The sequence below is a fragment of the Mercenaria mercenaria genome, chromosome 2 (genome assembly GCF_021730395.1).
Source record: "Mercenaria mercenaria strain notata chromosome 2, MADL_Memer_1, whole genome shotgun sequence".
Classification (NCBI taxonomy): domain Eukaryota; kingdom Metazoa; phylum Mollusca; class Bivalvia; order Venerida; family Veneridae; genus Mercenaria; species Mercenaria mercenaria.
The window spans coordinates 33,299,469-33,371,557 of NC_069362.1; the positions used below are offsets into that span (position 1 = coordinate 33,299,469).

Consider the following 72,089-nt stretch of genomic DNA (forward strand, 5'->3'; position numbering starts at 1 on the left):
GGCTTTTGCAGCCATATAGAGACTTCGTTTATGGTTTTATTTGATACAAACTTCCAAAATATCTTCAACAACAATAATCTTGGATTCCATGACAAATCAGATCCAATCGTAGGTTCCAGAGTTATCTTATATCTGATTACCTCCCCTGATTGTAATAAATATGGATTTATATCAGTAAATACTTACAGGACTTATTTGAAATTTCATTATTGTTATTAGTTGGACTGAGACAATCAGGATAGATAACTATGTACTGATTTTATGTCAAATTACCTCCCTTTATTTCAAATTAAAATGGGTATATCTACGTAACTAATGAAGATACTGATCTGCAATTTGATTTATGTCAACAGATTTATTTGGCAGATCCTTTGGTTCACTTATAATATTATTTTTTTTAATTACTTCACATTTACGTTACTATAAATAGCTTATTTTTAGTAACTTTTTTATTATTGGCCGTAGGGAAAAACAGAGACCACTTTTCTGTGGTACAACATGGATGATACCTCCAATTTTTAGGTATATTTTGGCATATCTATACCTTGTAAGATTTTTTTTTCTTTCTTGTTAAATTTCTTCCTTTTGTTGTTCCTGTCCTTTGGACTTAGATATTTTTTCTGAGGACCTTCTTGTCCTCAAGTGCAATGATAACAGGTGAGCGATATAAGGCCATCATGGCCCTCTTGTTATTTTTGTCTTTTGACAGTTTCTGTGATATGCAGGCTCTGTAACCTCAGATCCCTTTTCTAAATTCCAGTTTGTTTAGTTCTGCCCATGGTTTTCTCGTTTGGGGCAAGCCGATTATTTTATCTGGGGACAATACGCCGCTTTTAATGGAATTACACACTGTATCAGTTAAGGTTCCATAAACACATCTGCGGATGTCTCTAAATTGTTTTTTTTTCTGTTTTGTACTTTTGTAGCCTGTGTGAATGTTGAGCTCTGCTCAACCCGGTGCTAGAAGGCGTGGACGGTAGCATGCATTTCCGCTATCGTCCATGAACAGGCTGAATCAAACCGAGTCTGCAACATTTTTCGTGTTTTTTTTTTTTTTTTTTTTTTCTATTTTATGTCCAAAAAGGTTCGAACTTGGATGAAACTATACTTATTATTTAATGTGCACATGTAAATTACTTCCCGGACAATCATCAGTCTTCAACAGTGATACACACTGAAACCAAAAATAAATACCACAGCTGTCAACATGGTTTCTTGAAAAGCATTTATTTCATCATAAAAAGATCATTTTAATACAGAAAATGCATTGAATTGTAAATGTAACTACCTCAGATAAGGTGAGGAAGCCATCCAGCTGGCTTACGGAAGGTCGGTGGTTCTACCCAGGTGCCCGCTCGTGATGAAATAATGTACGGAGGGGCACCTGGGGTCTTCCTCCACCACCAAAAGCTGGAAAGTCGCCGTATAGCCTAAAATGTGTCGGTGCGATGTTAAACCCAACCAAAAAAAAAAAAAAAAAAAAAAAAAAAACCTCAGATAAGATATTTGCATTTTTTGTCAAATGTCGATGAAGATACTGTAAACGGAGAAAAGAAATATAGCATACCAGTTTTGTCCAACACTGGCTTAATAATAGTTGCGGATTTTCAGTTTATAATAGTTAACTTACAAACAGTTTGTTTCGATTATCACTGCGGCATGTTGTTTCTGTTAATATATTGCAAATACGACAAGAAAAAAGTTCTTTATAATGCAGTAAATCCTCAACAACAATATATCCACACCACAGTTGGTGAATGAGAAAATGTGTTTTCGTTCAGCTTACTGTAATTGAATCACTACAGGGATTTCCATTTGTACACAATAATTAACGTGACAGCAGTTTTAGCTTCTAATGGACATACAAGATTAAGCTTGTTCGATTGTGCTGTGACAAATTGGTCTATTACAATGGTGAGATTTGTAAACACTGTGATCATGGTTTACATGCAAATAGCACAAGCAAATATAAGCTCAAGGAAGTGTTACAAGTTGTTTAGATAAATCTACACTACATTCTTGGGGCAGAAGCAGGAACGACGTAGGTAATATAAGTAACTCAAGGTCCATAAGTCACATATCCATTTTAGTTTTGACGATATAGAAAACTACAGCGATTTACCTGTCTTAACAAGAATAGTTCATAATCTAATTTCGTGTGTCTATCAGGGAGATAATATTCAAAGTTAAGATCCTTCATGATATATAACTCTATGTATTTCTTTGCTTGGTGACCGTTTCCTTACATAGATCATATTAAATATGAATATGCTTGGAATTGCAAATGAGCTAATAAATGATATTTGCATCTTCTGTCAACAATTACTGAACATCAGGCGGAAACGCTTTACAAAGGAATGTCTGACATGGCATTCAGACATTATCTGACAGCCAGCACAAAATTGTTGCTTACACAGATGGACGTTATCCCTGTCCCCCGATGGTGCTTCAAAATGCAATATTATCAATTCATACAGAAAGTACTTTTTTCTTTAAGTGAAATTAAGTTTATGGTTGCAATCAAGTATCAGGAGTGAACAACTGCACGCCTATGTAAAATAAGAGAGTGACGGCAAATATTGGAAGCCCGCCCGCCTGAGCTCAATAGGGAGATTGCAGATCTGCGGACCACGGGGTCGTGACTTCGATCCCCGGCCGAGGTGTATGTTGTCCGTAACAATTTTATAAAAGACATTGTGTCTGAAATCAGTCGTCGTCCATCTCTGATTAATGTGGGGAAGTTAGCAGTTACTTGCGGGCAACAGGTTTATACTCTGAAACCATGTCTTAATGCAATTTAAGTTTGTAATGTGTGTAATCGTGTTTAGGTATTTCATCAGTCATTCGCACTATTGAGAATGCCAAATCCTACATATTATAATAGAGAGAAAAAACATAAATTCCAAAAATAGGGGTAAATCTCGTTAAGCAAAAGTCCAGATAAGCCCAAGTACCTGTATAGTTTCGAAAATCTGCACATCTAGACAATACAGAAACTGTTTCCTTTTTCAGATTAATCGTACATAAACAAACTACGGAAACCCTATTATGTCAGTTTAAAAAAACTGTCCCTTTTTAGTTTTATATGAAATAAAAAAAGAAGATCAATTTTATGGAAGGTTTCGATGAAGGTTGTGATACCCAAATCTGATTTTGTCTATATAAGGTTATGTATATTGAAATACAGTATAAAAAGTTTTAATGGCAGCACTTTTTAATCGTACATAAGCTATTGTTATTTTCTAAGTTAACGTAATGATTACGGTCTTCCCTTAATATCATCGGACATATAATTTTAGTCTCTTTGTTCCCTGGTTTTATTAAGATGTAGCATCTCATAAACTAGCCTGCAAACAGTTTTGCCCCACTTTTCCATTCCATCTGCATCTTTCTTTGTCGCTTAGCTAGCGGCCTCAATTTCATTTTGTCAGTTAATGTGTTAACGGGTATGAAAATGCCCTGGAGCGCCCCTTATTAACTTTTAGACTTAACAAACTTACAGATATATACATACATGTATTTACTTGTAACCCTTTCAGTTAATAGTACTAAATTTACTATTTATGAATCTTACAGTGTTAACCATTAATATACGAATTATAATTAATCGATTGTATCATGCTATGAAAGTACTTACCGAACGAGAGCTTACACAATATATTATCCTTTTTGAAAAATGAAAAGCTTTGCAAATAGGACAAAAGTATATCATACGAAAAACACAGAAGCAATACTAGTGTGCTTGGACTAGATACATTATTCATTGCCAGTGATAAAAATGCAAAAAAAAGCTAGTGCTGAAGTGACATTCTTACAAATTACATTTAGATTCACGCACTTGAAATGCATTGCTAAAACCAACCTCAAACGAACTTCCAAGGGAAAAAACTACACCCTAGCTCTACAAATGCGAGCGCAAGCACAACAAATAACCATCACAATCAACGCATGTCTTTATATAACATGCATATAGAAAGACCAGACAAAATCATATTTCAGAGGATTCTACAGAAAATGGAAATGAGATGACATCAAAATGTCATATTTACATTTAATGGCAGTCATCACATGCAACCGGAGCATCAGCCAGCAAAACAAATACTTACAGTGGTATGGTTGAAGAGTAGTCATATATTATTAATAATTATAAAGCAAAAACGGCCGCTACATTAATTTCAGTAATTACAAATGCAATTGCAAAGCAGAAAGAGATGGAAAAAAAACGACCATTCGGACTGATTTTAATTCACCTGCATGTGGATATATCTAATGATACGGAGTTACTCTGCGTTTTACACAGATATTGCCTAGATATATCAAGCTTGTTGTGCAAAGCATCAATAGCCTTCATAAAATCTCATCTCATTTACTAATAGTACATTACTGCAGCAGTACATTAGTGCAGTACATTAGTGCAGCAGTACATTAGTGCAACAGTACATTAGTGCAACAATGTTTATATAGGGCATAATGATATTCATAACATGTTGCTTCTGATTGTTATTAATGTCGGTTTGACTGTATTAGAAAAATACATGTTAGACATATATTGTATATACCTTCAGTGGGAAAAAAAAGGAAATCATAATTTGAATAACTTTATTTCAAAGAGGGAAAAAGTTGGTAGGTATGTCTATGGGGATATCTTCTTATATCATATTATATTTAAAACTGCTGACTGACTGATACGAGTATTGATCGTTTACGGACATGTAGAAAGTGTGTAAAGCTGACTTCACCAGTTCAGATCATTCTCTTTGGTTGTCTGATAATTTACAAACACAATTTACACAAAATATATCAAGTAACTCATTAGTTTGCATTAGATCTTACTGACAGGATCTTACGAGAATAAAAACAATTATGTGGGATTTATCTGTTTCCGAAGTAAATCACATGGAAATGAGTTATGTGTTGGGTCCTAATTTCTTTGAAACTCTTGGAACATGCTCCAGACGAATATTATTAGACACGAATAAATATTAGATATCATATAGCCCTTCGTTGCCTTTGTATGACGATAACGGCGATAACTTTAGTAAAATGAAGGTGCGAAACTAACGCTTAGGCATGTTTCTATTTTCAATATATTCCCTCTGAATGTTCTTGTCAAAACGCTATTTCTGTCTAGAAATGATATTTTTATTATGAGTCGTACGCACATAATGAGAGAAAATAAATATACTCTGTTGATATACACTATTGAATCTGACGGAACATAAGTCACTGACAGGGTGTTCCTAATGCCCACAGGGTTGCTTTCACTTTATGTATATATTTTTGCATCTATGGTTTAAAATAACATGGCTGAATATCCAATAGGGAAGCCAACGTGGCAAGATCGAAGCCTTCTGAAACCCACAATCACATAGCATTGTATGTGTGAATGCGTAGATGTTAAATTGTACATAAAAATACTTAGAAATAGGGAAACGCACAGATAAGAGAGAAAAAAAGAAACAAATAAAACACATACTACGTTGAAACGTGAAGTAGCAATAGCACCTCTAGGTAGTTAAAACAGGTTAATTTTGCAACAACTTTTACTCTTAATAAATTCTATAAGAAGATCCTTTGGAAGCATGGAAAGCAACCAAGAAATACAAACTGTTATAATTTTACTAAGCTGCATTCTGTGCGTCCAAATGAGCGTCTACATATATTTTTTTAACCATTTCACGTAAACCGAACCTGCAACAGTTTCATTTTTATCTTGATGGGCGACCTATAGATTTCCAGTGTTTGTTCTTTAGGGATCAACTTGGCAGTGTTAACTAACATGTTATGCATCTCTTAAACATGTGTGCGACCAACAGTGAGGTTTGGTGGACTATTAACCAGATGGCATCCAAACTGATGTTTCCCAGTCGGCTCGATGTTGTTCTTTTATTGTTTATGTTTACTTTGGTCTTATTGATCGTTGTCCTGGTTTTAAAAGTCTTTTTTTTCCAATCAGACGCTTACATGCTTACCAGGAAAAAAATCATTAAGCCTTCCAAAAAGAATTCATTTTTCATCCAGCATATAGTTTCTCCAATAAAAGTGTACGATTGAGACTGTCTTAAAAACAGAAAATTATACATACATAATTAGTAAATATTTTTTACTTTGAGTGGGTAAAACTGAAGAATGTCGATTTATTTCATCTCTTTGTACCTCTAAAGTCACCGTACAGTTGCTCTCATATGCATAAAAATTAGAATTAATATCTAACACCTGTTTAATTTTCTGATTTTTCACTTAGAGTGTACGTGTTTCCGATCCAGAATTATTTTATAGATAAAGAGCGTACTCGTACATTTATTACATTTTTTAGACCTTTCAAACTATTACTAGTATGTACATTTGTTAATGCTATTTATTGCGAATAAAAATAAATGTTTGATAACTTAACTCCTTTACTATGCTAGCTTAGTACAGTGCAACTGGTTCTCATGCTTTAATCATACCCGTGCATTCTATACCCAAAATGGAACTAAAATAACCGCGATTCACTTCTTAAATCACGGATGAGTTATTAATGATAGCTGATTATTTTGTTGCGGCATTTACTATAAGAGCTACCGGTTATTTGACGGTACATACGACACAGTGGGAGCTTGTATGTCTAACCTTGAACTTCTTTAGACTGAAACTTAATATCATCCATGATATGTAAATGTATGGAGAAATCTTTCCCTTCAATAGCACATTTTAACAAGATTATCTTTAAAAAGACGATACAATAGGGAAATACTTAGAATTGTAAATGAGACTAGCTGAGAATATGATATTTGTATTTTCCCTACAAACACTGAACGCCAGACTGATTTCTTCGTAAATACAATACTGACAATACAAACTGAAAGTCAAGTATTAATTTGAGTTATCTTTATGTTTATTAAACTGCATGCTAGAAATTTAGCAAATATGAAATATTTCTCGGGTGAACTCGTCCGTCAGTTTCAAAATTATTTGGGTATTGTGTCCACGGTAAAATTGGGTTCCTAATTTATTTTACAGTTACAGTGATTTACATACTATTTATTAGTCGCTTGCGTAATAAAAGTATTATAAACAAATGTAAAACTAAAAGTCTCTTCATGTGAGGAAGTGTTTCAGTTGGCTTACGGAAGATCGGTGATTATACCCAGGTGCCCGCTCGTGATGAAATAATGCACGGAGGGTCACCTGGGGTCTTCCTCAACCATCAAAGCTGGAAAGCCACCGTATGACTTATAATGGTGTCGGTGCGTCGTTAAACCAAAGAAAACAAATAAATAAATAAAACTAAAAGTCTCTAATTTTTATATTATCCACAAATTACACATACTGTAAACTAACATTCATCTAAACAGGCCTGCAGTTAAATTTTCATGAACAAAGTGCATGAGATGAAAGGACATTTTGGTGTGTTGATATAACAGACTCTTTTTTTTAAACAATTCACTATGTAGACCTGACACACAATATGTATAACACTATGGCCGTTTTGTTTTGAATTTACAATAGGTATCCATGATTCCCTCCTTGACTGGCCGATGACTTGAGAGATGAGGTTCGATGACAATTAGCTCTCCAAGGGATGGACTGGTTTGACAATTTCCCTTGTCCTTCCCCGACGTGTCCTTAAAGTCAAAATTCATTAGAAAATGCAATTTTGTAGAATCATAATTTCCTCCCTTTGCCTTTCCGTAACCAATATAAATTGGAAATAAATGAATTCGATAGGTACACACAGTTGGGGCCAAAAGCCATGTCAGATCATGTCCGGGAAATAACTTTGGAATGCATGGAGCAATCGTATCTTTATTTTGCATAAACGCTTTTTTCCTCAATAAGATGAAGTGTGTCCTATCTTAAAGATTAATGTCATACTTAGTGATCAAAGATTAGAGCTTGTCTAAGCCGAAACTTGGACATGTATTTCTATTCAGTGTTAATTGTTGCCTCGATAAGATGGGCAGAGTGACGCGCTAAATGCACAGTGCTATTCTATAAAGATTATGGTCACACTTAGGGGTCAAAGGTCGTATTACAGCTTGGACGGGTTGCAACTTTGCCATGCAATAAGCGATTGTATTTTATTTGTGGAAGCAAGCGTCCCGTGCGAACCCTGGACCCCTATCAAGATCACAGTTGGGGAAACGGAATACTGCCACTCATCACGAAGGTCAGTTTCACATTTAGAAGTAAAAGATTCTGTCATATCTTGTCGGTGCTGTAACTTAAGACTTGTTTTGAGCATTATTTGATTGCCTTAACTGTTTTAGTTATTAAGGCTGATATTCAACAAGTAACAGACTCGACGTTGTTGCCCTTGGTCATCAACATTCTTGTTTATAATCATTGCGGACCTTGAAAGGCGTACATTATATACATGGTTGTAAATACTAAATCAGGTAAAATGGTAACTGGTGAGATTTTGCATAGTATATCATCGGGAATATCAAACAATATACAATAAGGTCGGAATGTTGTTTCTGTTCAGATACTCAGTTGGTGTGGCAATACACTACGAGAAGATTTATGACTGTATATTAGGAATTATAGTTACCAAAACATCCCGTCAGATTTCATGTTTGATTGGAAGAAGCAGAACTGGCCTCTTAGTAAGGTGGTAGATATTTAAGAGCCTCCCAGAAATTTCCAGTACCTGGACCGGGATTTGAATCCCTGACAAGTTTGAATCGTTACAAGAACTTAACATATGTATCCAAGTTAGAAATGCCATAGTTTGTACAGATGCGGTCGAGTGACATATATAATGTATGGGAATACTTTGAAAAAGTTTCGCACTTGAAGTGTACGTATTTACCATTATTTACCTTATTTTGTCAGCGCAATATTGCAGTTTAAATGAAAATAACCCAAATGTGTTTTATCATAATAAACTAAAATTCAACAGACTAATAAACAAACTCTTTATACTCAGTGTCTGCCTAAAATCATGCTAATCTATGATGTTGCTGTTAAATTAAGTATAAAAATTTAGATGATTCAAATATATTTTATCAATAGCTTAAACAAATTTAGTTTTGCAGTATAGGTCATTTTCAAATAAATCTTTCCTCATAGGGAATATCAAACAGTTGAAAAAAAGGCGTTAAAGGGATAACAACCTCTCAAGTAATAAAATATCTAATAATATACAATAAACTTCCAAGTGAAATAAAATTTCGCTGTAACAAACGTTTCTTAACAGACTTATTGGCGTTTTCTTTGCTCATTTCTTTTGATGGTCTGTTATTTCTAATATTACTAAAATTAATAGTAATATTTGTTTAAGTAAAATCTACAGAGTTGAAAAAGAAAGCATGACATGTTAAAACGTATTAAACACATGAGTGTTTCCTGATGCTAAAATGAATTTTCATTTTCATTAGGGAAATCAAAAGCAAAATACTATAAAACGAGTATTAAGAGTGAAATATTATCACACGTGTGTTCCACTTCAGGAATGTACTCCAGATAACGTGATATAAACCTTACAATTACAGTTCATGCTCATGATGTTTTGTACTCCACGTACAAAATATGTACTACACATTTCATGGATTTTAGGGAATAACGCAAAACAACGCTTCATTTCGACACACCTGTTGCAAACATTGGAGAAGCGGTGTGGCTGTTATGATCAGTTTAGATTTGGACATTCCATACATGTACCCACTAATATATTTATGCAAAACATTGTTGTACATTTAATAAAAAAAAAATTATATGTTCCAGTGTTCGAATATATATACTTGTTTAAATTTGTAAAGATTGGCTATACCTTAATATAAAGAAATCTTTATCATTGTTTTGCCTCGCAAATTGTTTTAATTTAAGAACTCGCAGAAACTGGTATCAAAAAAACCCGAAATACGTACATGTCTTTCGCATCAATAGCAAATTCTTTAGGTTAAATGTATGGAACTCTCGGTAGATTTCTAACATTAATAATAGTTATAACCATAATTGGTCAGACGTTTTGAATAAGTATCTTGTCTTTGACCTTTACCTGATTAAATGACTGGAAGTTGACACAGATAATAGACAGCAACAGGAGAATTATTTGGAAAAGCTTACTAACAAAAATACCTATTTGTTCAGTTTTATCAATTCTCTAATTGGTTGCATGTCATATTGGTAATTGAATAATTAACAAGTTTCGTTTCCAGTTTTTCTGTTTTATTTAATTCCGCTGGTTCATGCAACAGTGCTCTTTTTCTTATACAAATTACGACTATGCAGAGTTTATCAGCTTTGTTAGTTACGATATATTCATTACATAGAAACAACAACATCTAGTGTCAAGAAAAAATAAGACGGTGACATGTTTATAACTGAAGTTTTGTCAATATGAAAGTAAGACAGTTACCTCACTGTCACCTGTATTATATAATAAAGACAATGATTATTATGCTTATTAAAAAGAAAACATAACAAATACCGACAAAAATAAATAGTTTCGAGTAACATTTCTTTAGTTTCATGTTCTGTAATACACTAAATTCTGAGAATGGATTATAATGGAAATGTTTGACGTTCTGTTGCTATATATGATGGATATATATGTGCCTTTGTCATTATTGCACTCTCTTAAAACGTTATTGCAACGACTTAAGGCATATTCTAATAAGGATAATCGATGCACATTTCCGTTACAAGTTAGAGACCACCAACTGTTTTCCCATCGACTTCCATTATAACATTATGGCGTGTATTCCATCAATCGAAACATATATATCTAAACACATTTTTTTCAAGAACTATCTTAGTTCCTCCAAAATATCGGACGAAAAACGTGTGAATAGTAATACTTTATCAGAACGGGGTGTTACACTTAATTTACACACTCTGAATGATTATTAGGTTCAGTAGACGACTACATACTCGTAAGTTATTCCGCGGGACGTGTTACTTCCCGTAATTTACACTGTTAAAACACGGTTACGCGTTGACGTCACGTCGACTTACTATTTAATGACATACATGCGCCAGAAATAAGTCCTTCTCTCTTTCATAACTTACATAACAGACATATTAGAATTTCAATATGAACAACGCCCTCGTGAAATTGTTCCGCAGGTGTAAAACCTCTCGATATGTTAAAACATGGTTCTGCTATATGTAATTTCTTAATTATTTCATGTCCCCTTATATCAATTGCAGGTGAAAGTTGATATTGACCGTTTTTACACTAAATATTGCCTGACAAAAGTCAAATGTTGAAGAAAAAATGATATTATAATATAGAATGACTTATTGGACAATACTCAAAACTATTGACCTACAAGTCATTTAGATGTGTATAATATTTTCTGATCTATGAAAAACAAGAAAACATACCATAACACAACAGGCGGGAGAGTGACTAGTTTTAACGGCGCATCAACAAAGTCAAGACTTAAAACGAATTTACTGATAAGTTTTAAATTTAACTACATTTAATAATACAATTTTGTTTTCTTTAAATAGCCAATTATTGATACATTAAAAGAGTCTACATAAAAATAATCTACACAACGAATTTATATATGGCCAGAACTGATAAATACGCTGTATGCAATACAATGGTGGTCCTATGAATTAGGTAAACATATTTCAATTCTCAAGCTGAACAGTTTCCTCTCTAAAAGTAGTGCGAGAAGTGGAGGTAGTTTCGAAATATATTGATGATATAACGTAAGTGGCGTCTCTCATTTTTGGCGGCTGAGGTGCTGCAAGTGTCGTGACGATTATTTAGATTATTTGTATTCTGAGCTTACTATTTAAAGTCAATGCTTCCAAATTTAAGCACCATCGTACTACGTGTGTGGTTTTTGGAACTTATCATCCTGCTGGCAATTATCTGTAATTGAAATATGGAAACAATATTTATTTTCTCTTATAGCGAAAACTTGACAAAATCTACCATTTTTTTATGTCAAGAGGTCAATATAAACGTATACAAACGTATTGGTAACAAATGTACAAAACATATGCAAGATATCAAGAATCATCTCTTTATTTATTTTTTTTAAATAACAAAACAGATTAAACAAAATTATCTTCAAATTCATGAGCACACTAATTGAAACTTTGATGAGATAAGTGTAAAAAAAAATCAGGATTAATTTTAATAGGGGCATGTACCACACCTGTTTCAACTTCACTAAAATGAATAACTGTATCACCAGTTCTTGAATATCTAAAAATAAGTGTATTATATTTCGTTACGCGGAAAACGTGCAATTAAATTTTACAATAAAATTATAATTATGCGGCTTAAAACTGTTTGCACTACAGCATCATTAGTAAATGTGTATGCTTAAAGGAGCAAAGTTTCAACTTTCAGATTTCGCAGCCGTCTATGAATTGTTTTGTTTGTTGTTATATTTTGAAACTTCTCATAAGGATTTCAACAACATTTTTGTAAAATAGTAGGTAGCAAAGCTTATGTGTAATTTTTACTTCACTTAAATTAAATACTAACCTTTTCTTGCAACAATATACCCAAGAATACTTGAACGTGTATGTAGTGTATGAACTCCCACATGACTCACGAAGGTATAGATAAACAACTAATGCATATCAATACAAAAAAGAAGCATAGCTCAAACTAAATCTAACCCAACGAACATTGTGTCAACGCCCAACGAACATTGTGTCAACTTGAACAGTTTTAATTTAGAGTTCGATACCTACACCGGCGTTTATTAAATACAATTGACTTTCAAAAACTGGTATCTGTGTACATGATATCTTGATTCAGTGTGTTTTACGTAAAAATGTAAACGATTTTCCGAATTAGGCAATTGGACCATATTAAGCAATTTTCGTCTATCCATTGTATATTTCAGGTCCCAAAGGAATATAATATTTTATTGAAAAACAACAGCTTTCACCGCAGCGTGTTCGCGGCAATTCACCATTTAACTGCGTACGTACTGCTACTGCTAGAAAAATATAGGAAAATTCGTCTCCGATACACTAAGAAAAATCAGTGTAAAGCCAAGAAACAACATTATTTGCGCGACTAGCGACTAAAAGGCAGCAAAATGTTCCTTGATATTGAAATAAATATTTTTTTGTGAATATGAATTAATGGAAATAAATTCATTACATACGTAATCGAGGACTGGTGTTCGTTTTCATAGAAACGCAGATTAATTCAATTCTGACTTTTAAATGAATTAGTTTAGTTGAGAAAAAAATTTAAAAAATAACAGTGTAGCAGTATCGTTTCTCTGGTTGTTAAAAATCATCAATAATGAGTGATACTAATAACTGTTGGTTGTAATAAGTATAAAAAGGTGTTTCGTTACTTTTTAAGACCGCTGACGAAGAAGAAAATTAATAAACAGGAGCGAAAAGGTACGTGTGAAGTTTGGCGTTCAATTGAAGCATCTAGACATAAAGTCTGTATATCAGCAGACAATAAATTATAACCTTAATCAATTGAACAATTGTATCACGTGAACATAGATGTTAACTGCCTCTCTCATTTTCACTAATTTAAGTAGCACGTTTAGATTTAAATTTTAAAAGGAAACGTTGTTTTATTTCTATTTTACATACACTCCTTTGAGAAAGAGACACCAGGGTTATTAAATTTAAAGAATTCCATTTACAATTTGAGTTTTATGCCCATTTCGTAATTGCATTTTTTTTAGTTAATTACGATTTTAATGCTATTTAAATATCGATATATTGCTTCATGCAGACTGACTTGCTGGAATTCAGTCAAATCACTCTCCGGCGAAACGCCTGGTGGATAAAATGTGAACCTCAAAGATAGAGAAATTTATTAATAATTATTTCAACTGACATGCTATCTGGTCGCTTGCAAACAGACTCGCATGTGATTTTAACATTGAAAGATTCAACATTAAACATTCAATGTTTAGCTGTGTTCGACACATTGTTACGTAATTACTGAAATTCATTTATTTGTTCACAATATTTGTGAAATATCTTTTATAACTAAAATGGAAGCAATAGTTGAGCAAAACCTGAATGACAGTGACATTATTCCGGACCCGTGCGCGATCACATATTCCATTGTGAATATTTTCTGGATGGTGCTGTATACACTGCTGTTTCTTGTAGCTGTCGGCGGCAACTTATTAGTATGTTGTGTTGTGTTGGGACAGGAACGAATGAGAACTGTAACAAATTTCTTTCTTCTCAACCTAGCAATTGGTGACATGGCAAAGGGCCTCATATGTATTCCGTTTACATATGTAGTGAATATTTTAGTGCCATATTGGCCATTTGCGGACTTTATGTGTCCCTTTCTGCTGTACACGCAAGCTGTGTTTGTGTTTTTGAGTGCCTTTACTCTAGTCGCCATGAGCATTGACCGTTATGTTGCCATTATCTATCCTCTTCGGCCAAAGCTTACGTCGAAAAAGGTTTTCTTCACAATATTTGTGGTCTGGATTTTAGCGCTTCTTGTTCCTCTACCAACTGTTGTGAAATCACGCGTACATAATCCTTACCATGTGAATGATACAGATGAATGCCACAAAGGGATGTGCAGCGAAGTGTTTGACAATATAAATTTACAGTACATTTATTCAATGGCGATTATGTGTATCCAGTATTTTGTACCTTTGGCTGTCATTATGTTTACGTATTCGAGGATCGGTTACATCATCTGGATCAAACGAACCCCGGGGGAGGCTGAAAGGCGCAGAGATGAACGGATAGCTTCATCTAAAAGAAAGGTATTTTCGTTTGTAAGATTATCCATTCAGTTTATTTTTAAGTTATTTGGAAAATAATGTTATACTATAGACTAATAAAGGCGCTTTATAATACTTTTATTCAGATTTACTAAACACTTGGTCATAGAATCACACATGTATCGCATTGTGAACATAAGTTTGTACATTTTGTGTTCTCCGTCCGCAATACTTGAACGCGTTTACCCCGTCTTTTATCATTAAGTAAACAGGGTCCGAACGTAAATTGTCGAACGGTCGTATTTAATAAAGAATGACTTAATTAATTATAAATATTATAACAATCGGTTTAAATTGGAGCTGGGGTGCTAATAAGATATTTGCATTTCGGTAAAGATAAAAACTAGCTTGACAATTACAAGCATAATGGGATCATGCGAGGCTTACACTAAACCGGCTTCAGCTCGGTAGGTAGAAATGGAAACTTTGTAACTGTTTAAGCCGAACGATGCGGATTCAGTTACTGTTTTGTTTATGTTTCACGAGAAGAAAATACAAGTATTGTATTTATTATGCGCTTGATTGTCTTTTTATATTATATCATATAATACTATTGTATATATATTAAACATTATCTAAACTATTATTTCAGTAAAATATATTACAACTGGTGTGTTATTTGAACAGGACAGTTCAATGTTATATTAGAATGACTGTAAAAAGTAAAGATCCGAGAAAATCGCGGAACATAAGAAAACATTAACCACTTACAAAAAACATGCCACGTCGGTACTTGAACCCACTTAGATGACGGGTAGATATTTACTGTGTGGCGAAAGTCTCTTACTGTATGCGCCACTGAGACTGGTGTATTTGATAGTAGAGGTTTAACATTTTAATACGCTCTTTTTAACCTGCACATTCGCAGATCAGAATCAAGTAACAACGGTTTTCAGATAAACAAAAACGCACAATTATTTGATTTTGTACCGTCGCATACTGTTCCAGTAACTTTGATTGCACATTTATGATGAAATCATTTTACCGTTTTTGTAAGTGTTGTAAATAAATATAGTTCTGCTATGACCTTTAACGAATTGAATTATTGACAGACTTTAAGGAATGCATGTTATAAAGTATTGTTTCAGAGAGAATTTGCAGTTCCGCATTCTCTTAATAAGACACTTGGCTTTGATCTTGACAAGTATTATAGTTTTTATTTCCTGTAAAAACAAAATAAGAATCCTGTTATCCTTGCTCGTTTATTATTATCTGTTTTATGCTAAGAAAATGCTGTCAGATGTTTCTTTAACAAGTTCGGGTTAACAATAATAAAGATAAGAGAGCACTTGTTCCGGGAAATTTGTTTTGATCAGTAATTTCTTTGCATTCATGAAAAATATCGGAGAAATTTTGTCTATTATTTTTATAACGGTACCGTCTGCTTTAGATAAGAAGTACAATCATACGTTAGTATAATTTTCCAAAATCAAAGAGGAAATATTACAACTAGATCTCGCATATGTTTCACTGTAATCATCAAAGCAAGGGAAGTTAAGCAGTGTTCTTTTTTAATGTGTCTATATGAAAAATATTTTCCAAGAAAAGTGATTCTCTTTTTATAACGGTTAAAAAAATTATGAGAGCTACTAAATAGTTCAGTTAAATGCCTAAAGCAATAAAAAAGACAAGATGATTTGTTTCAATTGAAAACAACGACACTCAAAATTATGTTCCAAAATTTCTGTGTTTCCCAGTTTTTCATAAATAAGAACCTGTAGGATTGGTTTGCAAAAGAAATACTTCAAAATGAAAATGTTGTCGTGAGCTAAACAAAAATCTAACTTGTAAATAGATTTTTAAATGCATTTTGAAATGTAAATTTAACTACTGTAATATGTTTGGCACGGCATCTCAATTTTGTTTCTTGATTCTTTATATATTTTTCAGTAACGATGACGTATTTGCAGAAAACAACCATATTGTGCTCCTTACTACATTTTATTATATACGTATATAAATTATGTCAAAAACACTGCTTGTATTTCACAAGTAAATATGAACAGGCAAAAAAAAATCCGTATTGTACCTTTTGTATTGTATGATGCCGGACTGCTTTTCATTTAATATGCTTGACCTGACACACTGCACACGAAAACTTCAGTCATCTCTATTTTAACATTGAAGATTTCGTTCGATATCAAAACAACAAATAAAAAGATGGAGGTATAAAATAAAAGGGTCATTACAACATTAGCTCGATCTGGGATTTTGTATTCGGATCTCATGGATAATGCTAGGACGGATCACACTCGGCGCTTGCGCGCCTCTGAGATCCGATCTGGTAAAATCCACCCGAGCCGAATACAGCATCCCAGATCGAGACCCTATTATACAAAGCGTTTGTGACATCATTAAATACGGCAGGATGTTTATGTATTCTGAATTAAATTATACACTGGAATAGCTGATGTATTTCATTTTATTATTTGGCTTATATGAATTGCAAGAGACGTAATTTGTTTAAAAGCCGGTATATCATGACTTCCATGGGATCTCTGCTCCGCTACAACTGATCTGTTTTGTTCCACTAATAAGTACAGACTTACCCTAATAAAATCAATCAGAAGATCATCTGGAAGCCCAGAATGCAACCAATCAAAATAAATAGCAGACTTGGTTTGATAGAGTCTGTGCATGAGAGGTAATGGAAAGTGCAACACCCCTCACAACCCCAGCACCGGCTTAAGCGGAACTCCACTACAAAGATATTGAATGGACACCGTGATCCCAAAGAACAAGAAAATATAACAATACAGAATCTAAGTACGGGGAGATTTTTACAGCCGCCACAAGGCACTGAAAGATTGCTGTTGTGATAGCCCTCTTTACACAAGGGAGACAATCTGTTCATAGGGTGAATACCGTTTGTCAATCAAAACCTCGTCCATGTTATATCAATGCATTGGAAAAGTAAGCTATCTATGGTACCTGCTATACAGAATAACACAGTCATGCATCTAACAGTCTTGAAAAAATTGTCTTCAATTTTCTCGTATTTCTAGATATTTTTCCCATACTTTGACGCATATATATTGGTAGCAGAGATTGTTCTTTTACCAGCAATAGCATTCTCAACATATTTTAATTTCTGTAAAAATTGTCTGTTTGTTGACAAATTTCACAACAAAAAAAAACATCACACTTTCCCTAGGGTATTAGATAATTTAATCTTTACATATTTTTATTACAAACTGCTGACCGTTGTAGTAATTATGAATAATTTTTTCATGCCTAAGTGTAAAACGTGTGTGGTTTGCATGAAATACTATTCGTATCACCTAAGCCTACAACAGAGTTTTCCCCTTATTTCCAAATATTTTTTTTCCGCTCAAACAAATTTTTCAGAGAATGATATTTAAGACTTTGTACTTTGATGTAGTTAGCTACACATATATCTTAAATAGATAGTATTTACTTGAAGTTTGTATTTTTATTTCCAGTGCCTATGATAAGCATTTTTATTTTATTAGCTTTAGTTCTTAGTACTTTTAAATTGTCATTTGAAGTACATGTGTAGTTATAACTATCAAGATATAAATTTTCGTTTCATGATTTTTAATATTTGATATTTTTAGCACCTAAAAAGTATAAATATTCACTTTTGCACTGACCTTCAGATCCGATGTACCTTTGCAGAATGAAAGTGTTTTAAAAAGGATTCGGGGAATAATTTGTTCCACTGTGGATATGGAATCGTGTATGAGTACGTATGGCATCAGTGCGTACTCAAAACACTACTAATGCATTTCATAGTCAAATAGAAACTATGGTTACCGCGATTCATATCTACTTACCTTTGCAGATTTCTACTTCATTCTTTTTTTTTTTTTTTTTTTTTTTTTTTTTTTTTTTTTTGTTAAATTGATCCAGTTACTTCTTTTGGAAATCATTTGTCTATGAAACGATGTCAATGTTAACAGGCGGCGGTTCTTGGTATAGCAAAAGTCACAAAGCATTCTTTTTCTATTTCCAAGTGCGGTCAAATGTACTTAAGTATATATTTCGCTTGACGTACTCGTAAATAAACTGAGCGTTGTTAATCTTGGACTATTCTGGATATTCGTTTAATCAATGTATTGGATATTTGAATATAATCGGTTTTATTACATTTATCTGAAGAAATACATCTACATTGTAGAAGATTCCACATGTATTTCAGCCGTGAGAAGAAACTGACATCAAATGTTGTTTTTATACCGGATTATACCGTTTTTTCTTTTCTTTTTTTTTCTTTTTGTCTTTTTTTGTTGTTGTTTTTTTTTTATGCTTGTTTTGTTTTGTTTGACTTTTTTTGTTTTTCCATTTTCATCACATCTGAACATTCGTGACCAGATTCGTGATACATTCATTAATAGGAGTGTAAGCACTGACTTGGTTGGCCCAAATCTTTAAATTTCTCTCTTTTAAAAGCCATATAAAAAAAGAACTATTGTATAGGAATGTTAATTCCTGTAACTTCTTCAGTAAATTATGTTTAAAATTATATTTGTCTTTTCTGGAGTCAATAAGTCATAACAGCCTCATCGGTGGTTAAAACAATTTGTTCAAACGTTCTTTTTGATACAAAATCTAAACATTTCTAAAAGCTTAAATTCTGTTAAGTAACCTTTTGTATAAGCGTATTTATATACTATTTTCTATTGTTTCTCTGTAAAACACACAAATTTAAGATCTCGTAAGAAACTATTTTGAAATGATTGACACATTCAACAGTATTTTCAGTTACGTTAGTATATTCTTTTTTATCCTTTTATCCTCAACGTCATTATAATGTTAAACAAGAAACCATTATGTTAATATGAGCCGTGCCATGAGAAAACCAACATAATGGGTTTGCGACCAGCATGGATCCAGATCAGCCTGCGCATCCGTGCAGTCTGATCAGGATCCATGCTGTTCGCTTTTAAAGCCTATTGGAATTGGAGAAACTGTTAGCGAACAGCATGGATCCTGACCAGACTGCGCGGATGCGCAGGCTGGTCTGGATCCATGCTGGTCGCAAACCCACTATGTTGGTTTTCTCATGGCGCGGCTCATATCATCCTCCAGCTGTTCCTAACTAACTATATGTCACCATAGATAGATCCTTTGGATTGAGAGAATGCCACCAAGCAAAATAATAGCGTCACTGGCTTCGGCGAAATTCTATTATCAAAGAACATTGAATGATCCAAAAGGACCAGAACATAACAAGAGAGATTTCAATTTCGGGACGAATTCTTAGGGCCGCTGTCACACAGCAGAATTACTTTGTTAAACAAATACTAAAAAAGTGAAATTAAATTATCATCTTGTAAAGTTATACATATGGATAGTTACTGGCATTGAACGTACTTCCATTGATTATGGCAACATTTTTTTCTGCAAAAGAAAGGAAACTTAATAGTTACTTTATTAATCTGTGACTTAATTTCAATCATTTTCGAGTTGAGTAGGAAATAAATGTAAAACCTTTATCTTTGGCGTGAACAATATTTTTGAGATATTTTAGAATAAAGATATGCAGCGTATATTGTCATACTTTTATATGATACAACATCAGCCACACGTTTGACATTCTGTAGACGATTATTTTTCATCCTTATCGCGAAGAAAAGCGTTGATGCTATTTTATGTGCTGATTGCGCCTTGATTTTTACATGCATTAGTTCTTGCATAATCGCGGCATTTGCATGTTTCGCATTTTCCTGAGCTTATTATCCGCTTTCTAAACATATTAAAGATACAGTAACACGAATTGTCAAACGAGCTTTCAAATGCTTATAATAAATTCGATTTTCTCTATACGACGAATAACTATACGCGACGATTATTGTTTCTCGTCTTGTATTGTTTCTCGTCAATTTATAGATCGATTTCTGATTATTCATGTATTATGCATATTCAGTGAAACAGTACTTAAACTGGAAATTGCCTTATATTCTATCAGTATAATATAAATTTGCATTTCAGTTAACGCTACGGCTATTTCACGTTAGCTGATATCAGTTAACGTAAGTAGCGGAATAAATCCGTTATGATCCGTTAACCCTACATATTCCAATGTGTGGGCTGTCTACTTGAAATGGGGCTATGTTTTTTTGTTCTTATCCGTTTTTTTCATTTATGCCAGATTTGTTCAATGAAATGCAAATTGAAAATCTTATTTTTTGGTTTGAAGATGTTCGGCCCAATCACATCAGATGGTAACAGAACATACAACTGAAGCAGAATGCGCAAAGGGTAGAATGCACTTTATCGGGGTCCCAGGAAGTTTAGTTTACAATGCGCATGCGCAGCAATATAGGGCGTAGGTCAAGGCGAGGGTGTTGGGCAGCCCCAAACATATTCATCTAAAAATAAAGTTACGCTTTATGACTTCTAATTGTTAAGACTCTTTTAAACTACTAATATTATAGGGACCGCTAAAGTGCAAGTGCGCCTGCGCAAATATTATGAAACAGACTTACCAGTGATAATTTATTCATTTATTTCAACACTATATAAAGTTATATCTGAACTTCCAACTTAGAGATCAACATTTACAAAAGTCAGATATAAATGATGCATTATTTATACGTTTTTATTTCATTATCTTCAAAGAAATATTAAATTCATGTTTCCAGAATATTCGGGATGCAGTTTCAATTTATTCATTTATTTTAACACTGTAGGTCACACCGGGGCTTCACAATTGCAGTATTATCAAGTTTATATCTCATTTATCAATCTCATTTCGGAAGAATAAATAACCCTTTGTCCCATCTGACTATAGTATGTAATAACACCGGTACCATACGTTTTTGCTTATTTATTTATTTTAAATACCTAAAATCATTTATATTTCGGACTTGCAATGAAATTATCAAGTTCCATCATAAAAAGGGTGATTTTACATTTATCATAAAATTTAGATAAATTAAATTAAAATTTGTCACATCTGACTAGAATATATAATAAATCTGGTGTCATTATTTTTCTGAAAAAAAAACCCCATGAAATGATATTGTGCTAAATTATATGAAATCTCCGGAAAACATTTAGATGAGTTAAAAGTTCTGAATAAATTTAAAACTGAAAACTAAAAGGTTTCTTCTGTCAGTACAAATCGTTTCTCTACTTTACATATCACTTTTCGACATAGTCTAATAATGCTGAACATTTTGCTTCAGTTAAAATATTTTTGCCATGTCTGGTACTACTTTTCTTGCGATTTAATTCAGCATTTTTTCAATAGCACATTGTTAAAAAGTGGACATAGTGCGAATTTTGTAAAGACGCCTCCTTTGTTTGTTAAAATGTGGACCTGTTGCAAATTTTGTAAAGACGTATCCTTTGTATACAACCGTTCTCATAATATCCAACGTATAATGTGATTCTGCGTGCGCCTGTTTACCAGTCTGTCTGTCTGTCTATCCGTACGTCATATTTCAAGTCCGAATCATAATCGATAACCATTCAAGGTATAAATTTTACATTTGGCACGTAAGTAGGTGGCTATGAGGCGAGATGCAGAGTACATGAACCGGGTCGGATGGCCTATTGTCAAGGTCAGGAATGGAGATCAAATGTCATATTTGTCGTCAAATATTAACTTCCGGCTTTGTCAAGTATTAACTTCCGGCTTTGCATATAGGTTGATGTCGATAAGACGTTGTGCATAGTGTATGAACCAGGCTAGTAAATCAAATGTCAAGGTATTGGCTTCACAGTTTTCATGTAGGTTTTCATGTAGGTAGATGGCGATGAGAAAATGTGCAGAGCGCATAAACCAGGTCATAATTCATGGTCACAGCAAGTCTAATATGTCCATTATATTTCGTGTGAAGAGCATAACGTAATAACTATTCAAGGTATTTATTTCAGACTTGGTATATATGTATGTGGCGATGAGACAATTTGCAGACTGCACAGACTGGGTTGGTAGTCAGAGGTCAATGTCACAAATTGAGCTCAAACGTCAGATATATCCTTCCTTTTCTTGTACCTGGGCCACAATTTAAAAACTATTTAAGGTATTGACTTGAAACTTAGAATAAAGATATGTGGTAATGAGACAATGTGCAATTCAAACTTGTTGATTTCTAAATTGGTGATACCATTTTATCCCTGGGAGCTCCAGCTGAATAAAATTAACAATTCGGATAGTATTGCTTTTTTCTGAGTTTGCATCTCTTTATATGTAATGATATTATTCCTACAATTATTTATGACAGGAAAGAGAATTTTAATAATAGTGTTGTAAACTTCCCTCCTTTAGATGCGGATGTATTTCGTGTAACATTTAATGTCGCAATAGATAAGATTTCCTATAGAGTGTACTCATTATTAAATGAGTTATAACCAAAATGAATCATGTTTGGTGTTCAGCCCATTTATACGAGTTGTCGGTAGCTACGCTTTTTGCTTTGATTCTGTCTGCCGGAAATAGTAGAATACTCTATGATTTCTAGTTCTGAAAGACCATCGCGTCTGCTTTTCTTTTGTAACCTGTCTTTTAACATGTTGCGCTGGACAATTAAAGACGTTTCTCATTTTTCTGTGCATTGTATGCGTATATGGTTCTTTAAATTTGTTTTAGTGTTTACAAGAGCATGTTTAGTGTTAACATATCGTCTGTTGTAACCATCGCTCGAGTTAGGCATTCTTTGGGCCGGATAAGCTTTTATTACGATGTTCTGTGACTTTGGAACACGGTACGGGACAGAAGTTGGGGTTCGGCGTTTTGTCGCTGTCTTAATTTTGATACAGAGAAAATTATGATAGGATATTTTGCTTGACGCAAGTTTAGACGCAAGCAATTTTTCTCAGAGTTCACCGCTGTGTTCCTTATTTTTTATTGTTGTAGATTAGAAATAGTTCCAACTCAAGATAATTCTGATCTAAAATTTATTCTAATAAGATAAAATCTTGTGCGTTTTCATTAAAACCCGGCTATATTGACTTTAGAAAATATTTGGTACTGACGCCATACAGGCGCTGGGAAGGAGTGCTACCGTTTTGATAAATTACATTTCAGAATCAAAATTCGGCGTTACATTTAATTGTCAAAGATTGAGTCGATTATATGACGCGAGAATTCATTAATTAATTAGATGTCTGCGCCCTCCTGAATTATTCCAATGGACGTGTTACCTCTCGGCGTGCTTTAATATTATAAATATTATAAAAGGTCACAGACCACCAGTTCTAGATTGTTTTCTTTTTTTAAAAAATTGAACCATTCTGCAGCGTTAACAGTATTTAATTATTTTAATCATTTTTAAATAATACTTGCTGCATTTGATGTGTATTGGAAAAAAATCATGAAACAGTTTTCACTGCCATGCCATTGATGTAGACAGGGGCCATATTATTCACGCGAAAAAATATTCAAATGAAGTATGACTATTCGTACGTTTTCGTCTGTTTTTTTGTGGAACTGAGATAAATGTGCTAAGACATACATATTTTGATATTTGGAAGGCCGTTCACGCCTTCATGTTATAAGGGAAATTCTTTTGGAAAACATTTTTAGTATGTAACCTATGTAGAGCTGTCGGAGAACCTCACATCTAGTCGGCTAATAGTCAGAAATCAGTTGCAAATAATAAACGGTTTCATAAAACAAACTAAGCGAGAAATTGATTGTTTTTAATTTTTGCCTACTTATTTGATAGGTCTGCCTATTTTTGTCAATTTCTTTAAATTTTTAAAGTAAGACTCACTGTCAATTCTGTAATGTCTGGAAAGATTAATAGCATTAGTTTTTATTTTGTTTACGGAATGAATCTTACTTCTGTAGCAAAATTAAATCATATTTCAAACAGCTTTTATGTTTTTGAAAAGACGATGGTGTCTATATCTAGGCATGTGAGTTTCCAGGTAAAAAAATAGTAAAATATATATATCTTTAAATTATTTGTTATTGGAGCATGCTTGAAAACAAAAATTTTCAAATGGAGAACTATGATAAAAATATGCCTTTATAGGCCAGAGACTTCAACTTACTGGAAATAAAGTAAACGCATACTTGGGAATAAGGTAATGTAACAAGACTTTTTTCATAATTAAAACCTTTTCCATTGTTATCACTATTTAATTATACATGTTGACATTATTCGCTACGTTTCATGTGAAATGTTTTTTTTTCCTGCCATTCCAACGATGGAGACAGGGGTCATTACATTCACGCATTTACATGTTTTTCGTCTGTAATTTTGTTAAATTAAGATAGTTCTTAAATATATACTTCAATATACATGTATCAGGTCATACTTTATGATGGAAGTCGGTGAGGGAAACTACTGGAGGTCTGTAACTTATGACATAGTAACGTTGACGTAACGTCGACCTACTATTTCGCGCCATGCACGCCTCAATAGTGCTTCTCTTTTTCATTCATCTTTTACATAAAAGACATATTTTAACCGAAATAATATAAAAGACATATTAGAATTGAAATAATTTATAGCAGTACAATGTTTTAATATATCAAAACACTCCATGTCATAAAAATTATTCCACAGGCGTATATCGTCTTTCTCGTGTTTAAAATAAACTGTAGGCAACATTTATGATCATTGATAATGCTGGGTTATACAAATTCCCTGACAATTGAGACATGATTGTGTCTGCTTTTAGCAAACATAACACGTACAAAATTCAACTAATGCACATTTAGAAGAAAAAAAATCTTTAATAAATTTTAAGTAAGTTTTATATAGATTAAGTGAATATGCATTTTATTCGAAATGTTATGGTCTAAAGCGACTGAAGTTTTCAAGGGCAACTACCCCAATCAAAAACGTAGATATCAGTATGTCAGACAAAATGATACGGAAGCAGTCAAAGTTGTCTCATTTCATTTGTATTAAGTGCACATGCTTTTGTTTTGGCAACAACAAAGCAATAATTTAATCAAACTTTCATTATAAAATACAAACAAATTTCCAATACCTACGTGCCTTGAGCAAACTAAAATGACTCCTTTTATTACATACTCTGGAAATATCAGTGAAATAAATATCATATTTTCCTACCGGTCTAATAATTTATTGATGATAGATAAAATTTAGTCGGAATGGAAAGTTTGCAATGTAATTAGTTTGTGTGTATCTTTTTCCCTTTCACGTGAGCCATTGATGCTGAGCTAATTCATTATGATGACTTTCAAATAAAGAAAACTAAGACCACCTTGTGTTTGGTGCTTGCATTTTTGACGTCTGTGTAATGTTAGCCATAACTAACTTTGCTGCCAAGTGAAGTTTTATCCGAAATTCAGTCGCAAATCGCAAACGTTAGACATGTGTTAAATTTATATCGGCCATAGCGCCTCTTGATTCAGAAATAGATAACCATTTCCCTGACGATCCGAATTTAATAACGGTTCTTTCCATAATCAAATATCCATGATTCCAGTGTTCAAAGCTAGATATTTGACAGCATCCGATTTTAAGTGTTTCCGTTATAAAGGTGTATTGTGTTAATTGCAAATACATTTATGGCGATCTCATATGTCTATTATTAACTGAGTGATAACACTCATTTATAAAAAATCGCTGCATATGTCTTTTGTAGTTGTTTTTCAAAACCCAGATGGCGCCATTTTGATTTCGAAATTTTAAAAAATAACTATTTTCTGAATCACTGCACGAAACGTTGGTCGGCAAACTAAACAGATACGTATTTTCTCATGAAATAATGGTCTACTTTTCAGCTGTAAGCATGTAACAAACAGAAAATTCGTTAATTATCACAAATGCGATATTAACCCTTCTTTGCAAAGGGAGACAACTGCATAATGTGACTCCTGCTACGCTTTCGTGAAACAAATTGTGACGGATAAATATCGTATTTGTGAAAATTTAAGAAATAATATATCTCATTTAGTGATTTGTCGCTGAATAAATCATTGTTTGGAGTTCAGATGCGAAGGAATTATATCACGAGGGTGCAGCCAGAGTGATATAATAATACGCATCTGAGCGACAAACAATGATTTTATTCAAGAGCAAATCACTAAATGATATATATTATTTCGATTCTAACACGTGACCAGCGACTTTAAAGTACATCCTTGACAGCATTTATTAAATATTTGCCCGTTTTCAATCGGTTTCTTTTCCAGCGCGCCGCTATGCCGTTTGACGCTATGACATAATGATTGTGACGTCAGAACAGTGAATTGTTGTATAATAATTCACTGTTTTCAGCCGTTATTGTTTAATAGGTTAGAATAAGAAATAACCTCTTTGTATAAATCATTCTATGTCAAGTCCAACGAGTGCGCGTTGGGCAATAGTAAGTGTATCGTTTATACAGGATTTCTGCATGGTACAATTACATCATGAATTGACTAACTAAATCTGCTGAAATAAACTTAATAAAAATAGGTCCGTACTAACGGTTTATATATAAATAATAACGATTTTTATGCCTTTCTTAGTCCTGAACGTAACTTGATAACATTTACATAGAAATTAATGCAATTAATTTCAAAAGTAAAGCCTACGATTTTCGAATTCTCATTTGCTCTGATATTTACAAAAATTATACAGCTAATACATAACATATATTGAAAATGGGGCGCAGTACATATCAATTTTTGCACAGTTTTTAAGGAAAAAAAATCAACAGCCACGCTTTTTAATAATTTTAATTCATAAATTGAGGTGAACTGTGGACAAAAAAATAATAATTTAAAAAGCCTTAAGTTATTACTGAAAACTTGGAAACTTCAGCATAGTTAAATATCAAAACAAGACCATTTATATTTATACAAAATAGAAAATGTTAGAATTGATTACTGTATTTTTAGTTTACAGCCTACAAAACTAGAATAAATTGTTACGGTAACAATTGGTTACTTTCTTCCAGGAACTACTGTGTCATATCTTAAATATCGCTGTATTCATTTATTTGGCGTCTTCCTTAATTACCACTCTTAAGCAGACGCAACCAAACCGAGTCTGATATTATTTCGCTCTGTTCTATGCTTCTAAATGAACCGTGTCATAGGAAAACCATTATAGTGGTTTTGCGACCATCATGGATCTAGACCAGCCTGCGCATCCGCGCAGTCAGGTCAGGATCCATGCTGTTTGCATTTAAAACCTACTGTAATTAGAGAAACTGTTAGCGAACAGCATGGATCTTGAACAGACTGCGCGGATGCGCAGGCTGGTCTGGATCCATGCTGGTCGCAAACCCACTATGTTGGTTTTCCCATGACACGGCTCAAATGATCTTCTTGTAAATTGAATTCAAATAATCAACTGCATAATTCTAGGAAGTAACGTATCTTTATCTTCTGACACTAACAAAAGGCTGTCCCAATCTATTAAGATGTCTATTACAATATTTTCTTGTATAATCTTACAAATAACCGCTTCAAATCTAGTAATTTTAAACTGAGATAACATGTATAGAAGTTATGGATGATTGTGTACGTACTTTAAAATGTTGGTACAGCTTTAAAAACATTTTAGATTGTCTGTCAACAGCAGATGTTACGGGTTGTTTTCAGCAAACTGTAGTTTAATTATAAGTTAACGATATCATACTATGTCCTGGAATTATATAAAGCTACAAGATACAAAACAACAAGATGACAAGCAAATGTATGATAACATTTCTAAGTTAGCAAGAGCTATGCAATTTCCTGTGGAACACTGAATGTATAACAATATGATGACTCGTATTAGCTTCTAACAGAAAAATGCATCAAAACAAAATACTTTTCTGATTGCTTGTTAGAAGATGCAACATGCTCGTTGATAAACTATTCCAATGATTTCTTAAACTTCGAATGAAAATCTATGTCCTATACAATGTTTTAAATGCTATTAAAACGCTAATGTTTTGTTATGCTTGTGCAGTGTGTGAACATGCTTGATTATGGACACGTATGAAAAGATCTACGTACCGAACTGAGAAGTTCCGCTTGCTTTATCACTGTCGCCAAGAACCTACAGCTTTATTCCAGATGGTTGAATGGTAGAACTACGATTATTTATTTCAGACAATTCAATAATAGAGCTATTGTTTCAAATTTCAGATGGTTAAAATGATGATAGTGATGGTGATTACTTACGCCGTTTGCTGGCTGCCCCTCCACGCCATGCAGCTGATTCAAGAAGCACACGAGTCTGTCTTCGATTATGAACATTATCAGTATATTTGGACAAGCGCCCATTGGCTTGCCATGTCTTACGCTTGCTACAATCCTATCGTTTACTTTTGGATGAACAAAAGATTCCGCTCTGGATTCAAAAGTTTATTTTTCTGCTGCAGCCGTTGTAAAAAGCGTTGCGGCAATGGGGTAATTAACGGGAGGCGGCTACGATTGCCCCAGCGTAATAACAGCGGGTCAAGCAGTAGGTTTAGTCCAAGGGACAGCATCGACGAGACAAGAATTGTGAAAATGTCATTTCTTAACAAAGACGACGGTGACTATAATGATTTATAGTTTACTGTGTTAGAGCAATAATACAAGTACAAACAAGATGTATCATACATAGTGGAGATAATAGATTATTATGAGATATTCTGGTTTATAAGAGCTTCGGTCATAAAACTGACATGCAAGAAATGAAGGAATTTATGACCCTTAGTTATGACATGATCCAATTTTTGGAAAACAACAAAGATATTATATAACTTGATAGACAAGTTAAGAATGATGTTACACATTTATCGACATATGACGAGCAGATAATGATGTGCTTCCAAGTAATGAAATGCTCTTGCAGCACTGGAAATGATGCAGTTTCCGAATCCAAAATTAGAATTCGGGCAGATGCTTTTCCAGTCGATGGCAATGCTTCTATATTTCAGTTTTATATTTCCTGTCCCAAAAGGTCAGTTGTGATCATCCATAAAACACACATCGTTTTAGCACAAGAACCAATAGTATACCTGCAATGCATTTTAGGTGGTAAAAAATGACTTCTTTTGAAATGTTTATTCCGTATTTTTACATATATACATGTATATAGGCCCCTGACAGCATTGATTTAGATGGTATCATCTTTTTCGTTCATTTTCCTGTTGTTCTTGTCATAAAACAATAAAAGACAAACGACCGAACGATTGTAATACATTTCGATACTACTAAAGCGTTTACATGAAGGTTAAAAGTCTAAAGCCGTTGTAAATGAAAAAGAAATCTCTACGCATAAAATGCGCTGAAATTATTAATTTGTAGCTAGAAGCTCCGTTCTACTTCAGGGTTCTTTCTGTACTTTCTAATCATGCTCTAAAACCTGTGACCTCCACTACAAATACAAAATCAATCTAAGGAAATGTGTCATTTTTCTCGTTAGAACCAGTTTGTAAACACACAATACTCAACAATGTCCTGTAGACATAGTGTGATTAATTCAGTCATTCAGTATTGCAAAAATGTCCATACAAATTGTGCGAGAGAACACGTGGTGCTATTTGCGTGCAAGTATATTGATTTCATTTTATGAAAGTGTGACAGCACTTTAGTTTTGTCCAGCTAAAAATTAACCAGAATGTATATGTTCTGTGCTTTCACAAATTAAATACAAAAAAAAATGTTATTAAAGAAGTATTACATCAGTGGCTTCTTTACGTTAGCTAATATTGTAGCTGTTTTGTTGCTGAAAAATTCTATAAGCTTCTTTTTACTCTGAAAATATCAGAAAATACCTACTGTATTCTGAATGAGCTGCAAATTATTAAATTATATGAAACAACAGTTTTTTATTTACCTTTTAACCGACTCAGTCTATATTATATTTTCTAAATATCCAGTAAACTAAGGAAACCGGAAACTTATAAAATTAGTAAAAAAGTAACCATTGATACGACGGTTATATCGTCTATTTAAATGCATCAAACTCTTGAAATTTTACTTCAAACAAACAAATATCTATCTCTTGAAAGTTACAAACCAGGCACCAACGTTCTAGTGTAAAGTAAGTTCGTATATACTGGGAAGACATTCGTATATTTCCGTATACTCAAATGCCGAAGCAAAGAGGGCAGTCAGTCCTAAGGTAGTAAAGTTACAAGACATGATATCATATTAATGTTAAGCAGGTAATCTATAGCAAACCTATGTTTTCCAAAACAATCCAAAAATTTAAAAGTTTTACTTTATGTGTACCATTCCAAAACTTGAATCCATTAGAATGTAAAGAACGGTGTTTTACCGATAAGATCAAATATAGGAGACGCTAGTACACTTAATACCATTTGCTTAAGATATATGACGCATATACTAGATATTGACAGTTTTTTTCTCTTTTCTTGTACACAATGTTTTTGCAGTCGCCTTTGAAAGTGATCAGTAGTCTATGTTTTTGCACGTGTTGCCGCTAATCTGTCCATTTAACCGTTTGCATCAATTGACTGTGTATTGTGTTGTTGATTATATTTTGCTTAGAAAAAAATGTTGAAGCTGTTCAGGTATATTTGCTACATTCTGGAAGTGAACAATGATTGAATGTAAATATCACGGATTGTCATTCTTATTCCTTGTGTACGAGAAATGTCTAATAAAACAGTAGATGTTCAATTTGATTAGATATAAATGTATATGTAAAATGGTTAAAATGTTTTCAGATGTGTTCAGCCTTGTATTATTATGGTCCAGTAATCGAAAAAAAATAATAAAGGAAATTAAATAAAGATTTGTGCATTGAATAAGCGTTTTGCTTGTTATGTCTGTTTTGTTTACTTATAAAATGTTACAAACAATTAAATAACAATATTTTACTTGTCTATTCATTCCCAGCTTTAATGGAAATAGTTTTGTTCAGTGTATCTCTAGTATAATAATGTTGACTTCTACGTTGCATTTGTAACTTACATGTTTGTATGACGTGATAATAGTTTTTCTTTTCCTTCTCACTTACTATTTTTCAATTGATTCAGTTAGAGGCACGACTCTAAATTGAAAGCTGAAATGAAGTAAATATCAAGCTATACAGGTTCTATTTTGTAGAGGTATTCTTGTCTATATCTTACAACCATTTACGTTAATTTCTTAATGTTACCGTGTCTGTTATGCATGTATCAGAGATCATATTCTTCCTTTTAACCATCAGTTGGTATCACAGCAAGAAGACCTCATTGTTTCTATCGCTTGCCTTGCCAGCAACAAAACAGATGATGTGGTTTATATCTGGCTAGAATAAAATTTGGAATAGTATGCTGACCTAGCAGTTAATTGCTGTTTATTAAAACGTGTTTTTTGACCTTAATTTTAAATGTTCTAGTTCATCGTTATACCTACTAATAAAACATACAACAGGCAATGCATATTTTTAAAAACAATATTGCAGTTAAACAGTTTTTATACTAACATATTGTATGTGATTTTCTTTCGTTACGGTTAACTATATATATATATATATATATCAACACAATTATAGGTCAAACAGCGACTTTCTAGTTTTGTATGGTGAAGGAAATCTCTGGTGCCCCTTCGAGCACTTTTTCAGGCACGGACGTGTACCTGGGAAAAACGACTGACCTTCCGGAAGCCAGCTGAATGACTTCCTTACATAATTCGAAAACCGAATTTAACCCACAGCGATGACGGGCAAGCGATACGGAGCCAGCGACTTTAACCACTCGGCTTCAACGGAGGTCCCCGACATACTCTTTACTATCTTATGATATACTGATAAATTGATGAAATGGCATACGTTGTAAAATATTTTCCGTATTTTCATGTCTGTATATTTATGCTATAAAAAATGTAGTTTCATTGGTTTCGAGGAACTCCTTCATTATCCTTTTACAATGACTTCAAAATGCATACGAATAATGAAATAAACTTTTCTCTTTTTGTAAAAATAAATAAATATGATCGCTACCTGTCCCAAGCATTTTATCTTGTATGTGTAGGACCATGCTTCATTTAAAAACCAAAAAGAAAGTTATACTAGTCACGCGTAAAGTAATATTCGGAAATATAGGGACGTGCGGGTTATAAGCTATACGCAACCTTAGCAGTGTATCACGTGAACGAAACAACATCTTTACCAGCAATCTACCTGTCCAATACATTATCCGACATTCTCCAAAAGTTATCCCCCTTTAAGAGTGAAGAAATAAGCATGAACATTTGCTGAAAACTATGTTGAACCTAGTCATGTCAAAATTCAGTATTTAGACATAACTGTATTTGCTTCAGATTAGTTCTTTGAAAATGTGCAGTTCTTAAACGCGTTACAATGTCCGAAAGTGTAACCTTTTTATGCAGTCATTTCCGGAGTTCAATGCATGTATCAGCAAATTGAAAATCGTTCTTTAGAGTTATATGCAGGCTTTATATGCTGTTTAATTTTCATTAAATAATTTTCTTTTCTTTAGTTTATACTAATTTGTTTTAACTCGATTGTGATGAAAGCTTCAAGCTTTTTGTAACCACTCTCGAGTTCGCTTCCTGGAAAAAACCAGTTCTGGTGTCATATGCGAAGGCCACGACCCCTGGATTGAGCGGCTGACACATTATCCACTAGACCACCGCTCCCCTTTTTTCTTTGATTTGATGTTGTCTTTTTTTTTTTTTCAAAATATTGAACTTGCCGTTAAATACTATGGAAAACGTATGGTGTATAATAGTGTGAGCATTCTATTTTCATTCCATTTGATGAAAGTAAAAAATAGTCATAAAATAAAACCTTAATTTTTTTCTATACATCTATACATGTTGTACATAAGTGATATTAAACTTTGTTATTAGAATCTGCAGAATGAATTCAAAATGACTCATATAAGTTATTCTTCTGTGAGTATTGTATTATAAAGCAAATGGCGCAGTTAGATAATTTATTAGTGTTTCTTATGTAATAGAGGCAGGGAAACTACTTTGGTTATAGTATAACAAATATCTGACATGTTTATCAACAAAAGTTAATTGTTTTACTGCTAGAACATAATTCAGCCTCGAGGTTTTATCCACACTATTGTCATTCACGGATACCTCTATTACAAATTATAACATAATTTTAGCAAATCTGTCATTTTTCTTCTTAAACCAGTTTGTAAACAGCCAATATGAAATAGTCCGCCTATAGGCAAAGGCTGAATAATATTAAAGAAGCATCCATACAAAATGTCTGAGAGAACTGTATTGGATAACTTTCTGTCAAAGGACTGCGAAAAATTCTATATGTGCTGAGTGTAAAATATCAACATATGATTGTATATGCTATTAATACATCTTCAAACCGCCTTTCTAGATAGAAAGGCGGCTTGTTTGGAGGTACGTATGTAGCCGGAGTGTTTAGAGAACGTTCAAAATTTTGGCTAAATTTTACGGTTCAAAGCAATTAAATACAAAAAGACCAAATAAGATTAATGCAAATCGATAGTTCGTCTTAACTTAAACATGTTTTCTTAATAAGGAACTATCAACGCAAAAAAGTATGGTTATCTTTTCTTGACCAAGTCGAAAGATTTGTCCCAAAGGAAATATTAAAAAAACGTAAGTTTTTGCTATATTGCTCACACTTGTTAATATAAAAAGACTTCTTTCTCATACTAAAATTATAGAGAATATTAGGTTACTGTCTTTTAACTTAGTTTATCCACCGAGTTGGAGAAAGGTTTATCCACCCCGAGGCTTGCCGAGGGTGATAAACCTTTCAGAGACGAGATAGATAAACTTAAGTTAAGAAAAACTGTAACCTAATATTCTATTTATCCTGCAGTCAATAAAATCTGTGTATAACATATATTTGCTTAAAAAATGTTTTAAGATACAAAAATAATCCACTCATATTTTTACTCAATTGTAAATTCCTACGCCCTTGCTTGATTCAGTTACACACGTTTCCTTGCAATAAAACATTATCCCTTACCTCATACTTTGCCCTCTGTGTATTATAAATCATCGGTGCTAACAGGGCATTCGTGTACTAAACAAGCCTGTTAGCACCGTGTGTAACTGAATCAAGTCAAGGCCGATTCACCCATACTTTAAAAACCTTCACCGTACTATTCCGTATTGAAGAATACTAGGATAGAGTCAACTATTTTTTTATTTTATTTATTTTTTGTTGGGGGAGGGGGAGGGGGAGGGGTTACCGTGGCTGTCCCGAGTCATAAAATGATGAAATGTTTGAGCTTCAAACTCTTGGCCCAGTTTACACTGCCTATAGTGCAGATACTTGAAAAAGTAGTCCGTCAGTTGTATTGACGGTATAAACATCTATTGATATCGACCTGATAAAAGCATAGTGGTAGAATAAAACGAGGAATACGACGTTTACTATCAAAAGCTGGACACTGGCGGGAGCAGAGCAATAAACGAAATACGAGTTATTAAGAGTTATCATGTCTGTTATTTTGATATAAAACTGACACACTATCAATTAACTATTTATCCAGTGCAAGAGCAATACTCAAAATGATTGTCTTCAAAATCAACATTACAAAATCTAAAGCACTGTGGTAAAGAAACAGTTAATGCTTGCTTTTTTAAATGAACCCTTTGGTGCACCTTTTATGCCGATACAATGTAAGCATTTTAGTGGCGTGTGACGTAAACAAATATTATAAACAGATACATTAAACATGTGGCTGGAAAACTAGTATACTAAACTTCTCGAATGTTTATCTAAATGATTAATACTCTAAGACAAAACACTCAAGTGAAACATGTGTATTCTACATACAAAACATGTTTAAAATAACCATAAACTGGAAAGAGACATAGGCATTTGCAATATATTGTAACAAAATACGCGCTATGTAAGACTAACTTTTACGGTTAACGTTTCCAAATATTTTATCCATTAACGCGTAATTTGCATTTTCCAGGAAATATTTCAAAGTGATAAGATAATGCCCTGACATTCACAAGACTGTAGACGCCATTACACTTAAAGTTTCTTTCGCATTATCATGTAATTACGCGGAAAGTACCGTATATTGGTATATAATGCACTTTAATAACATTATATAGTGAACAGCGTGCACTTTGAATACTTACAGTTTCCTTTGTTTCTCAAACTGAAGGAACGGAATGCTACAGTAAAAATGATAGTTATGTCAGCCAATTACTTAATAGTTGAATTAATGCCAGTTTGATATGGGACTGAGTTGAGGTTCAATGTTCTCATCAGAGGAACGCCTTACTTTGTGCAAATATACCGTATTTGATATTTCAGTTATGTAATACTCTCATGATTGCTAAAATTACAGTATTGAAAAGAGAAATTTTGTTTAATATAGTGCAAATAAAACTCCAAGGAAATAATAAACGCCTTATAAGTGGGTCTTAATCATATACATGTAGTAAAATGATGCTACATGACATATTCATTCAAATATAATGAATGTTTTATTCTCAGATGTCTTTATTCATGTACAAACATCAAGAAGGAAAACATACGTTCACACTGTCGACTGGTGTTTTTGCCATCGGCCGTCCTTGACCGTTACCCCACTGTTCCTTTCTGTTTTTTTCGATTTGTCCTACTTGTCTGTTTGTTTTGCTTGTGTACGCACGCAGGTGTGTGTGGTAAGTCTTGTGTGCGTTTATGTTTACGCTACTGTGGTTTGTGGTCTGGTTAGTTTTCATTTTATTGAGCATGGCTGTCCTTGTTGTTTCTCTATCCAATCCCAACTTCTTGGATCTTTCTTATTAGTAAACGTACTTGTTGATTTTTTTTGGAAGCAACCCGCCTGTTGTATTTTGTTTGTTTGTATGTTTTGGGTTTAACTCCGTTTTTCAACAGTATCGGCGGGCAGTTAACCTAACCAGTTTGTACTGGATTCTGTACCAGTATAAACCTGTTCTCCGCAAGTTACTGCAAACTTCCCCACATGAATCAGAGGTGGAGGACGAATGATTTCAGATATCAAATCGTCACGGAGAGCAAACGCCTCGCCCAGGGCTCGATTTCACGACCCTGCGATCCGTAGATCTGCGCTCTCCCTATTGAGCTATGCAGGCTGGCTGTATTTTTCTATTACAGTTTCTACTTGTGGCCTGCCTACCTTGCAATGAAAGCCTACGTTTGCAGTGCTCTTTGCTTCCGGGAACCTGATGATTATATGATATTCTAAAGATATTATACAAGACTGGGGTATTATAAGGGGAAATTGTAATACTAAGAGAGGTACTTGCCTAAGGGCCTTGTTTGCCAAATTGCCTTAGATACATCAGCCTTTTTTATATCTTTTCAATTGATTTCTTTTTTTTTTCTTTTTTCCACTGTTTTCTACGCGGGTTCTTTCACAAGGTTATATAAAAACGAGATAAATTTTCCTTCGCTGAAGGTTGTCAGTGGAACGAAGCGCAGGAAGCAATATCATGACGTTTCGAATAGAATAGGGAAATATCCATAAATTCTATAAAGCAACTACATCATCAAATTTATCACATTTTAGAGTAACCGGTACATAAGCTGATAAAATAAAACATGCAACTTTACGAAACAGGGGTTTTCCTTGGAAATGTCGCTCTTACATTGTTATTGTTTCGTTTACCGGATGTTATCACCGCAAAATCATTAAAGTTGTCATTTTAAAAACGATTTCCTGGTTGTGTTTGCACGTTTATAGATACAAAGAGTTCCTCAGTTCTTGAAGTATCATTACATTTTGTATATTTCATTTGTCTAAAACACAATGAAACTTGGGATTAAATTAGCCTGTTGTGTCGGTTTGTTGTCTGATAAATATAAAGAACCCGAGATATTCATCCGCATAGAACCATAAGCCTTCCGACATTCAGCTAGTGATCAGCGTCACATTAAACTCGTGACAAGATTAACATCGTCATAGAGTCAAAGTCGTGCAATTTGTCATCTAGCCATGGTGTCAAAAATACCTGCATACATGAACAAATAAATATATATTTCAGAATAATTTACTCAGAAACTAGTATTGATTTTCAAATATACTTACCCTTAACCTGCTAATTTTCTATAATGAACTTGTCCATCTTTTAATTAACTGTTAAAAGGGGTGCTTACCAAAAAGATACTGACTGAATGGCGAAAAGTGTAGATCATGATGAGATTGCACAGATGTGCAGGCTGATCATGATCTACACTGTTCGCAAAGGCAGAATCAGTCGTTCCAGCATGGTAAGGGCTAACAGACTACTAAATGCATTTCTATTTGAAATTAGCTTTACTAACGTCAGTGTCTTCATTGTTGATACGCCAATGTCCCATTGACCTACATTTGCTTTAATTCAATCCGCTAATAACATCATTTAGTGATTAGAACGTACTTGGAATCGTTCTAGCAATTTCTTTTGTGGAAAGTCGCATGTTTCAGCTATAACTATTTCACAAACCAGACATTATTTAAACATACTGATACACAATGCATATGAAATGTATCATTTTCTATCTAGAAGCAATAGTATATCAAATAGGATGTTTAAAGTTCACAAAGCGGGAGTTATATTTGATTACTTAAAGAAGAAGACTTAATATTCTATATGCCTATTCAGACAGATGTTAGAAAAAAATTCAAGGTTAGACTAAATCTCTAAATCTCGGAATACAGAGAAAACACATATGACCATTTATACCGGTATGATAATAACCATTTGATATAACGACAGAGATGAACACAGTTGTGGTGTCATTATTATTTCTTACAATGTCATTACAACTTATTTTATATGATTTTGTGGCAAAATTTAGTCAGTACAATTATATATAGGATTATAAGGTATAATGTTTAAACTGGACGGACTTTTAGTTCCCGCTCTAACGATTAGAATTTCTAACAATCTTTAGGATGATACTTTAATACTGATATCTATAACAGAAAGAGTGTATTATAATACTTTATTGTTTTTGGTATCTGAAACATAACAAGTAAAATTGAAAATCCACGTACTAAAAGACTCTGTTTGTCATGAAATGGTATCAAAAGCGTGCTTAAATTTTGATAAATGAAATTAATTGATCTGAGGTACAAGCTCACAATACGCCAAGATTTCTGACTACAGGGGTAACGTATTGATTGAACTTTTCTTTTCAAATAAGCACATAAAAGTTGAACGCACTCTAGTGACAATAAATGAACATCAAAGACAGAAATTATTATGATTAAAAATAATGAAAATCTAAGTATGGAACTCAGCTTATTCGCTATACTACAGATATTTCGCTACGAAAGTGTATTACGAAATTAACGTCATAATCCTTTAATGACATTTTTGACGTGTACAAATGAACTATATATTATATGGTGCGCCAGAAAGCAATACTGACAAAATGTATAAACAATTTTATATAACATTGTTGCTGTGAAGAAATAACAAAACAACTAAACACATAGAAAGATCATTTTTAAATTAAAGTGATTAAATATGAAGTTTGGAGTTTAGTTATTGCCATACTAGTATACTAGTAACATTATCGGCAAAATGAGAAACATGCATCCCTGGTACTAAACGTCTTTAAAGGGGGACTTGTATTATAAAGACATGAACCCGTTTTTGTCGCAAACACGGTTTTGACGAGAAGTCCACTGACAGAGACCTGAAAACCTCGAGGTAAGTAATCTACTCCGTGATCACGACAAGAACATCAGAAATATCCGATATTGCCTCGAGAAAATGAACTGACTGTGACAGAAGACAAAGAACGTAAAGTAAGAATATATTAGAATAGCCTATTTATTAGATTTTCAAGGCTTTTAACAAGTTGTATCATTTTCTGTGTGTTCTTTGACTTAATGTTTTCCATCTCTGGACAATTCCTTACCTATTTCAGTTTACACGTATACTACTGCGCAGGTCAAGACTGATTTGTTTCGTACGTGCAATAATGTTTAAGGACAACGTGATCCTGTAATAATATTTGAAATGAAAGATTCTTCGACCCAACTACAGGAGTCAGATGATGAAGCGTGGAAACAGAAAAGCACCTCTGGTGCCTTTCTATCACGTGTCCAATAAATATAAATAACTCTAACATTAGCCTCGGTATTACAGGTATTAATATATTTAAACTAATCTTGCGAGAAACAGCTGCTAAGCCTGTCCAGTTTTTTTAATAAACTATATATGCAAAATATGTCTGTAAATCTTCCGAAGGGAAGTATAGTACAAATCTGTGTTGATATTTTACTCTTTATTTCGAATTTTCGGACACTTGTCCTTTTTCAAGAATATGGAAATATTTTTCTGACTAAGTAATATCCATGTAACATTTATATCACAGGAAATGAATAATGTTGACGTCCTGTCACTAAGACAACGTCACGTCATATCCTGTGTAAGACGTGACGTCGTTTCCCGCAAAAAGGGCAAGGTGTCAACATCATACATAACCAGAGAGCAAAACACAATACTAAGTGCAGCAAGATATACAAAATAATATTAATAATAATAAATAAATAAATAATAATAATGATAAAAAAAAAACATATATATATAAAATCAGCAAGATAACTGTCCAATTCATTTTAAACCCCTAAAATTTAAAATATACAGGATGTCTATACGCAGTCAGTATGGAAACACAGGATATGACGTGACGTTGTCTTAGTGACAGGACGTCAACATTATTCATTTCCTGTGATATAAATGTTACATGGATATTACTTAGTCAGAAAAATATTTCCATATTCTTGAAAAAGGACAAGTGTCCGAAAATTCGAAATAAAGAGTAAAATATCAACACAGATATATATGCAAACTTCATACAATTTATGTTACTTATACTTATTGCAAAACAATTGTACGTGTTCCGTTTTGATCACATGTTTGATTTAGCTTTTCTGAAAGAATATTTTACTTGATTTTTCTTTCAATATTAGACAAATTATCATTAATATCTAATATCATTCTATCTATATCATACTGACGCAAAACGAGCTTTTTAAATTTTAAAGATATTTCAACTTTGATTACTCGTCAAAAATGGTTTAGGCAGTATATGTTACTGATATTTTGGGGCAAAAAGAATTACAGTTGTGACATCATTTGTTCCTAGATAAATTAAAAAGTTCAAAATATTACAGTTGTTTTTTGCATATCAATGTTCATGTCATAAATTTTACATTGTATTGCCTAATGATGATTGCTCTGTCATTAAAAGGATACAAAGATGGAATGTTTACCTAATTATTTTATGAACATCATTAATAGACAGCGTTTCTACAAACAGAAATTAAACAGCAAGTACGACATGAAATCTGTCCGCAAAACAAGTGTCACTATATTTATATGCTCTTTCACTGGAATAAGGACATCCGGACAGTTTAACACCATAAAACTTCACTGTGGTCAAAGACATAATACACGTTCTCCTTTTTTAAATGTATTTGCAGTAATATTCGAGCTATAAAACTGCACTTTAACAAGTTTTTTTTTTAATTTTTAGCCAGTTTTGACCATTCATGAAATATTCATCATTTGGAAAAGGTAGCTCACATGGAAATCACTAAGTTAATGCTCTCTTCGCTTTTAGACAAATAAACATGCGATTGATGAGCAAAACATATCCCTAAAAAAAGATTAACAAGATATTTCAAAAGTTGATAAAACCTCGTAATCTATGTATTTTTAATTACGAAATGTATTACTCCATCCGAAAACGGTACAACTTCATACAGATCAGTTTACTTTTTGGATATTTACTAGGCTTCCTGTTGTGTAATCGGTAAATGATTTCTATGAAAAACAGTCCATAATTTATCTATAAATGACAAATTCCTCTTCATTATCTACCAAAGTTCTCATCCTTTTTATTTCACAAATGGCAAATGGTGACCTTTCAAGTAAAAACACCGACACTGAAGTTTATTGAAATCTACAAAATCATTAGTTTATGAGCAATTCTAGCGCTCAAAAATTATTGCGAATGCATCAAAATAATTTTCTTTTGAGCATGGTCAAGAAAGTAAGGTTTAGAGGTCCCTATTTTAGAATTTAACGAAAATTGCAAGTAGATATTACTTTTTATGCACAGAGATATGCATTTTTTATGTACTGTGAATTTTTGTGCAAAACAAAATATTTTTACACGATTTGTCTGTTAATCAATGTTAATATGTCTAGGGTCCTGCCTGAGCATTTTGCATGATTTTGCTAACCTGTAGTACGTATACCGGGTTAGGGCAATACCTGAATATTTCTATGAATTACCGGATTCCACTTTTCTTTTTTATCTCTTTTTTTCCAGTGCACAAAGTAACATAATTAGAGCTTAATCGTCATACCATTAGTCTTTTTTAAAAAGGTTGTTACATGTTTTCGCGACTTAACATATAGCCACACAGTATTAATGATAACAAGAATTAATGCAATACAAACATTCCTTTCTGTTTCGTTTAACTGAGTTAAAAGTAATACATGAATCCTTGATCTATTTCATAAAAAATATACTTGAATATACCTTAAAAGGTAGAATAATTTATTCGTTATCGTTTGGAAAATAAATATCGTTGGATGTTGAGTGAATTTTTAAGTACAAAATGCTTAGATATTTTCCTTTATCAAAACTTAGTTTGCTTATGTTTCCGTCAAGCTAGTCTTTGTTGAGTACATCTATTTTGAACATTAAAACAATTTCTCTCTTCTAGTTTGTTCACTCTATACAGGTGTCACTATAGGAATATAAGTAATATAATTGTAACTTAAAGAAATTTCACACTTACCGATGCTTGTCTTGACAAAGGTGTTTTCTCTGCCTAGAGAAGCAACAAGAACACACTTAATTGGGTAGATAAAAAGACACAGGCATATAAATAGCTAGAAAATTCAACTTTTTTACAGATGTCATTTATGGTATTCTGATATGGATGGTATACTTACTTTTAAACAAGATTTAATTTTGCGCAATTTTTGCTTTTCTACCAAAAAGCCAAAATGCTCGTGCATTCCGCTACATTTTAAATATGCCATATAGTAAAATATTTCAAATCCTACCAATATAGTATTTCTTAACATGTTTGCTTACATCTAAATATATAAAAATTATTACATATACTAAAAATACTGCTATCAAACACTCTGACCTATTTCTTCCAGTCGCCGTCAGTCAAGTAAAATCTTTGCCTTTATGTCAAAGATCAATTGTCTTTCCAACATCAATCAACAGGAGCGCATTTGATTTTGTTGCTTTGCAATAACAAGAGATTAAATCTTATTGATATTTGATCAACTTCATTGTCATTGAAGTATGAAATCCTATATAAATGTATTTTTTATATTCAGGAAGAAAACATCAATGTTTTATAAGATGTTAATACTTTAATACTTGTAGATATAGATTAAATTAACGTACTTTTAGCCGAACGGAATACTACGGTACATCGAGGAGGACGTTAAAGTCATTCCACATGCTCATGTTGACTACGTGTGGTGCAATTTACTCATAAAATGATTTTAATTAACAACTTGCTTAAAAATATACATTTAATTTAAGACATAATTAATAGGTAATGATAAATGTTTTTAAGTTTCCATAAAGTAAAAAGCGTGTTTGAATCTTAGTGACAGCTTTTTCTTTAAGCTATTTCCAATTGAATTCTTTGAAATAAAAGAACGTATAAATTGATATCACTCTTCCTTTGAATTACAGTATTGACTACTTTAAATTTAGATGTTTTGAATCACATGTACGTAACACTTAACATCACAAGGCATGAACAAAAGATGCTCCATTGATGGCTTATATACCGGCACATAAATACACATTCAGACTGGCGTATTATTGTCATAATAAGGTAGTTCTGCACGTTTGATAAACCGGAAGTGATGGCGTAACGTCATTTATTCGGAAAACGTGGAATAAAGCCTGGATTCCGCGGAAACGAAAATTATTTTATGAATTAATGGCAACCCGTGTGTAAATTTATTACAGTGGCACTGTTACCGTCCTTCTGAAGTTAAAATATGATGTTAAAACATCTGATCTGACAGGTTAATTAATTCAAAATAATGTCTTAAGATCAGCTATATATCTTATTTCACCACATTATAAACCATATCTTTATTTACGACTTTGATAAGATTAAATAAAATCTACCTTGTGGAAAAAATTCTATTCGCGAAAATGTTAGCTGTGATTTTCCCATAGACCCCTGTTATAAAAGAATGTGTGAGGTCCAAATTTTTCAATCAGTCAAGCAAAAAATCAAGCACACGACCCTATATATTGTGTTTGCTGAATTTTTCAGGTATATTCAGAAATTTTGAAAATTCGGGATTTAATCAGATTCTACATTGTAGAAAAAATTCGATCCGAACGTGCAGAACTACCATAACATTTATAATCTCATAAATCAGCACTGGCTTTGACAAACCTTTTCAACTCACCCGGACTAGAGAAACTTCACACGCAGGGTAAATTTATAAAGCACTGTAATGTTAGTCTCCAGTTACGGCAAGGCGACAAGCTATGCAGTCGCACCGGCATATAAACCTACCAATATCACATTCACAAAAATGATAAAATCTGGATATGCATTTTGTACAAAAGAGAAGAGCAAATTAAGATCGCTTTAGCTTTGCTTCTTATCAACAACAGAAAAAGCTCCTCGTAAAAAAGCAGTTCAGAAAATGTTGAGCGACAAACTTCAGCGCTTGATAGGATCTTGTTGTGTACTGATCCAAATTTTGACTGCTCTACCTATTGTTCACCAAGTCCTTTTGCAAAGCCCTTCTGCGAATTCAGCATATACGTTATTTTGCAAACAGTTCTATCATGACATTTTCAGTTCGTTTATCTGACTACCTGTTCAAAATGATCAAGCTTGGATGCCAATGACGAACTTCATCCATTTTTGTGTACAAAGACACCTGTTGCTAGACGTCAACAAATGAAAGCTGTTACCAACAATCAACGTGTATATAGAAGACACCAAGCAAGTCGGGTCGCTTTCAGTCTTAGTTTATGTTGACAAGTTGCATAATAAACTGGCCGCTTTAGCTAACCTTGTTAAAATGTACAACAGGTGGACTTTGTACAGGTTTACTTTATGTTTATATTTAAGCTTTATAAACATAATAAATTTTGTTCTCAAGGGTCCATTCGCTTCTGCAAATAGTTAAGAAAGTGTAACCTGTTTGCATTTATTCCGATAGAAATAAAGAACAGTTCTACGCCTAAAATCTATTAATGCTCAACTAAGATAGGTTGATTAATGTGTTATTTAAAGACACTTCTGCGTCAATGTACAACAAACCTGTCTTTGTAAGATTTTGCAGCAGGTAGGCAGCTATTCTTAAAACCCACTTTCACTTATTTTGATACTTATTTTCTGACCTGTTCTGGCCTTAATATATGTCTTTTCAATATGCCTTTGTACATGTGTATACACGAGCAAGTTTGTGTGTATACATACTATACTGTACGTTACCGTTTTGTGTTTTAAAGATTCACCTGGCAGGGATAATTGAAATTAACATGGAACATGGTTGGTTTACTGGTGTTTAGTGCTTAACCGGTTTGAATCTCCCATTCATCTTTGCTCCTGACCATTTTCTTGTGTTCCATTATTTGTTTGTCTGTCTTGCCTCTTTGTGTTACTTAGGGGCCTCCATTGCCGAGTGGTTAAGGCCGCTGATTTGAAATCACTTGCCCCTCATCGATGTGGGTTCGAGCCTCACTCGGGGCGTTGAATTCTTCATGTGAAGAAGCCATCCAGCTGGCTTACGGAAGGTCGGTGGTTATATCCAGGTGCCCGCTCGTAATGAAATAATGCTCGGAGGGGCACCTGGGGTTTTCCTCCACCATAAAAGCTGGAGAGTTGCCTTATGACCTATGATTGTGTTGGTGCGACGTTACAACCAACAAAATAAATAAAGAAATCGTTGTGTTACTTAGTCTTTTTTAATTGCGTTAAATTCAATCAATTTTACATCCAAAGATGCTGAAGAGTATTGTTTCAGGAAGGCTGTGTTCTTATAACATTGATATTCCTATTGGATTTTTGTGCTTGTTTGTGTTTTGAAAGAAATCAAAATAAATTTTCAATATTACGTCTGTTTTTATACTCCCCAAAGGTGATCATATAAATAGCACTTTATCCGTACGTCCGTCGCATTACTGAATACAATCGGAATAATATATTGCAAGAATTAGAATTGTTTTCAAGTTATGTCACTTCTATACTTCAAATTTCGTTCAGACAACTTCCACTTTGAAAAAGCAGATGGGAATTTAAAATTTTTTTCTTAACTGTATGTTAAGAAAGGATGTGATAATCGCAAAAACTATTACTCTGACTACCTTCAGTATGTTTCAACTATATCCCTATTTGCAACTAATATTTCATTTTTAAATATGAAAGGGAATTTAAAGACACCATATAAACATAGATAGCAACGGGAGGAAGTGCACAGTGGAAGATTTGTAATCATCCCTCATATGGCATGCATACTTAATTCCCATTTGTGCATTCTTTGAATAGCTATCACACCATGCATAAGATATGTGTGGGAACGTCTACTAGTTCCACCGATATACTTATACTTACAACAGAACGTTGTATCTCTTTCGACAAATCTGTTTACAGAAATGTGAGACTGGCCTGTTAAAGCAAATACTGGCCATGATGCAGCATACTTTTACCGATTTTATTTTAGAATAACGATAGAACTTAATGTAGTATTACGTCTATTATTGAATACACATATTATAAGAGAACCTGAAACATCCATATGTTTCCATAGTGACGTTCAAATTTTATATCGGGTAAGTGATGTCATTTTTGATGTCACAAAAACAAAGGTATATCGTTTGTAAAAATAAATATATGTGTAAACGCGTAAGTAATAAAAAGGCAAGCAATATTTCCGCTGCATAATTCGTACAACTCTAATTACTTACATATTAAAATCAGTTCACAAAGTTTTGTAAAATATATGAACACATAATTCGAATAATTGTACAATGCTCGCTTAAAGAAGTCAACTGCAAAAATGTCAGAAGAGAAATTGACTGATATTAAGTTGTGTTGTTTAAATACCATGCGTCAATACAAAGACGTCTTGACCTTATATTCTATCTATTAACTCATAGACTCATAGATAATGTCTTTTACAGACGATGACTGGATATTGATATGATATGTCCAGACATTTACCGAAAAAGACGTAATTACTCTTTATATAGAGTTCTTTAGATGTTTTTCAATTTGCCAGTAATGTGCAACATAAAGCTAAATTATGTTCCTTTCAAAAAAGAAGCATTCTAAGCGTTTGGACATTTCTGTTTGTTACACCGCATTTGGATGTTTTTATCAAAATGCATTAATGTGATATATAGTACTTATGTAATATAATGTTCTTAGACTTTTCTTAGAAAATGAAAATGTTTGATCATAACTCGGAAAAGTTTACATATTAAAAGATCGAGAGGCTTTTTGTATGCTCTGGCACAACTTGTAAACTGTTTCATTGTTCTTTGAACTCCAATATGGGAGGTTTTAACTGACTATGGGTATGTATTGATACTTACCGGTTATAGCGGGTTATTTCTACGGGAGGAATATTTCTGCGTTTCTGCGGTCTCACGGTAGATTCGCAAAAATATTTCCAGCAGAATATTCATCCAGCAAAAATTTAAAACGCAAAAAAATCTGCACTTTTTTTCCACCAACGTTGTTTCACGCTATGTTTCCCTAGGTAATCCGAAGTTCACAATGGCATGGTCTAATTATTGGAAATTACCGACGCCATCTAACAATTACCGATAATGGTATAATTAGGTGTGATGGTCAATCAAAGTCCTAACTGTTAATCCCCCAGAAAACATTTTTCTTCTGTGAATGAAATAAACTGAGTGAATTTCACTTGTGTCGTTCTTATTAATCCCTCGTGAATATCTTCCGAACTATACTTTAGTAACCCTTCTAAAAAAGTAACCGTTATGCCGATATACCGTAGTTTGCAGTTGTTGTTTGTGCAATTGTTGTTAGACTTATATTTTTTTTCAATTCACATGTTATTATACCCTACAATGTATTCATTAAATGCAAAGTTATTTTACAACAGTTACCGGTAATTTAGTTTATTGTTTTCATGCGCTATCATTCTCACAACGCCCGATCATGCAAGGAATTAATCCTCTTCGGCATCAAAAACGCAGAAATTTCTCTTCCTTTTATGTGAAAACGCAGAAATTAAACACGCAGAAATTTGTTTCACAATTTTTGGGGCCAAAACGCAGAATATTTTGACCGCAGAAATAACCCGCTATACGGTATGTTGTTATGACAAATGTACATAATGTGTCTACAACATTGTGTTACCTATGTTGGTGTTTCTGGCAAATGTACTTGTATATATTGTGGCTATAATCTGTTCCTTTCCTGCCCTCTTATATATGTTTTTATCATGTTAATGCTCTTTAGCTATGAGAAAATAAATATGATAGTTTTTTTATTTTTACGGAACTTTTCTGTTCAATGCTTTTTAAAGTTAAAGTTGAATAATACTGTTCTATGATAACAGTAAGATGCATTTGTTTGATAAACTCATGTCCTAGCCGCATACATTTAGAAGCTTTGTTGGAGCTCTTCATGTTTCATTTTGTGCAGTGATAATCTTCCACATAATTCCAACCGCTGTGTTGATTTAAATAAAATCTAAAAGCAAGTAAATGGATTCAATTTAGAGTAAGTGTTGTATGTGACATTTCCTGATGTCAGTTTAGCCCTTATAATGTGACACAAAATACGCAAGCCACAAGTAAGTTTTACTCTAAATACATCTGAGATAATGCCATTAAAGCAGCTCACGTAAATTAAACTATCTCTAGTCGTTTCTGTCGGCATTTCACACACTGATGAATTCACTGATCATAAACAAAATACGTCGAAACAAAACAATTATTTTAAACGTCCGTGTTTGCTATTAATCATGTACAAATCTGAAATCAGTTGAAATATAAATAACTATTTTTAATGAAAGAAATAGTGTTGCATATTCAATCTACACAATCAAATGTAAATAAATCTGTAATTCAAGTTTCATCAAGTAACTCTTCAACAAAAATGTCAATTGTTTTTGCATGGTAACATTAACTTCAGCGTCACCATGATCGTTTAAATGCACTATGCATTTTTTTTTCTTTAAATTATCAATATAGACATATTCTTCTTCATTTAGATTTTGTATTATCAATCATCATTGTGGTAGAACGCCAGCTCGAGTATTAGCGGTCATTACTTCGCTCCACGGCCGCGTCATAACAAGGACGTGAAAAATTAACCAGTACCTTCCTTGTAAGGCTCTCTGATTAAAAGAAAAATACTGGCTTCTGTCATTTCGTACACTTGTTGCGGTAGATACCATCATTAATAAAGTTTTTTTCCAGAGTAATATATATACGTTAAAAACTTGTTTGACAATCGACGCAAATAAAATAGCAAAAACTGTTATAAATGAATGCAATTTACTGATATTAGACGGGGATTTTTTTATTTATCAGCAGTAATTAGATTTTAAAAAATATCTTCTAAGGACACTTGACTTATTTCAAACAGTTTGGAGTAAAGAAAGTGTTGTGCAAGAAGTTGTTATAGATTGGCGTACCTCGTGCGTTTTCTTCATGAATTCTTTGATGCAGGCTTTTGAACTTTTCATTTGATGAAGCTGTTTTCTTAAATATTGATTTGCATGTCATGCATAGCATAAAATTGAAACATGAATACGATTGTATGACGGTTAATAAAAGAAGCAAGTTGGTTATCAATAGAATCTCTCGACGGCATTAATTTCGTGCGCTAAGTAAAAAAGAATATTATATTGTCTACTAATTATACTTCTTATGCAATTCGATTCCAATGAGACAAGACATATAGTAATGACGAGCAAACATTACTAAATCAATATACGATTTGTTATCTCATGAAATTGAAATTGACATACGAACATCAAGGCCTTGCTATGACATTACAAAGAATATTGCCTGTAGATTATTGATATAAAATTGTTAAATTGTCTGCAAATACTGGCCTTCAGGTAATAATCTTGTTTGAAATAGGAAACATTAAATTGTTGATTTCATTGAAACATACGACATATCTGTCGGGGTTTTTTTTTCAGGTAAATTATCAAATCATTATCAATGGTCAGTAACATAATTGCTATATTCATTATAAAATAGAAAAAGTGGAAACACCTCAGGTCGCCCAACACGACAAAAACGAAAATGTTGCTGGCTCGGTTTGATTGATCCTGTTCATGGACGGTAGTGGAAATGCATGCTACCGCCCATGCCCTCTAGCCCCGGGTTGAGCAGAACTCAACATTTACCCATGCTACAGGTACAAAAGCAATTAAGACACACCCGCAGATGTATTCATACGGCGGTGCACATGGAACCTTCAATGATACACTAGCGTGTAATTCCATGAAAAGTGGCGTATGGTCCCCAGTTAAAATAATGGGTTTGCCCAAAACGAGAAAACAATGTGCAGAACTAAACAAACTGGAATTTAGAAAGGTGGTCTGAGGTTATGGAGCTTGCATATCACAGAAACTGCCAAAAGACAAAATTAAAAAGCAGGCACCATATCTTAGGGGTGATTATATAATACCCAAAGCTATGAAAGCGGGAGTATTGGAACCACCCAGGCAGAAATGTTCAAGTTGATAAACTAAACAGTACCAACAAGTTAAAGCATAGCAAAAGTTCCTTCTAGGTCACATCTATATAAATATAAAATGATCATCTTGCAAAAATTTTGGTTGCAATGTCTGTTTTCTACTGCCAAAAAATGTTAGGTAAGTATTTACGCTAGTTATTTAACATAAATTGTTAAATCCAACAACAAATAAAATCTGTTACCACTTTCAGTAGAGTAAATACGGCAACAAGACATTGACCCGGTCAATCCATTATGATTCGATGTGTGAATTTGTTGCGCATAATTAGAGGGTCGCAATGGGGTTTGTTTTAACATATTAACCATGTATTTGAAGGTAACGATAATACTTGATCGTTTACATTTAAATTTGCTGATATATGTCTATCTGGTCGACTGAATGTACATATGTTATGTTCTTCAAGAATGGAGGAAATAAAAGAATCAATCAATCATCCTCGGGTTAAGTATTATGTAATCCATGGAACGTGTTCAGTCAGAGAGTCGCCTCAATTGAGAAAGAATAGTTTAACGTTACAGGTTATTTCTAAGGTCACGGAGTTTAAGTGGCCAGCTAGTAATTACAATAAGTATAATAAGAATAATAACACGACATAAAAGTCGTCCTGAACGATCTGAGAAGGTCGAAATAACAGCCCTAACTGAATGTCCTGGGAAATAAAACTTATCAGTGTGCATTTCAAAAATTGTGTTCAATTTATTTTCTGCGGCTAATTTTAAGCTAATTTTACAAAACATAACCCGTGATAATTATCCAAGAAGAAAAGCCATGTTCCTAGAACGCAGCCTCCTCGAACTATAAAGATACATGGAAAAGTTGCGCAAGAAAAGAACACATAATAGTACACAATGGAACAATGCCTTGGAGCGATCAGTGGCCAGAAAATACTACTGAGGAGTAGCACCCGGTTTATAACTTATTCCTAAGCCCCATCATGTTTCAGAGTCAAAGTACAATGTAAAATGCATTTTCCCCGCCAGTAAAACCCCTTACACATGTAATAGTAACAAAGAGCATGATATGTAAAACATAGAATGCTCTTGTAATTTGATATAAGAAGCAAACCTAAAAAATATATAAACGTTCTGCAGAAGTAAAAGCATCAAGAAAAACACCACTAAAGGCCGAACAGATATCAAGCCGCTCAGTCCTATAGGACTTTAATGACTGCCTAACATGCAGACATCCACCTGATTCCGTCAGACATAATATAACAGGAAACCATAGCGTAAAACTTTGAAAGGCCACAATAAATATCTTTAACAAAAGCATACGAGGTAAGTTAATTAACTTTCCCCGTATGCACTATTTACTCGTTCGTTCATAAAGCTCGTACGAATATTTTGTTAAACCTTCAAATTTCGTAAACATTTCAAGAATTCACACGTAAATAGAACGAAAAACTGTTGTCAAGTAGGAGATAGGAGTTTTGTTTAACTTACTAAAATTATATTTCATGACAGCCGAGCCCTTTTGTGGTACCCGATCTGCAGAGAAGAATCTCTGAAGATTCAGAGACAAACTTCAAAATGAGTAAAGTATCTGAAACTATGAATATAACACATTCAACATAGGTTGTTACAAAATTAATATGTGACACAAGTTTAATTAATATTTTCTATTTCTCATTTTCTTGTCGGATATACATTTTACATAAATTTTTGTTTAATTAAAGTTATCTTCACTGACAGAAAGTTTCTTTAGCGTGAAAGCCAAAATTTAAATATTTGCTTAAGACTCTTAAAAGTTAAAACGTTTTGAATGGCATCGATGCATTCACAATTTTTTGCAGGGCCTCGGGACGACTTGTAAAATAACTGTTAAGAGTAAGCCATGAGAAATGTGTGCATGTTGTATTTGGATGACAAAGAGCTTAAAACAAATGTAGGTCATACTTTGCATTCCTGATCAGTAGTTGGTAAAAGGACCTATTCTATTTTCATTTACTTTTGATCACTGGTTTTATGTTGGCTTCAGTTAATTGGTCAATTCAGGGTTGTTCACCTTAAATCTTCTCGTATAGGTACCATCTCTATCTTATATCAATTGTTTGTTTTTTTTTTGGGGGGGGGTTTTGTTTTTTTTTCGGGGGGGGGGGGGTTGTTGTTGTTGTTGATTTTTGTTGTTGTTGTTGTTATTGTTGTGGTGTTTTTTGTATTTTTGCTTCTGAATGTTTAAGACAGTTTTAAATCAGCCTTTTTAGGCGGACGCTACGCTTTCCTCTTTGACTGTGTCTGACGGAACAAGTGGAAGATTTTAAATAGGTAGTTCCTAAATCCGACCGGGACTGAGCACTTTTGATTTCTGTCTTCTGGCCTGTTTCGTCGGGCCCATAAGGGCGTTTCTCCTGTTAATCTGTCTTCTGCAAAGGCATTGAGTACATGCGTTTTATGTTCATAGGGATTGCTTTTAATATAAATATACAAGAGTTTTTTTGTGTTTTACATAGCATGCTTTCTGTTGCCATTGCGCATATTAGGGGTTCACCTGGTGGGAATAACCTCTGTTTACACTGTACTAGTGAGGTAAGTGCACCATAAACCGGTTGAAGCTCCCCAGTGGTGGTTTTACCACTGACCGTTCCAAGGCGGTTCCCCACCGTGTTCCTATATTTTTTTTGTTCATTTTGTTAGAGTTTTTGCTTTGTGTGAATGCGTGTTGGTCTTGTACGCGTTCGCGCGGTGAACTGGCGTTTTGAGAGGCAGCGTTTTTTTTTAGAAAATGGCTTTCCCTGTTAGATATTTATCCTTGGTTTTGTTTTAATTTGCTGACACATACCATTTTTGCTGTCAAGCCTTCATATATAAATGGTGAAAAACATATGAATGATTGTTCATTTTTTAAACAGGGAATTCGAAATTGGGCATATCAGGTCTTGGGCAAAAATATTTCTTAAACAGGGAAATTGGGCATATCATGTCTTGGACAAAATGTTGATGGCGTATTTTAAAAGCAGTTCATCATGACATTATGAGGAGAAAGAAGGTCCGACTGCAACAGATGTCAAAAGGATTTTACACTATGTTAGGACCTACGGCTGACATGAACATCAACAAAGTAATGGTCCCAAATATGCTGGTCACTGTGCTGGCACAGAAACAATAACGACTGTTTTACCTTTCGTAATTTAATATATAAAAAATCTTTCTTTATTTCGCCCTCTTTTTAATGGAAGCTATTTTAGCCGGTAGTTCCGTTCCTTTATTAAATCCACATTTAATAGAAAACTAAAGATATATTCACCTTTCTCTTCGATTTCCTAGAGATTGTCCACGCGTTTTTACTTCTATTATTGATATACACAGAATAACAATCTGTCTTTTTCAATGGGAATTACTGTACGTCTTAAATTGGCAGGAAACTTCTAACAGATAGGAAAATAAACTTCGATCTTTGGAAAAGCAAAAGAAATATGATATTTTAATTTAATTTGAAGAATCTATAATGTTATAAACCGTTAAAATGTTACCCCTGGGCTATCTTAGAATAATTCACCTTAAATTGTCTAGAAAACATACATTTTCTATTATTATATTTGTCAAATATTCCATTTACAAATGTAATTGTATAACCATAGAAATCGCACTTTCTTTTCTCTTTTACCAAGTATTTACATACAATATATATTATTCGTTTATTTTATATCTGTTTTGTTATACCCTGAATCTCCTACCATTTAATACCTGGAAGTTGCCAAACAATTCTTCTCATAACATTATAAATACAATTGTATTGTCTTCTTGTATTTAAACAAAACGATCAATCGAATTTCCCAAGGGCATAAAAGCGTATATTAGATTGATTGCGAAAGTAGTGAGAAAATGATATAAATCCATTTTAATAAACATTAACAGGAAAGCAATATTTTGTATTATAGATCTAAAATTATGTAAAGACGTAAAATACTGTTTACGTGTTTTCCAAAGCTTGTTCTTTCAATAATTTACGCTCTATTCATTACTAAGTTAGGCTAGTGTGTCATAAGGTAGGCTAGTATGTCATGTTATGAGGAAGCATTGTGCTTACATGCACATTCACTGGTAAGTGAAATAGGAAAGTCCGATTCCTCAAACATATACCTCAAACAAAATATCAGTAAGTCTATGCATTAAGGAAACGGGCAAAATATTAAATAAATAATTGCATTGGAATGCAGAGGTCCATAATTACTTTAGCACTGAGGTAACAGTGTGTTCGTACTTTTGGAAATGACTCGTATGTGGTAGCAAATCCGATGGCACAAGCATAACATCCTTTTCATGTTTAGGCGTGTTTTTGTCTGCAACAAGCGGATTATGGTGACCCTATATTGCACACTAGAGCTTCACAGCTAGAATGTTCTGCCATACACCTTTAAATTTTTCATGCGTTTACATAAATGTCGTTTAGGAAACTGAAACCTTCCCCTGAATCAATGTTTAACAAATGAAGATTGCAGAAAAGCTTTTTTTTTATAAAACTATTTCAAAGGTAAGGAGATGGCATTTTATTATAATATTCTACTACTTTCAGCACTTGTAGCCAAGTGTTTGGCTTCTTGGAATGATATGAATATTTCTGTATTTCAAAACTGGTTTTACTACAGTAATTAAGATTGATTATAAAATTTGATTTAGAATTACACACTTCTGTGAGAAGATATATCTATGGGGATGTTGTTTACAATAATTAAGGTGGCTCTCTTCTTTTTTCTTTGTTTGTTCGGTTTGTCGTTGTGTATTTGCTTTGCGCTTTGTCTGTGTCTTGTGTACTTCCACGTACTCGGGGTTGGTAATTCAACCGTGCTTTCTAGGAGGAGACAGTTTTCTAGTTTATGCTTTGGTTGCCATTTTTCTTGATGAATCAGAATAATTGGAATATCGTTAGTATAATTATGCTAACCCAAAAAATATTTTTGAAACAGGCCAACAGATTCGGACGAAAAGAACATTTTAACAGATTCTTTTCAAATAGAAGTTTACCACGTACCCTAGCGGCGAATCAGAATATTTAAAAATTCTTTGGAGTGAGTCATCCAAAGGAACGTTTGTTATTTGTAAAATTGTTTCAAAAGTGGACAAATAGATGACATCTTGTTTTAACAATTTAGTGCAGGAAAAAGACTTTGCCGCTTGAATAATATTGTAACATATCACCGAGGAACAAGTCAGACCCAGCAAAGCAAAAGAAATAAACAGCTTTCTTTGAAAAATAATACTGCTTCGGTGTAATTTTAGGAACCGATGATTTACACATTATCCCATTTTTTATCGAACCATAGCTCGTACAAATCCGAAAGATTTAAGGACATGCAAATTAATATAAAATACAACGCGTTTGCAAAGTTTTTATCTTCCTGACTGCTATTTCAGGAGATATTCCACATTTCTTTCAATGTGTCAAATATTACATTAAATGTACATCAACATTTTACAGGATCTTTTTTTGATATCCCTTTTACTGAAAATATCATTAAATCTTCGTTTGGTACAATTGTACAATTCTATTCCCTCGACGGGTTTGCGATAATTGAAACTTTCATTTTCGTCAATGTCACATCCTCTTACAAAATCTTAACAAAAATAGCTAATGGATATCGAGAAGTCAACAAGGGTTTATGGTAGACTTTATCTTTCACAAAATATAGATTCAGTGTAAATGAAGGTCGTTTAGATTGTTTATAGGTTATAATTATATATTTGTTCATTCTTTTTCCAAATAAAGTTAGTAGTTAACTTTTTAAAATTTAGATAACAGATTTAAGTCAGATAAAAGGCAAATACATATCAAGGATAAAAGACCACGGAAAATATAGCACCCTTACATGATAGACCTCACTAAAAGCGCTTTAAGTAAAACGCAGTCACAGAAATAAAGCGATCTGACCAAAGACACGGTATCTTAGAAATAGTATCTTAGAAATAGAGAGAGGGTAGATAAAGACACTTCCGGCTAAGATAATCTAGTTGTTGTTTTTTTCTTTTTCATCGTGCCCTGTGTATTTTGCTCCTTCTATCTAGGCTATTAGTTCTGTGGCATAAGTTGGAAACACTATGAATAACATTTTAGTAATTCCAGTACCTAGGTCGGGAACTGAACACGGGTCCTTTAGATTTATAGTTCAATCTTATCACTGGACTACTGATAAAATTATATCATACAAAAAGGCTCATACAAGTCTATTCATATAGTCAATACTGTGACATTGAATGTAATAAAAAGTACGTATTCACACTGTGCTTGTGAGAGTGTGAACTTTGCGTTTGCTGACTGGAAACAAAACCTACGCCGCACAGAACCGACTGAGGGACACTTTACTTATGGTGTTAGTATGCTGCTTTCTCTTATAGCACCATTGGTCTAGAAAGACCGTATGATTTCTAAGTAATGACAATTTCTTCACTTCTTTCGAATGACGACTGAAATTCTTGTTAAGTATATTTATGATTAAAGTAGTTTTGCCAGTAACCGATTGTATAAAAAGCCATTTTCAGCGTTATTTTAAGAACATAAGTACATGTCTTGTTCAGGGCACTTAAGGTCAAACGGCGAGATAATCTGTTCAGTTTCAACACCTTGCATATCGCTAATCCGCATCCAGCTGTAAATGTAATATGTAAAATAAAATGGTTTCAGTTTAGCAATGAATTATATACGTTATATACCATTTTTATCTAATTTTAGTATAGACATATTGGCAACAAAAACTTACAAAACACTGAATAATGGCACCATATACTTGCTTTTATGATTAGGTGTAAATTAATTAAATCAATGGTTTAGAATTTAGGATTTATCTAATCTTCAGGAGGAATCTTCGTGGTATTGCAAGTTTTAAAAGATGTCTTTAATGCGGATTCGACTATGGAAAAGAATCCGAAATAGCATATATCAGTAGTATAATGTACTCTTATATCTAAGATCGATTAATCTAATATCTGCGTACACTTTTACAGCGAAAAAAAAATGTGGTAACCCAGTCTGTTACATTTTTGTTAAGTCTGTTAAGTACAATACCTTCAATTTAAGACGTGATAATATGACTGTACAATTGTAAAACATGATGACTTCCCACTATTTTAAACATGTCTGTTCGAAGCAGACTCTAAAATGACGCCTACGGAAATTAACTGATTTCACTAAATGGAATACAGTCGTTTTTACAATGAGTATCGTATCATTAAAATCTAAACAACGCTGTCAATGAAGTGAGTGAAATTACAGCATCAATTTAATGAAAATGAAAACATATTCTCATTTAGATAAATCCGTTTTTCAATTTCATGAAAATACAAAGAATCAAAGATTTTAATTATTTTTTGTTTTTATTGTAATTTAAGACAGAACTGTTAAGCACTACAACTTTCCATTTTCTGCAATATTTCAGTGAAAACATATAAATTACTTTGACGCTGCATCATTTATTTAATCGTATAAAGGTCTTTAATAACTCTATAGAAATTTATGATCATTTTATTGAATTGAAAAAAGAAACTGAAGTGCTGGTGTACCTTTGAAAATAAAAGTACCTCGGCATTAATTCATGTCGTAATCAATTGTTTGTGTTTTTCTTGTAGAATTATTGACTGGCTATACCATTTCAATTTCAACATTTTAATTTGATCTTGCAAAAAGCTTGCAGTGTGAGTGATCAGTAGCTTATCAAACAGAGAATCTTAAAAGTCTTTAGTCTGTATTTGATCAAGTAATGGATTTGTTTGAAATGTTAGTGTCTGATTTATGTTCATTGAGCTCTTAATGCATGTGGGGTTTTCACTGGAGGTATTTTAAACATTTAAGTTATGTATCATGGTTGCCCAAACAATAGCTTTTAAGCATAAATATAAATATAAATTTGATAAAGATGATATGCATCACATTTGTCAATGATTTGCAATGACAATCATATTTATAACCGAAATTCATCAGAAAAACACAAGTTTCTAAAATTACTGTTACAAACATTTTGCCTATCTTGTTTACACAAGAACAACATATATGATATAAATAAATTCCAAAGCTACATGCAGTTGTAAAAACTTATCTTTTGGTTCATATTGTTGAAATATCCAGATATCTATCAAACAGAAATGTGAATCTAGACATTTTATTGAAATCAAAACAAATACTAAGCTTTTTTTTACACTTTCATATTAAAGAGGTTGGGTACGGTATTGATACAATTTTACAAAATCTGTATAACATACATTTCATGGACCTTTTTATTCCTAAATGAATTTGTAACAGAATATACGACAAGTGAAAAGAAGTGTGCAGTCAAAAGCTATGACTTCGTATAATTCATAATGATAGTTATTTTTATATGGATTATCAATCTTAAAAATGATGTCAATGCTAAAAGATTCAGCGATTATCTATCCTTATTTCCGTATAGTTTAGAAAGTCATCACGGTCGTTAGCAGAGGACATGTTCTTCAGTATTCATACACTGTAACGTATCCTTTTTGCGAGACACTGTTTTTGCAGTATGTACATATACACTGAAATTGTTTGATTAGGTGAATAGAGACACCGCTTCAATTATTTCAATTTTATTGTTCTACCCTATTCTACCAGTTCGGCTACCTTTTTGATTTTATTTGAACTTTCACTGTTTCATACGTTCATATATCAACATTTACATTTACGTTTTCTTGCTGTGCAATTATCACCGATGTGTGCAATTCATTTCGAAATTTTACAATGGTATATTAATATATAAATGCAGCTGTATAGAGGAAATTAGGAAATCCATTGTAAATGGAGAGTAGTTTTGTTCCATGGAGAATATTCTGAGACTTCAGATGAAACGATAAATTGAGTGAACCGTTAAATTACAAACATGGTTTGTGCCTGTGGACAGCAAACTCCCTTTACAATCGCGGGTATTGATTAGAAATCAAGGAAGCAGTTACATTGAGCTGAGTTTGTAGTTTCCCGCGTACTTAAATTCAGTGTTATAATTATTTATGATTCCTTAGGATTACGAAGTCCATGTTCTTTTATAACAAATTCCGTTTTCTTTGATATCACAGTTCCGCTTTAGACGGTACAAGGAAGTGTGGAGGTATTGCATTTTTCAGTTCCTCTTCTTAATTACTTGTTCTGCTTGGTTGCATATTTTTGCTTCAAAAGAAATACAAAAAGTAACTATTAGTTTAAAATACAGCTTTATAAACCTGAAATTTTATCACAAAAATATAAAACAAATAAACTACATCATTTAAATGATTTTAATTGTCTTCGAGATTCGTGAGAATTAGCAACAACTAGAAGACAGACAGAATCTGAAAATGTAAGGCAAATGACCAATACAGATATCTGAAAATGTAGTTAGACAGCATCCGTCCTGACTAGAGAATGCTTTTGAATTACACGAATTGTTACTTTGGTTTCAAGTAAATATATTTTCTACAGGATGTCATTTCCGTATTGAATCCCTTAATGTGAGCATCGAATTGAATGTTTGGTCTAATAACCTTCTAGGCGGTATTCTGCTTTGTGCCTTCTTCGTGTATGTCTGCTTGTTATTTCTGTATCATTATCATTGCATTCATTTTTCTTTATAAAGACATGTGCTCCGTTGGTGTGCACATGTACACATTTATACGTATCCTCATTTCGACGTGTGGCTCTGTAACCGTGGTTTCTCTCTGTTGGACAATTTCACTTGGCTTGTTTTGGCTTCTTTAACCTCGCCGACCAGTGTCGCCATAGCTGCAGACTGATCAAAGTGAACGTTATCATAAGAGTGTTTGTTCTGAGATGTTTGATTAGCATTTTGAATACATCATTTCATACATGCGTTTGTAAATCCAGTGGGGACCACCGTAGCCAAGTGTTTAAGGTCGCTGACTTTGAATCACTTGCTCTTGAATGTGTGGGTACGAGCCTTTCTAGGGGCGTTGATTTTATCATTTGAGGAACCCATCCAGCTGGCTTACGGAAGGTCGGTGGTTATGCCTACGTTCCCACGCGTGATGAAATAATGCACGGAAGGGCAAATGGGGTTTTTCTTCATCATTAAAGCTCGAACGTACCCATATGATCTATAACTGTGTCTGTGCGACGTTAACCCAATAAAAAAATCCAATGTTAAAGAAACATATGTCAGTGGTTGCAGGACATCTAGGACATTGTAAACTTCCTGCTGTTACTTTGTGTAAAAAGGGGACGCTGGGATTTAAAAAAAAATACCGAACTATTTTAATGTTTCGATTAGGCTTTGTTGGACCTATTGCTTGCTAATAAAATAAGGTGCATGCCCATTCCTGAAACAATAAACGAGGGGCACCTGGGGTCTTCTTCCACCATAAAAACTGGACCTGCATATTCTCGGAATAACTCAAAAACAAACATAAACAAAACACAAATGAACGTTTTACTACTCTTTTATTACTTCGCCAAATAAAGTCAACTTAAACAGTTGTCTCCGTAAATTTAGATACTAAAAAACTTTTTGGTCGCAACATTTACTGAGGAAACACTATCACAGTTACAGTCACATTTCCCCACTTGAATGCGCCTCCTAATTTTTTTCTATCATACATGTATATATTTTCTCTTTTCTGTTGCCAAGCTAATTTTGATCTTCATATTTTGCAATTATAACAGGCCTTCGTTTGAACTTCGGCAACCTGAAAAAACACTTACTTCTTAACTGTGTATACTGAGAACATCAAATATCCCACATGTTGGATAAAATTTGCCAAAACCTTTGGGTACTTTAACAGTGTGTCTGATCAAAGCTCCTCTTTGTCAGCCAATTGCAAAATTTATTCCGTATTACAGTAAATGAAGAACTGTAAACTTTTAGGTTTGTATAAATTTTCACTGATGTATGCTTATTTATCAAAATAGAATAAATGGAAACCCACAGGTCGCCCAATACGACAAAATTTAAAATGTTGTAGGACGGTAGTGTAAACGCATGCTACCGTCCTCGCCCTTTAGACCCGGTTTAAGCAGAATTCAACATTTGCATATATTACCAGTACCAGAATACAACTTAGGGGCATCTGATATCATTCGTCCTCCACCTCTGATAATTCATGTGGGGAAGTTGGCAGTTACTTGCGGAGAACAGGTTTGTACTGGAACAGAATCCAGGAACACTGGTTAGGTTAACTGCCCGCCGTTACATGACTGAAATACTGTTGAAAAACGGCGTTAAACCCAAAACAAACGAGCAAATAAACAAACTTATGGGCATCCGCAGAAATGTCCATATGGCGGTATACATGGAATCTTTAATCACACAGTAGAGTGCAAAGCCATGAAAAGCGGCGTGTCGTCCCCAGTTAAAGTAATAGACGAGTCCATAACGAGAAAACAATTGGCAGAACAAAACAAACCTGACTTTAGAGAGGGGATCTGATGTTATGGAGTCTGTATATCACATAAACTGTCAAAAGACAAAACCATATTCAAAAGTTGTTTACACAAAAGCAAAAACTATGAAAGCAGGAGTATTGGAATAATCCAAGCCGAAATGTTCAAGCTGGAAAAAAACACTAAAAGTACTATCAAACGTGTAACACAATATAAATGTCTTGCTAAACGATAATATAAAAGCTCTGATAGAATGTTTGGGAAGCATTTTACGACCGCCACACAGCACATTCAGCGCTGCTGTAATACAAAATAGAAAGTAGAAACCGATAGGTGTTTGATCGAGCCTGTTCCAGAAAATGGTGTAACTCAAGCTACTATCAATGCCAGCTAGCCCCTGGGTGAGCAGAACTCATCATTTGCGCATATTACAAGAACCAGACATCCGCAGATATATTTAGACGGCTTTGTTCTTAGAACTTTCACTAATACGATAGATTGCAATATTATGAAAGCGGCGTATGTTCCCCAGTTAAGACCAGCCAAATTTACATTTATTTTCAATATATCACTGGATAAAGAAGTTATATTGTTTTGTTGTTTTTTGTTATGATTTTCCGGCCTTAGAACGAAATTCGCAGTATTGTAAATTCTAGATTTTATGAGGATTTTTGTGACAATTTCAAATTAGGTCGATGTCGTAAAATAAATAAGAATGATACTATGGTATTTCTCAATTTTGTTGAGATGTTTACATGTTATCCACAGCTTATATTTTTCTAAACCTGTCTGTAATTTCATAAATAAACTCTAAGCATTATCAAAGATATTGCTAAAATATCAAGGGGGTATTACAGTTTTCGATTAGTAAATAGTGTTATGAGAACTAAACATAAACCCAACAAAACTCTAGAATTCAGACAGAAAATGGACTTTGAAATGTAATGATTTATTGATGTGTCGTACATACCAGATAGTAGTGTTTTGATATATTTGTTGTAGCTATTCATTTCAAAAGTACTGGCCATAGTTTTTCTGATTTTAGATTTATGCCTATTGACTGTGTTCAGGCTGCTGAAGGAAACATTTTGGATGCACAAATTCACAGGGCCTCAATTTATTTTGACATTATTGTATTATTTTCTCCAAATAATTATTCGAGCTGTTTAATGCATATGTTACAAGCATTTCAGTTATTACTGGTACTTTTATATTGTCTGGCAGTCCGTCCTTATCAGTAGTATTATTGAATCATGAATGAGACATACTATTTATTATAGGGTTTTTTCTTACATATAACTGTAATTTTATGATAGTAATATTACATTGATACGAGTTTGTAGTATTTATTTACTTTAATATATGTTCTGTTGCTGTTTTCATGGACTATATATATAATTGACATAGAGCGCCAAATGTAACTTCATACTTTGACGTTATGATGTCATGTTAACTGACGTCATGACTTCTTTCTTTAACCATATTATGATATAATTGTTTTGTACTTGAAAAATATAAATATTTAGGTAAAATACCATGTTTCACGCTGTAAATAATTATTTAGGTATCCAGTTCACAAATAAGCAAGTTCTATATAACAGTGATATTAAAATATATCAAATATTAATGCTTGGTAGGCTCATATAATTTTGGCATCATTTGAAAGTTTATTGTCTACTGAAAAAGAAATTATAAATTTCATGAAAACAATATGTTATAGAGTTTTAATTGTTTTCCATATAGCTTTCAATGATACTTCAACAGAAATCCAGTTATTACAGTGTTACATTTATCATTTCGCAGTCAAAAATCATGAATGTAGTGACTCGTGCATATTATCATGGTTATTATCTTGACCTTTCAAATGATTTTAAATCATCGTACATGCGACCACCTGTATTAAGCGACTTTTTCATTTAACGGCCTCTTCAAATACCGCCCAAACGTTTTTACTACATACATGTTTTCTATTAAACGACTTTTCCATTACGCGACCAGCGACCACATAAAACCGACCCCAGAAGGCGTGCAAAATATACGTATTAAGCGACCGTGTTGGGAACATCTCTTCTATTATTTTCACACATGTCATAACATCAGCCATTTCTTTGGGAACAATTTTATCAAATATATACAGAAAACTATCAACCAAACAAACATTCCTCGGTATTGTTATTGTTTTTAAATGCCAACCAAAATTAGAACAAAGCAAAACCCCAACTGCTTGGCATATCATTCGTTGCACAGCTATAAAAATGCTTCTCAAATGTGACATCTCTTGATAATTTGCACGTTTTGATATAGTTCAATTGTTAAGCGAGATAAATGATTGTCTTTAGTAAAAGTATGAGAAAATCCGAGCTCTTGGTATAATTTATCACAAAAGCAGCTAGATGTTGTCTTTATTTTATTACGTTTAGCAAATGCTATCAAGAAATTACGTGATACCTGGTCTTCGTTGTCACTACGGCGTTTAGAGACAATTGATAGATTTCAATGCAACAACAATGTTCAATATTTTTAAAATTATTATTTTTGCAACTGAACATAAAGGGACATTCAGGATCTGGTACTTTAGCAAATTGTATTAAGAGACCGTTTTATCAAGCGACTACATTTTAGTAGTCTATTAGTGGTCGTTTAATTCAATGTCTACATGATTTTAAGTGAAAGTGTCGTTTATTACCGAACAAGCAAATTCAGTGTTTATATCTCCCACCGAATAGTTTGAAAGATATTTTAATTTCCATGTTACAACAATTAAATGGAACTATAGAAGGTTTAAGCATAAAATAAAAAAAGTGGAAAACCACAGGTCGCCCAACACGAAAATAAACGAAAGTGTTGCAGGCTCGGTTTAATGACCCTGTTCATGGACGGTAGTGGAAGTGCAAGCTCCCGTCCACGCCTTTATTTTCTCATGCTGTAAGTACCAGAATGCACTTCAGAGACATCCGCAGATGTATTCATACGGCGGTGCACATGGAACCTTCAATGATGCACAGAGTGCTGCAATTTCATGAAAAACGGCGTATAGTCCCAGATAAAATAATGACTGTGCCTTTAACGAGAAAACAATGGGCAGAACTAAACAAACTACAAATAAAAGAGGGGATCGATGGTTTTGGAGTCTGCATTTTAAAGAAATCACAGAAACTGCCAAAAGACAAAATTAAAAAGCAGGCACCATACCCAAGGGGTGATTTAACTATACCCAAAGCTTTTAAAAAAGCAAGTAAAATTGCAAAAGGTACTAGGTGAACTAGTAAAATATAAAACTTATCAAGTTAATTCAGAAATAAAGAGCAACAAAGATATAGGAGCGGGCATTTGATTGCTATTTCAGAACTCTGTACATTTCATTTTAGTGTGTCTTCTTTAAAAGTTGAGATCACCAAACGGATTGAAAATGGAACTGTGAAAAACTCAGATTTGATTTAATACAAATACAAATCCTGTGAAATAGTTTTTAAATGTTTTAGATTTATCAATACACAATTTTAGTTAACATACTTTATCTTTTTGTGACAATATAACTTGTACTTTAACACATCTTTGTCACTTCTAACTGCGTCCCAAATTGTAAATTTCGGTATCTAGGAAATTGATACTACACATACGGTTATCATCATTCCTAGCATTGGAAATTCCTCGGGTGTCAAAAACATTTTTAGTTTTTCTATATATTCCAACAAGTAATTCTCATATCATAACCCTAAACATTATGCCTAAAATGCCTTAATCTTTGATATAATCAGAATATCTTTGTTAACATATAAACAACATAGACATGTAAACGTCATTGCATTTGCAAGAGTGAATTGGGACATGCCATTTTTCCCGAAAAAAATTACATTTTTTTACCCATAAAATTAAAATGATTCAAGATATCTTCAAAATTCAATATTTTCTTACTTTAACCTCAAAAGTTCTTTAGAATGATGTACATTTAATATGAATATATGTATAGAAGTAAAGAAGATTAGAAGTAAAGAAGAAATTCAGGAAATAGTAGTTATTGCTTTGACGGATCAATCAGTTATCTGATTTCTAAACATTTTTTGCAGGAATATCTGAAATTCAATCATTTACCCGGAAAATTAAACTGTTATTTCTTCAATATAAAATTAAAGTTTGCTCTTGGGAACAAAAATACAAATGTAATGTTTTGATTTTAGTAGTATCAAATGAAATAAAGACATAAAATACTGATTTGGGCATATGTATAGATGACTATTTCATAACATGAATCTTGCATCGTACAGTATAATGATGATTGTTCTGTCATTTAAAGAGTGAAATGGATTATTAATCCACATTTGTTTTGGTGAAAGGTTAGTGTCATATGGCGAGTTGTTAGAGGAAGACCCAATGTTAATCTCCGTGCTTTGATTCAGGCGTGGGTTAGCAAATTGGTAGAACCACCGGTCTTCCTAACCCAAATCTGGAGTTAGAGACTATAATCAGTCGACCAAGGAGGTTCTATATCAATGCACATATACGCAAAATAGTGCAGTGCTTCCTAAACACCACCTTGAATTAATTTACAAAAAGAATGTATGATAAAACATTGTTACATTCTGAAATAGGTAAATAGAAAATCTATAAGTTCACATATCAAATCAACCCAACTGTGCACACGACTTAACATTCAATAGCAGTACTGCTAAAGCAGCAGACGATAATCACATTCGAGCTAAACTTAATTAATTGTAACAAAACTAAAACGCCTGTGTAAATGTTTTATATAAAGAGAACTTTAATTCTATTTCGATCACTTAAACCTAAGTAGTTTAGCAATACTAAACTCTATTCAAAAATCTTATTTCGTCAATCCTATACACTTTCTACGAGTGTCACTTTACCCAAGGGCAAAACAAATTGCACAAGTGTCGATTTTTCTCTTGGCATTAGGTAAGAAACACACTAAATATGGTGAGAAAATGCAAATGGACAATGCGACTGGCCTGACCGGTAAAACAAGTAGACCAATGATTAGAGCAATTGAATAATAAATTATATTTTGCTATTGAAAGTGTATGTTTAATTAAATCAATACTTTGGTGTATAGTTTGTGTACAAGTTATGCAACAACAATAATGTTTCATCTCTGGAAAGCTTAACTGCTTATATATTCTAATAAATTTTATTTCGTTATGAAATGAAATATGTAGTAATTGTATGCGCCAAATGTACGTTGCATTTCATTTCGCTCTCATCGATATTATTTTTCTGGAACACCTACACATATACATGTGAAAGTTGTCTTGAATTGTTACGAGACTGATTGCGCATTGTTTTAAAACACATTTGAAGGTTTGCGTACGCATGAAAATAGTATTATAAAATATGGTATAATAATAATACTAACATTTTAGGGGCATGCTGTTTAACGTATAATATAATATATATTAAAATCACAGCGGGCAATCTTCACATGCATCCACTTTACTTTTTAATACTTTAACTTTACAAAAATAATTACACAAACTCCCTACTATTTTCTGAAATAAGATATCAAACATTCTGATCTATTTCATACAATCGCTGTCAATTACTTCCCTTAATGTCAAATATTTAGTTTCCCCTGTCCAGTATCAGCCTGTCAACACAGTACGCATGTACATGTACCAATGTTGTCTTGCAATAAAATAAGATTAAATCTGATTGATATTTGATTAACTAAATTGTCATTGAAGAATGAGATGCTATATAAGTACTGTCTTCATATAACTTGAGTGTATTAAAGACAGAATAGAAAAGCTTTTGAGTAGTGTAAGACGAAAATTGCTTTTCTATTCGCTGAAAACCAATACGCTTCAAGCTTAACTCTGTTCTGGAACACTTGGGTATGTTACTGACCACTAAGAGTATTTTATTTCGGTAAACTCTCAATTCATCAAAATAGAATTAGATTTTTCTGAGACACGAGTTACCAGGAAATACTTGCTTAATAAGTATATAGGATAACATTCTTCATGTTATACTTCATGTAAAATTGTATTAAAAATCTTTAAAACAGGTAGAAAAGAACAATATCAGCTTTAGTAGATACACTGCCGCATATTCTGATGAAGAAAGAATCGAATCCTGAATGTCATTCATAAATACAGAACCCTAACAGTGCGGACATTTGTTGAATATCTATTAACACCTAAATTGCCCTTTTTACAAAAGATGATATTGAAGTGCTATATTTACTACCTTAAGGACGCAGTAACATATACTATCAAGCTCTTCAGATTGCTCACGTAAATACCAGCAGAATGGCTTACATTGTTACAAGATGTCCGTGTAATAACCATAAAAGTACGAGATACATGAAACACTTGAACGTATCACTTTGCAGTTCATGCTATTATGAACGGAAAATCAATGCAATATTTGGTATTAACTGCCTTTGTCACTTACCAAGTAAATGAATAAATTTATATTAGAAATTATTAATATAATTTGGACAGAGAGTTATATTTAATCTACTTCAGAAGGTCGAATGTTATAAAAGGAAGTATAACCTTTCAAGAGTACTGATGACATAAATATCAAACTTGAATACCTTTTGTTAAAATTCCCCTGTTTAAAGAAAAAAGTACTTAGTGTGTTGTTCTCTTTCATGGTTCCGACCAAATTAATAGTTATTTCTGAAATTTCAGGAAACTTGTAAAGACTATGTTGTTATATATGATATTGTATATTGACATCAATTTTATTTTAGCAGCATCTTGAAAAGAATATGGAATCAATTTGCAGCTTGCATCTTTCTTGACACATTGAGAGAGCCTTCCTGCGTATTAATTGGAACCAGGAAGTTACATCAATATAATTTTCACAGTTAAACGAGGAAACCGTAAGTATACTCCACTGACATCACACCAGAAAGAAAATACCCTACCAATTGGTACACTGTGACAACCATAGACATAAACGGGTGGAAATGCTAGTCTATTCCAATCACGCATATTTCACTATAAACGTACATATCGGCAAATGGGTACTATGCGTATCAAAAAAAAAAACTTGAAAATTTATCTTACTTTTTTCTCATGTTTCTTGTCATAGAGATATTCCGCGTATTTCATATTTCAATCAACGTTATAGAAAACCTTGCTAGCACCCATTTGCCGAGCTTCACATTTTAGGTTAGACGTGTACGATTGTAATGTGCTATTAACTTTTCGCGTTGATGAACATGGTTCTCATAGTATTTTCGTGGGAGTGGTATAATATGTACAACGGTATTTCCTTTCTGGATAAGTGCTAGTGGTCCACAACCAAAACAGGGAAAATATATAATAGCCACTCATTCTCTTAACTTATTGTCAGGCATTACTTGTCCTTTAGTTAGCAGTTACGAGACATAATTAACACCATTTTTATTGTAGTGTAGCTACAACAGCTTTTCCTGTTTTATTTCACAGTGAGCATTGATCATTCAAATGTAAAGAACTATTTTGCTAATGAAAAACACATTTAATCTGTATCGAATGATTATAACTTTTAATTCAGATAAATCTTGTTTTCCAATTTTAAGAACAAGGGTATCAATTATTTGCATTTGCATTGTCGCATTAATTTCAGCAAGAAGAAGCTCGTGTATTGCATCTTTCTATTTAAAGTTTCAGTTTAACATAAATACCGACAAACAAACCATTTTTACGTACCAATATCATTAGAGAGGAGTTTCTCTCAATTAATCAACAGTAATTAGATAAAGATGTAACGTTTGATTAATAGTTTGAAGCAACGAAAGTATCATGTAAAATGTACAGTTCTAGATCGGCGCACCTCGTGCGTTTGATGAACGAATGTAATTGCACTCTTTGATGTTTTTATATGATTCAGCTGTTTTCTTAATTATAATTTTGCATGTAGTGCACGCACAAAAGTGTGTAATGAATTGAATGTGTATAGTGCAGTGAACTGACATAGAATTTAGTTTACTACTGAGTATACACTTCATGCAATTAAGTACAACTATATTGTGGCAGGAGTTGTTTATTCGAGATTCAATGATTTAACAAATTGATTTGGTGTTTACATTTCTATCTATGTACGTTTTCTTATCTCAAACCATTCCAATCGACACCTACTCATTAAGACACTTCTTGACATTTCAAAGGATAATGTTCGTACTGTAATTATATAATAATGATGTATATGCCACGAAGAACGTAGATATTGATTTATCAATATACACCTGTAAAAAATTGAAGGCCATTGATTTCTTTCTGAGAGTAGTAACGAGAACATGTAAACTGTTGTTTTTTCTACAAAACTGATCAATATATAAATCCTTATTGTAACAATATACAAAGTTTTGATACCAGTCAAAACTGATTGGTTTTAAATAACTTTATAAGTCGAATATTCAAATTTACGCTCTTGGCTGTAAGTGTATCTATATTCTATAATTGATATGTTATTAAAACATCAGAGATGTTTTGTCAATAACCATACAATGGATCGTAGATTTAACACTCTGTCTACCTTCCGGATTTTATATCAAATTTTAGAGTTTCTCTTATATATATATATGCAAATATTGAACCAGTACGAATGTGTAGTACAATTCGGGCTCGTATATAAAGCAGCATCGAAACTAATCTTATTGGGTTAGTGGACTTGCTGTGGCATCTGCGTGTTCGTTTGTACTGCTAAGCGCTTTGCCGTAATTAGTCTGGTATATTGTGGTGGTGATTTAGTTCGTATAAATTCTCTCTACTATATAATAATTTATAATGCGAACTTGTATCCTAGCGGATCTCACGTATGGGAAAGTCAACTGTTCTGAATATAATTATATCCCTTAATGCAAACTATCTGTATATATTCAATGTATCCTCCAGTTAACTTTCAGAGAGAGAAAATATAGCTTCTCTGGTCCCAGTCAGTTAAAAAGACTAAAATGTCACTACTGATTTGTGAGACATGAAAACAGAGATTTAAGTATATATATGCAAATATTGAACCAGTACGAATGTGTAGTACAATTCGGGCTCGTATATAAAGCAGCTTCGAAACCAATCTTGTTGGGTTAGTGGACTTGCTGTGGCATGTACGTGTTCGTTTGTACTGCTTTGCCGTAATTAGTCTGGTATATTGTGTTGGTGATTTAGTTCGTATAAGTTCTCTCTACTACATATATAATTTGATTCTTGTTTTGTTAAGTATTAGCTTCTTAGACGTTGTTCAAGATTATTAGATGTAAAGCGTCCTAAAATATCAAAGTGATTGGAAATAAATCCATCTACCGGCTCCGTTAAGCAATTTTGTTCGAAACATGGAATTGATACACTTGCCTGTAGATAAAGTTTCCATACCGCCTCACTGATTGTTGTGAAGTCACAGCGTCTCATCAAGTTGAAGCTTTCAGAATGCAAACATAACCTGTTTATACTAATGAAAAATGCACCGACAGTACAAAATACTGATTTTCAGGTTCAAATTAGTGAGGAACCAGTCATTATATGTAAATAGAAACTAGAATCAAACACCGTAGATATTTCAACAGTTTAAATAGTAAAGTATGCAAATAACGAATGTTACCGGTCAAAAATGTTTTTTAATTATTTTTAATAAAACGTATATTCAAGTTTATGTCCTGGGATTTTGGGTTGGGGGGGGGGGGAGGGTAAGCCAAGTTGTAAATATATCACAATATATATTTGCTCATATTACATACTCATTTATAAACTCCGTTAAGTTTCAATGGAACATAAAATATTTTTCCATATTGACATTCCAATTTCATGTATTGGGTGTGTGACGTCATTTGTGACGTCAGTTCCATGTATCCCGTCGCGTTTCTTTAACGACGATATTTTCAATTTTACTCAGGCTTTAAACAATTTTATATCATTTTATAATAATTTTAAGTATAGATACTTATGTAACAAAAAGATTATTAGATTTGCATCGAGAAATATGCACTCGTTCTTTCCCTCCCAAAGTCACACAATATTTTTCACTGCAGAACTCGTATAGCATAGCATAGCATAGCTTTCTATTTTCTCGATACAAATCTAATAACCTATATATATTCTATAATAACTATTGAAACATTAACGTAGTTTGGTTTAATTTCCAAAGTTTAATCCCTCAGATGACACTACTTGTCGCTTAGCGACTAGAACCAAGTTGCATTCATTTTGTGACTTTTTATTTTTGGTTTACCTTTCTGCAATGGATTTACGCATAGTTGTTATCGTTGTTATGTTACATTTAACCTAAATAATCATTTAAGAATGTGTCTTGTTTTCAGATCGGTCAAAATTTGTCAGTGGTAAAAAGACTGGTGTAGAGTTAGGAAAGTTGTTGAATATATCACCTTAACTTAAATGCACATTTCAAAACGTTTCAGCAGAAGTATGTTCCTCTGAAATGCTCTGGAAAAAGTAAGACAAACTGCCTTCCTTTTGAAGAATTAGCAAAACGTCGAATGCGGCTAAATCCAGAAGCCGTGCTTCGAATACTTATCAGATGAAAACTATTGAAATAAAAACTTAATTCAGAAAAAAACAGACTGAGGAATCAAG

At 33.2% G+C, this 72,089-nt stretch overlaps 1 protein-coding gene across 1 annotated transcript; it reads left to right on the plus strand.

Moving 5' to 3' along the window:
- The first annotated feature begins 12,817 nt into the window (after positions 1-12,817).
- Positions 12,818-31,287, plus strand: LOC123563665 (RYamide receptor-like). The gene is made up of 2 exons (XM_045356587.2): positions 12,818-14,678; positions 28,717-31,287. Exons 1-2 carry the CDS (start codon positions 13,938-13,940, stop codon positions 29,125-29,127), a joined length of 1,152 nt encoding a protein of 383 aa, XP_045212522.1. The 5' UTR covers positions 12,818-13,937; the 3' UTR covers positions 29,128-31,287.
- Positions 31,288-72,089: the final 40,802 nt, after the last annotated feature.

Coding starts and splice junctions, on each gene's coding strand:
- LOC123563665 (XM_045356587.2), top strand. CDS start 13,938: ATGGAAGCAATAGTTGAGCAAAACCTGAATGACAGTGACATTATTCCG. Junction 14,679..28,716: donor TAGCTTCATCTAAAAGAAAG/GTATTTTCGTTT, acceptor TTCAAATTTCAG/ATGGTTAAAATGATGATAGT.